Below are 72,089 nucleotides of genomic sequence, written 5' to 3'. Positions count from 1 at the left end.
TGATCATACTATGATAAGGGGATTAATTGTTTATGGATCTCTAAAAATGTATCAGAAAATAAAGCTCTGCAAACATCTAAGTCAATTACAGCTTTAGGCCAAATAGAAAAAGACCTTTTGACCTTGTAAGTCTTTAAAATACAAGGAGGTTCGGATACCACTAGAAGCGTTCAGATCATAGTGAAGTCAAGTATAATAACACAGATACTTAGTCCCCCAACTAACCTGGCTATAATAATTAATTATTGATATTTTAACTTTTTCTAAGACTATAAGAAACCCCTTACATCCTCTTTAAGACCTGCATTTCTCCTAGTCCTGGTACCTCTACCCATACTATATGCCCATACTTCTTGAAATTCCTTTTCTATGATTTCTTACCGCCATACCAACCCTGTCAATTTTAACCAAATTGCTACTGGTGCTGCCAGCCTGCATTATGCTGCTATTGAAATCCTACTGTGGACTGTAACCTCAGATACCGGCCTGGGAAGTCAGCTTCGCAAGTCTTCAAATCTGGTGCTCCACTCTGACACCACTGTCTCAGACAACATTCTCATCCAACCTCAGGTTAGTTACCAAACTCAAGCAAAACTATTATAGTTGTACGCCCCCAGGAGCATGCCTAAAATGGTGTCCCTAGCCTTCTTCTACCCTAAAATCCCTAATCTCATCTGCTCTGATCCTACTTTCTAGTTCCTGTTCATTAACCATCTTGTCTCAACTTAGGTCATGCCACCTTCCAGATACCAGGCTGCAGGTGATACCATGACTCCACCCCAACTTCTCTGGGCAGATGATCTCACCAGTGTGTCCTGGACCCTCACATCTCCAGGGCTCTGGTCCACTAGGGAAAGAAACAGGCTGGGGGCGTGGATCGACCTGTCAACGCCCATGCTCAGTGGAGAAGCAGCGGACAGAAGCCACAATTCTTACCTTCTGCTCCCCACAAACATCCTTGATCCATACTCCCAGAGGGGAAGAAGTGATAGGATGAAGATAAGGGGACTCTGCACTCCAGCTCCATCAGCACCTGGAGAGAGAGAAGGAAAAGGATAGGGACATATGGAGGTAGTTTTGATGTCATGAGTGGTTTAGAGGGAAAGAGGATTGAATCAGGAAAAGAAGGGGTAACTTTGTATAAATGTGGACAGATAGTTGTAGATAAGATGGTTGGCCCATGTCCACAACTTTAGGAGAACTGTGTGGATTGCAGTGGGGAGAGTGAAGATTCAGAACTCTAGTGGTGGACATGGTGTGGATTCAAAACCCTGTCGACATGTAATTCTGTAATTTAAAAATATTAAAAATAAAAATAAATAAATGAATAAAATAAAGGATAGAAAATAAATCTATCCCGTCTTTGTGAAACAGCTGGCCATGAGTACAATAGAACTTGAATATTGTAGTGTCAGAGTCTTTGGATCTCATATTACTTCTACCGTTATTTGTTTTTAAAATTCTTACATAAGATGTTACCTTTTATGTTCTGAAAAGCAAGGTGGCCTTTTGCCAGTGGGCAACTTTTCAGACAGTCCTTGAGCAAATGATGCCCAACATGGAGATCTTTCAGTATAACACACTATACTTTTCTTATGGAGCATTTAATCAGTGCTGCCTACTTGATAATGATTCTGCCAGCTGGCAGACTCAGATAATCTGGAATCAGTTTCAGGATTTCAATTTCTTCAAAAACAATGCAGTCATTGCACAGTGAAATAAGACCCAACTGATGTTTTCAGGATGAATAAAAATGCTATTGAACATATTTTTCTGTTTGCCTGTTAGAAAAGGCATAGAATATGAGGCATGGTCATCAAAGCATAGGCTGAAAACTGCTAACATTGTCAGATATGGAAACTCAGGGCTTTTTTTCCTTTTCTTTTCGAGGCAGCATTTTTATAACAGTGTATGTATTTTTTATTTTATTATTTTTTAAATTTATTTTACCTTTTGTTGCCCTTGTTGTTATTTGTTGTTGTAGTAGTTATTGTTGTTGTTGTTAGATAGGACAGAGAGAAATGGAAAGAGGAGGGGAAGACAGAGAGGGGGAGAGAAAGAGAGACACCTGCAGACCTGCTTCACCATGTGAAGCAACTCCCCTGCAGGTGGGGAGGGGGGGCTCAAACCAGGATCCTTATGCTGGTCCTTGCGCTTTGCACCACGTGCACTCAACCTGCTGCGCTAACGCCCGACTCCCACAGTGTATGTATTTTATGAGTACAGATGTACACCACATCCATCACCAAAGTACCAGTAATTCTCTGTTACAGTCTGCTGCAAGCCCTCCATCTTTTAATTCCACCTACACCCACACAGTCTGGAGACCTCAGTTCAACAATCATAACGCAAGAGCTTATATTGGTTTTATTTGTTTCTCTACCGTATTTCTTCACATTCTGCATATGAGTGAAATCACATGGCATTTGTTTTTTGCTTGTTTTGTCTTGATGTCACATGCTTTAACAACTTTTCACTGAACAATAAGTTACTTTTATACCTGTATTGCATTTGAACCAAGCATATGCTTTGTAATGGCAAAATAGGACAAGGTATGCTAGAAAGATCCACTACAAAACTATCATCTCTTAATGAAAATTGTTCATATGTGATCTTAAAAGGATATGCTTTGAATTCTCAGAACTATTCTTTGATACAGTAAAACTTGCATTCTTGCACATCCAGGTAAAGAACTGAATTTTACCTAGTCATATTTTAATAGAATATTTTAGTGATTTTTCTACAGTATTATAAATAGTACCACAACAAACATGGGATACATATATTTTTATTTTATGTTGTTTAGTTATTTTCAGATAAACAATGTGGAATTGCTGGATCATAAATGATCTATTTTTTAAATGTATTTATACAGGGGGTGAATCACTGTAGTGAGAATTTTTAGTTTGACCTCATCCCTACTGTTTATTCTTTAGTTTCCCCTGCCAGTACAACAAATCCCATGAAGCAGATTGTCTAATCTCATCCACATACATTACATTTCAGGTCTAACATTCAACACTTTAGTCCATTTTGAGTTAACTATATTACCCTGAAAAAACTTATCAATGGAAATAAAAGATGTGTACACTAAAGTTAAAAAAATCACTGATAAAAGAAACAGAAAACACAAGGAAATGGAAAGAGATCCCATGTGGACTTGTAGAATTATTATTAAATTAACAATCCTTCCCAGATCCTTATATAACTGTGCAAAGATTCAATACAATATCCATAAATATTTCCATGACCTTTTACAAGGAAACAGAATAAATGCTACTGAAATTTGTTTGGAACCATAAAGTGCCTCAATTTGCTAGAGCAACCCTAAGGAAAAAGAATAAAAATGAAAGAACCATATTTTGTAACTTCAAACTATGCTACACAAAGCTATAGCATCAAAATTATACGGTATTGAAACAAAAGTAGACAGAAAGATTAACCAAATAAAACTGAGAGCCCAGAAGTAAACCCTTGCATATGTGGATATGAAATCGATGATAGATAAGCCGAGAGTATAAGATGGAGTATGGAAAGCATTGTCAGCAAATGGTGTTGCAAAAATTTGCAAAACAAAGATGGATCACCATTTCAAACCATGTACTACAGTTAAATCAAAATCAAAGACTTAGAGGTAAAAATCTAAAATTATAAAATGCATTGAAGATAATATAGGCTAAACACTCCATGGTGATTAGAGCCCTTAGAGATATATTTGGAGAATCACTCAAAAAAAAAAAAAAAAAAAGGAAAGCAGAAACAAATAGTTGAGGTTGCATTGAACTGAAAAGCCTTTGCACAGTGAAAGAAATTCTCAGAAAAACAAAAAGATTTTCTAACGAAGGGGAGAAAAATATTCACACAGCATAGGTCAGATAAAAGGCCAGTATCCAAGCTAGGTAAAAAGCTCACTAAAATCAACAATGGAAGTATTTAAGCCTGTTGGAAATAGGGAGAAGACCCGAGAAGACACTTCACCAAAGAAAAAGATGACCAACAGGTATGTGAAAAGAATTCATAACCATACATTAGGGAAATGCAAATCAAGATAACACTGAAATATCATCCTGCACCTGTGAAGATGGCTCCATCAAAAAGGTCAGAAATAGTAAATGTGGAGTAAACTAGACTTACTGTATTAGAAAATATAAAGCAGCATGAAGACATTTTAAAAATGATTTTCCATTTGATCCAGAAATTCCTTTTCTAGTTGTGTATCCAAAGAACACAAAACACTAATTAGAAAAATATCCAATACTACTTATAATAGCCAAGATAGGAAATGACCCAAGTACCCAACAACAGATGAGAATTGTGGTACATACACATGTAGACTTCTACCCACTGTAAGAATATATGAAATCTTATCTTGCTACTGCACAGGAAACACTGGAAGGAAGTCAGCCAGATGTAAAAAGATAAATACAGAATTATTACACCTGTATGTGGTATTTAGAAACAAAGTAGAGAACAGATAAGGTGAAACATATTTAAACTCTTGACCCTGTCTGCAGACCAGGGGTCACTAAGAGTGTTGGGGGGCCCAGATCCTACACTGAAGAGAAAGGCAAATCACATTGGTGGTGGGTGTGTGGGCTAGTGTGTATTATTAGGAGATGTGACATTGTACCCTTGAAACAAAACAATTCTTTTATTTTAATTTTGCCACCAGGGTTATTGCTGGGGCCCAGTGCCTACACTACATATCCACTGCTCCTGGTGGCCATTTCTTTTCTTTTTTAATTTTTCCTATGTTATTGATAGAACAGAGAGAAACAGAGGGGGGAGGAGATAGAGAGGGAGAGAGAAAGACACTGGCCAACCTGCTTCACTATTGGTGAAGCATCCCCACTGCAGGTGGAGAGCAGGGGCTTAAACCCAGGTCCTTAACACATAGTATTATGTGCGCTTAACAGGTTGTACCACCACCCAGCCCCTTAAAAATACGTATATTTTAAAACAGCATCCCCTTCATTAAAAAATCAGCTTAAATTGTTATGCAACTGTTACTTTATTAAAAAAAAACAAAAAACAGATAGTTCAAGAGACTGTAAGTCTAAGACCAGAGTGCCAGAATAGCTGAGTTTTAGGGAGGGTTCTCATTTGTGTTGTAGACTATAGTCACTGTGTCATTAAATGTGGAAGAAATTAGAGAATTAAACTCTCATGTCCCTTGTAGGGACACTAAACACATTCATGAAGGTCCAATCAGTTTACCCTAGCCACCTCACAAAGCTCCACCACTATAATTAGTACCTTGGAGATTCCTTTTTCAACAAGAGTTTTAAGGGGGATGTACACACTAACCATGGACAATTTTGTATAGTATATTTCACAGATATCATTGGTGGTGGGAAACCCTAACATTTAAAATACCTGATTTTCGGGAGTCTGGTGGTAGTGCAGCGGGTTAAGCGCACATGGCACAAAGCGCAAAGACTGGAATAAGGACCCTGGTTCAAGTCCCCAACTCCTCACCTACAGGGGAGTCCCTTCACAGGCGGTGAAGCAGGTCTGCAGGTGTCTGTCTTTCTCTCCCCGTCTCCCCTCCTCTGTCCATTTCTCTCTGTCCTATCCAACAGTGATGACATTAATAATAATAATAACTATAACAACAATAAAAAGGGCAACAATAAAATACCTGATTTTCTAGCTATTAAACATATGCCATTTTTATAAAGTCTCTCATAAAAATGAAAATAATATCAAAGAAGTTAGCTTTCTCTGGATCAAACCCTTTCCTGAAAGCAGCTTTTAAAATTATGTTATATAAAAGGAATATATATATTCAAAGTCAAGAAAAAAATTCAATTAGAAGAATAAAAGAAAATACATGCTCACTGACAAATCTATGCACATTTGCGTATGTCTTAACTAGGCTGAATAGAGCTTTGAAATTTTCTGGAATAGAGACAAATTTCTGAGATCTGAATCATCAACACAGAAGACACATAGGTTTTTTTTTTTTAAAAAAAAAGATTAGATGAAATGTTTTGGTTTCCATATCAGATGTAATCTAGGATTTTCTGACTCATATTACAGGCTTAAATATGCAGAATCCTTTCAGATCATGAGTCAGTTTCCTGCCTTCACATTATACTTTTCTCTGGTATATATTTTTATTTTAGTTAAAATATGTAATATGAGATATGCACTCTTAACAAAAACTATTATTGTTTAATAGTAAAGTTTTGAAGTATAGTTTTATATCTCTGTATGTGTACAACTCACCACACCTACCACCAAAATTCAGTGTCTCTCACTATGAAAAAGATACCTCTTACCCCTCCCCCTTCCCTTCCAAAAACCAGGATCATTCTCACCAAGTCTGACAATTAGTCTTGTTTGCTTGTTTGTTGCCAATTCTTTTGCTGTGGTTATTCAGTACACACAGAAGTAAAACCATCTTGTATAATCATCTTTCACTTTCTTATTTCACTGAGCATAATGACTTTGATTTCCACCAATTTTCAATACAAACACACACACAATTTCATCTTTTCAATGACAAAAGTATATATACTGCAACTTCTTTATCCAGTCATTTTGTCAGAGGGTATTTACACTGAGTCTATCTTTTGACTGTTATATACAATGCTGCTATCAACAATGGGTGTATCCATCCATTCAGATTACTATTTTCATATCCTTCAGTTAAAACTGTAGATGTGATATTACAAGTCTGTATTTTCTCCCTATTTTTATTGTTTTAAAGGAACTTTCTTATTGATATTCATAGAGGCCACACCAGTTTACATTCCCTCAAACAGTGAGTCAGAGTTCTTTGTTCTCTACATCCTGGCCCAACACTTGTGAATGCATTTCCATTAGGTCTAGGTTTCCACTGCATCTCCCTAAGAAGTAACGCTAAACATATAGGACGTTTCACCTTCTGCACCCCATCATGTCCCTTGGTCCATATTATTGTTATAGTTGTTGTTGTTGGATAGGACCAAAAGAAACTGAGAGAGTAGGGAAAGACAGAGAAGGGGAGAAAAAGAAACCTGCAGACCTGCTTCACCACTTGCAAATCCACCCCCTTGCAGATGGGGAGCCAGGGGCTCAAATCGGGATCCTTACACTGGTCTTTGTGTTTCATAACATGTGTGTATAACCTGCTGCACTACCGCCCAGCCCCTAATAAAATATTTAAAAAAAAAAGAGATGGCATTTGAGAAAAAGTAAATTTAAATACTACTATTTATTTTTAACTTTTTAAAACATTCACCATTAAATAAGAAACTCTTAAACACTGTAGCAACTAACTCTAACTGGAAAGAAAATGAATCGGTTTGATGCTACTATAGTCAGCAAACCACACCTCATAGACAACTGAAAATCACCTTTCCACTTAGCTGCCCTTACCTGCGACTCCTCTTTTGCCATTCTGATTTTTCTTTCTTCATCTCTCTTCCTTTCTTTCCCTCCCTTTCCCTCCCTCCCTATCCTTTCACTCCCTCTTCTCTTTTTTCTCTCTTGCTTTGCTTCTTTTTCTCTCACTCTCTTTTTAAATATTTATTTATTCCCTTTTGTTGCACTTGTTGTTTTCCTGTTGTAGATATCATTGTTGCTATTGATATCGTCGTCGCTGGATAGGATAGGACAGAGAGAAATGGAGAGAGGAGGGCAAGACAGAGAGGGGGAGAGAGAGACACCTACAGACCTGCTTCAACACCTGTGAAGGGACTCCCCTGCAGGTGGGGAGCCGGGGGCTAGAACCTGGATCCTTACGCTGGGACCACTTAACCTTTGCAGGTTAAGTGCATGTGGCTCAAAGCGCAAGGACCAGCATAAGGATCCGGGTTCGAGCCCCTGGCTCCCCACTTAACCCACTGTGCTACCCCTCTCTCACTCTCTTATTGAGGGGGTTAGTGCTTTACAGTTCACTCACTGACACATGAGCATAATTTCATTATGCACTTCCAAGTTTTCTTCTGTCCCTCCTTCCCCAGAGTCCTTTGCTCTGATGCCTTACAGCATCCCAGCCCATGTTTAACTTTGCATTCTGCCTCCTTGTCCCTATTTATTAAGTCACATTTATTTTCTTATATAGGCAAAGAGTTAATCACCCTACAGTACAGCTCTCTAAACTCAAGACTGTTGTTTCATATAAGGACTCATGATTTTTCCAAATATTTGACCTTATTTCATGTGCCTTCGTTTTCTGGTTCACTTTCACTTACATTATATAATTCACAGGGCAGGGTTTTTTTTTTTTTTTTTCAAGTTTTCCAGATACGACGAAGCCATCTCCACCTTCTACCTTCACTTCAAAATATGTTCCTGGGATCAAATGGCACAATCTGGATAGGAATAAGGTTCTCTCAACCATATTTGCTCATTTCAATTCTGTTAAAACTTTATACTTGCCCCAGTCCCCACCTGTGTGTGTTTGTGTGTGTGGGGGGGGTTATTCTTCATAAGTGGTAAAGCAGTGCAACAAGCCTCTCTCTCTCTTCCTCCCCCCTTAACTTCTGTCTCTATCCAACATAAATAAATACATAAGATTTAAAAAAAAAAAAAAACCTCTATACTTGTAAAGTTCTAGCCAATCATCTTGAAAATCTGCTGAATTTCACTTGAGGGAAAAATAACATCTTTTTGTAGAAAAATGAAAATGGTACCTTATGTGACACCTCTACATGCCCAGATTAAGAAGCTCATCACAACAGTAAGCTGAGATGCTGGTTTGTTGATGGTGAATTAACTAGTGGTCTGTAAACAATGAGGCACTATTTTTCTCCATAACATATAATGCTGATGTGTACCAACCCCACACTGGTCTTGCTTTCAGCAGTCCCTAAGGGACACCCATTTGTTCAGCTTTATCCCAAATAGCAAGGAGAAAAAAGCTATAACTTTAGAATATGTATATTAAAATAACTTCTTATTAGATTATTATACTTGGTTTCACCATAAAGTTATTATTCTATAATGATTATTCCCCTGGTTTTCCATTATACAGTTGTTCCACTGTTCAGGTATTGAAGTCAAACCAGGGATAAGAATGAATCCTGACTCTGCATTTGCTAATTGTCACCAAGGCTTCAATAGTCCAGGTGATTTTTTTTTTCACGTCAAAAGGGAGAGAGAGAGAAAATGAGTGATAGCATAGTGTCCCCCAGTGGCCTGTGCCATGGCAGTCAACACTGAACCTGAACCAGTGTAAGCTATTTTTTCAGCCCCCCAAAATCATCCTGACTTAGGAAAATTTCTGATAACATCCAAGGATAACCAGCTGGTGGTAGGCAAGAGACTTTTCTTCTTAGAAACTAATATAATAACCAGTCCTGTACAGACAGATTTTGCTTACCTGCTTAGAGCACAAGTCCAGACAAACCATATGTATGTATGTATGTATGTATGTATGTATGTATGTATGTATGTATGTATGTATGTATATGATATCATTTGCAATTTTTGCCTCTATGAACCTACTTTTCTCATAGAACCTACTTCTATGAAACTACTCCTAAAACCGTGGAGTGTAACTTGAGAGTAAGAGAGCTTGGTGTTGTGGTCCCAAACTGTAATATCTTAATTTGAATGAAACTTTGTTTTACACTTTTTCCCTACTTCAGTTAACTTAGCTGAATAGACTGATATCTGCAGGAAGCTTAGCTGAAAACAAAATTTTGTATTTTCTCCTTGAAATTTACCCAGAAAAAAATCTCAAAGAAATATGATAGAAAATAGTTATCATGGGGGCTGAACAATGGTGTGACAGGTTAAGATCACATAGTACAAAGTGCAAGGACCCACACTAGGATCCTGGTTCAAGCCCCTGGCTCACCACCTGCAGGGGGTTTGCTTCACAAACGCACAAGCAGTGAAGCAGGTCTTTAAGTCTCTCTCTCTCTCTCTATCTCTCCCTTCTCTCTCTCTATCTTTCCTTTCTCTCTCTCTCTCTCTCCCCTCTCTCTCCATCCCCCTATACATTTATCTTATGCAATAAAAATAGAAAAAGTAGTTGCAAGGAGCAGTGGGTTTGTAGTGCTGGCACTGAGCCCCAGTGATAACCCTGGAAGCAAGAGAAGAGAAAAGAAAAAAAAAAAGAAAAGAAAAAGAGAAAAAATAAAAGGAAAGGAAAAGAAAGGAAATAGATATTACTTTCTTTCATGTATGTTCCCCTCAAACTTGACAACATCAATAGATTTTATTCCAGCATTCAATTGAGTTATTGTTACTACAAGTAGAGTTTATTAGCTCCTATAATGATTATCATTTCTAGAGCTTATAAAAGTAAAACATGAATTATTAAGACAAAATAGACTAATTCTGTGCATTGATAACACAATGTAAATGTTCTCATTCTACTCATGGTGTAGCCATGCTCTATTTTTGTTTTCTTATTCTGTGCAATGTTAATGAGTACTATCAAAAATCCCTTGAGGCTCTAGTAATGAAAAGGAATTCTCATCAAATGTTACCTAAATATGGTCATTTTATTATATGAACACCTTAAGCTATGAAGACATGAATATTTTAGAACAGCGGCATTTCCTAGTCTGTCTATTCTCAGTATTTATTCTTTTCACTCAGATTTGTTCCTCATTACCAATTTTCTGCTTTCCCACTCTGGGTGTTTTTCAGTGCAGTTACATGTAATTCCCACCTGTAGAATTCTGTTATTGTTACCAGAGCATCATTGCTCTGGGCTGACTTTCTCAGATAGAAAGAGACAGAGAAAGGGGCCAGGTGGTGGTGTACCTGGTTGAGGGCACATGTTATAGTGCATAAGGACCCAGGTTCAAGCCGCTGGTCCCCACCTACAGGGGGAAAGGTTCACGAGTGGTGAAGTAGTGCTGCAGGGGTCTCTCTGTCTCTCTCCCTCTCTATCACCCCATTCCCTCTCAATTTCTGGCTGTGTCTGTCCAATAAATAAATAAAGACAATAAGAAAGAAAAAAGAAAGGAAGGGAGAAAGAAAGGAAGAAAGAAATGAAGGAAGGAAGAAAGAAAGAAAGGAAGGAAGGGAAAGGAATAAAGAGAGGGAAGGAAAGACATCACAGCACTGAAGCTTCCCCTAATGTTCAGACCAGGTCTGAACCATGATAGTGCACACTGAAAAACAGGATCACTATCCAAGGGAGCTAGTTTACCTACCTTTACCTGAAAAAGTTTAGTAGATTATGTAAGGTGGAAATGAAAGAAGGAAAAACCAGTGAATTTAGGGCACACCTTGTATGATTACTACACTCGAATCCTCTGAGCAGCTATTATTTCTCCTAAGTTTACATGTAAAGGCCTATATCCTCTTGGTTATGCCAAGGGTTGAGATTTCTATAACTCTTTTCAACATCTTTTCTGTAAATTTCCAGTGATGTAAATTACATTCTGGTTTAATACTTATCCTATAATAAAATTGTGTTTTGTTTTTTCTTCCCTCTTCTTCCTTTGTGGAGAGGTATTCTGGGCTGAACAAACACGTGTCTGTCACTTCAACTTCTTACCAAGAATATGGACGGGTGTTGGTCTGCTTCTAAATTCAGCTTCTAAGACCCCTTCTGTTTCATTGGTTTAATCCCCCCTGCTTAACACTGTATTCTATTTACATAACCACTGTTATCTAAGCACCGCCCTGCCTCCAGGGCATTGGTTTAATCCTCACTGTTTTTCACGCTTTTTCCTTCTCCCCACCCCCTATCCTACGTACATCCTCTTCAGACCTGACACTTCTGCCTCAGGATATATAAGGACAGGATTGTGATTAGAGATAGCTTAGATTGCGCTGTGTTACACATGAGTAAAGACTGAACTACGTACCACTCAGCCATGAGTCCCTGGTCGTCTCTCTCTCCTGCCCGCGAAGCTAGCCCGGCAGACGGGTGATACTAACTAGTATTTGTGGGTAAAACATAGCCCTTTAGTGCTGTTGACCTAAGCTGGCTCTGTTCTCAATGACTGCATTCTACAAACAGATGACCCTCTCTGAAGGCAAACATCAGAGAGAATGAACTTTACTGGCCGTCTGGAGGCAAGCCACAGATTTCTACCTGTTCTGGGAAAGGCCTTTGAGAGCAGAGACAACAAAGGTTGATCATAAGCATAAGTTACTTATAAGGTTTAACTAAAAAAGGTATTGTTATGATTAAAGGTCATTTCATGTCTCTTTGTCACAATCTTGCTCTATATAAACTGTAGCAAAATCCAATAAAGTGCCTTCAGTCCTAGAGATTGTTGGACCTCTACTGATGCTTCACATTCATTCCTTGTGTCTCCTCCCTTGTCAGACTCAGAGACAGAGAACAGCCCAACAAGTATTTGAAGGAAGACCACACAAAGCAAAGTTACAAGATGAAAGGAATCAGGATCTTAACACCATAGAGTCACCAGCATTTATAGGAATGTTATGTAAGATGAAAAGGTTTCTAATAATGTAACCCACTGTTATTTAGAGTTTTCTGTTGATTGTTGTTGAAACTAATCTCAACTTGAAGAGCTGAGAAAAATTGAAGGGAAAATGTGCAAAGGTCCTGAGGCAGTGTTCGCATAGTCATGAGACTAGTACTGATCAAAGTTGGCAGTAAGGGAAGAATACTGCAGATATCAACAGAAGTCAGGGGCTGGGTGGTGGTGCATCTGGTTGTGTTACACATCACTATGCACAAGGATCCAGGTCGAAGCCCCTGGTCTGTTCCTGCACTGGGGAAGTTTCATGAGTGGTAAAGCAATGCTGCCGGGAACTGTCAACTCTCCATCTCTCTGCCCCCCCACCCCATCTCTATCTTCCCTATTGCTCTCAATTTCCATCTAGCCTATCAAATAAAAAAAAGGGAAAAAAATAGTTGCCAGGGATGGTGGATTTGTGTACCCTAGTGATAACACCGATGACAATTTAAAAAAAAAATCCAAATTATTGTCTGGGGAGATGATGTCATGGCAGGATAAAGGACCAGAAAGCTGAATCAGGGAAGAGAGTAGCTCCCAAATTTGGGAAAGGTGTATAAATATTGTTGACTGTAAACCCCACTGATTTGATGTGATCTGGGTCCCATATTCAGCGTAGGAGCATATGTGACCTCTGCATCCCTGTAGATCTGAGTTCACATTCTGTGGTCATGAGTAGGGACATTCCAGGCTGCCCCAATATCAAGACCCATCTTCTTCAGATGGATGAGAGTATGTTGTTCAGCCTCTGTCTCTCAACTTCTCTCTGTCTTTATCTCATAATAAATAAATATACATAAAAAAGAGAGAGAGGTCATCAGGAGATTGCAGTGATAAAGCAAGAAACCAACTGGCCCCAGGTTGGCAAAGAATAGAAGAGTTATGAATGGAATAAGAATGGGCAAGTTTTCTCTGAGTGTCAATTTTCTCTTCATTAAGATGGAGGTATTAGTGCATTCTTCCTCATAGCATTCCTGTTATAATTATATGATGGAATTCCTAATATAATTAATTGAGAATGCATGTAAAATGTGTATAAGCATCCTTTACACAGGAGAGAGAGTTCAGGAAAGATAATCAATTGCTAAAATTATCATAACAGTCTTCATGGAAATAGAAATTAAGGGCTTATTGAAAGCTACTGAAAAATACTGCAACTATTGTGTGCTGGGCACTGTTATCAGAGGTTGTGCTAACTCAGTTAGGTATATATGGGCCCTTTGGAATAAACCTAAAATAGATGTACTACTCTTTTCTTTCCTTTTTAAAAAAATTTTTTTTAATCTTTTTTTATTGGATAGGGACAGCCATAAATCAAGAGGGACGTGGGTGATAGAGAGGGAAAGAGACAGAGAGACACCTGCAGCCCTGCTTCACCACTTGCAAAGCTTTCCTCCTGCAGGTGGGGGGCCGGTGGCTTGAACGTGGGTCCTTGCGCTTTGTAACATGTGTGCTTAACTAGGTGTGCTGCCACCCAGCTTGACCTAATAACTTTTTCCAAAGTGGAGACTACAAATTTTCATCTGCAATATTCTTGCTTTTAGGTTCATGATTAGTCAATAATTTGTTCTGCTTTGTATCTTGACTTTGTATCTTGACTTCAGCCACCAGGTTCCAGATGATTCTATGATGCCAACCTGACTTTCCTGGACAGACGACTCCACCATTTGTCTTAGAGCCCCAAATCCCCAGAGCCCTGCCTCACTAGGGAAAGAGAGAGAAAGGCTGGGAGTATGAATCGACCTGCCAACACCCATACTGAGTGGAGAAGCAACTACAGAGGCTAAACCTTCTACTTCCTGCACCCCACAATGATCCTAGGTCCATACTCCCAGAGGGATAAAGAACAGGGAAGCTGTCAAGGGAGGGGATTAGATATGAAGCTCTGGGGGTGGTTACTGTGTGGAAATGTACCCCTCTTATCCTATGGTCTTGTCAGTATTTCCACTTTATAATTAAAAAGAAGGTTATTAGTTTTAGTCTAGGTCAAAGTTTTGAGTTTACATTTAGCCTGTAATCAGTAAGTTTATTACATTTACTTTTTTCAGATATGAGGATGGGTAGGATAACTCACCAGATAGGGCACATACCTTACCATGTGTGTGTGTCCCAAGTTCAATCACAGGCACCACATGGATGTGCCATGACACCAGGGAAAGCTCTAGTGCTACGATATGTCTCCTTTTCTATCTGAATGGAGAAATGTAGTCTAAAAACAGTGAAATCATACAAGCAGAAGAGCCCTGTTCTGGAAGCAAAATAACTTTTTGCAAATATAGCAGGTATGAAACTTATTCCTCAGCTCTCAGAGGCAAAGAAATTATGTAGTTCTCTAAATCTTCACCCTTTGACTCATAAGAAACTATCTTATTTCAGTTTAGAGAGCATTTCTCTAAGGTTATATAGAAACACCAGGGGCTAGCTGCTGGTATATCTGGTAAATTGCAAATGTTACAATGTGAAAGGACCCCAGCTGAAGTCCCTGGTCCCCATCTATGTTGGGGCGGGGCTTCACAAGTAGTGAAGCAGTGCTGCAGTATCTCTTTCCCTCTCCCTTTTTATGCCCTCCCCCCCCCCTCAATTTTTCTGTCTGTATCCACAAAACACCAGGGATTTATTTACTTCAAATTTTTCAACAAGAACCTCATGGATCAGTTCATAATCAGAAAGCACAATGATCACGTGAAATGGAGAACAGTGCTATTTTCCTGGGCATCTTGAGCACCAGGATCTTTGCCAAGTAGAGAACTCTTTCCCTAGTAAATAGGCAGTTTTGGATTCCAACTGTGGTTTTATTACTTTCCTGGAGTGTTATGTAGAAATAAAGTTAGATCCCACAGAATTTTGAGGGGAAAAAAATATATATATATATATTTTACATAAGGAGAGGCAAAACAGAGACAGGGAGAGGGGGAGGGAAGGAGGGAGGGATGGAGAGAGGGAGAGGGAAAGAGATAGAAAGAGAGAGAGAGAGAGATATGACAAAACTAAAACTTCCTTCAATGAGGTGGATGCCTGGCTCGAACCTGGGTCACACACATAGCAAAGCAGCATACCATCCAAGTGAGATTTTTACCAGCCCAGAAAAATATCAGTACACAAATCTTTGAGTTCCTCTATCATAAGTACCACACCCAATTTCCTCCCTTTCCTTACTCTCCAAAATATGCTAACTGTTCTTAGTAGATGTATGACAAAAACAACCAATTCTTAAATGTCTGAGGATTTAAGTTAAAAATCTGGGAACAGAGATCAGGGATTTCTTGATATGTTAGTGACAAATGGCTTCATCTCTGAGCTTATGGCCTTGGTAAGCTGAAAATGATCATGTCAGCAAGTATTATGTTTTTTAACATTTTATATTTCTTATTTTATCCTAAGTATGCCAAAGAGAGGTGAGAAAAGCATGATAGTAGCCTATCTTTTAACATTCCATGGTATCAAGGGAATGTCTTCAGACTTTCTCTTTTTCAAGCACATTCTCAAGTGAGGGAAGTTCACTTCTTAGTATCCCAGGAAAGAAAAAAATTAACAATTATGATGGATATGTGGATATAATAAAGACTGCTCGCTTCTTATTGAGACTCACTGACTACACTGTGTCCACAAAGTTTAATAAAATATGAATCTTCTTAATTTCTATTCTTCTGTTGTAATACTAGTGGAAAGGGTGCCAATTGTCATTTAAGCCATAAATTTCCATTTAAGTTCAAACCACTGAAGCAATTCAGAGACCTTCCAAACGAACTCTGAAAGTGCAGTAGTTGATTATTTAGTGCTTTTATGGAAAATGAAGATGTCATTACATGCCCATCTGGCAGATAGTACATGGAATTCTGAACCTCCTCAAAATATAAAAGGTGCATATGAATTCAAGTAGAACATCCTGATATTTGGCCAAGGATGTCCCTAAAGTGTACAACCATCTGCAAAGCCCACAAGCCAGTTAGCACCGGGAGTTCTTAATGGTTCTGTTGGCCTCTTTTCTCTTCCTCACTTCTTGCTCACTCAGATCCCAAAAGCTGATTTTTCCTCTGCCTTAATAGCTCATAGAAGCAGTGCTCACAAAAGCAAATAATTTAATTCTCCTTAATGGGCATAGACCATAAAGCTCTTCACTTCCCCTGTGGAGCAAGAGGAGGTTCAAGGACTCAAACCTTGACTACATTGTGAAAATAACCTGAATGTCTATGGCAGTAGGATGGGTAAGTGAAATGTGGCATAGCCATGTAACCTAGCTGTAGAAATGAGTAAAATTGAGTATTCTCATCTTAATACCTATTGTTTTGAAAGAAAAGGCAGGTTGCAAAAAGTCTGTGGTATTGATAGCATAGTTGAACATATAGAAAAATGCAAGATTTTATTATTGCTTAGTGAATCGTTCATTTAAATTTTAAAACATTCACTTGTGTAAAAAGTACAAAGAACCTTAATATCTATATTTCAGTTGATTCTCTGTACCTGTCAAAAGCTTTGGAATAACTCAGAGAGCAACAGTAAAGTAAAATATAAGCTTTTCTTTCTTTTGGTGAAGATGTGTGGGAAGATGTTAGTGCTATTTTATTCCCAGTCTCCCCCCCAGCACTGTTTAACTCTGTCTTATGTTGGTAAAGGGTATTAAACCTAGGGCCTTGGTGCCTCAAGCATAGAAGCCTTTTGCATAACCAATATGCTATCTCCCACACCATGTCCCTGTCCCCTTTTCATATTGCACATGCTTCACTCATTTTTCTTTAAACCTTAACTAGCCAGAACAGACTTGGTTATGCTCTGCACACATTCCCCAAAATATTCATGTACTAATTAAGCAGCCATTTAATTTTCATTCTTGAGGATCTGGCATCCTTATGACTTTCTTAAATTCCAGTCAGCTTTCATCTCACAAGTTTATGCAATTATCACTGGTCAGAAAGAATCAGAATAATTAACTGCATAAGCATCACACATGCTTCCAAATAAGGCTGAACATGTCATATCTCTTATAGCAAGAAACCACATCATCCTCTCAAAAAATAGCAGGATCTGAGTCAAGTGCATGCCTATAAGTCATGCCTCTTATTAGATAGAGCACTGCTTTGCCATATACAAGACCCAGAATTCAGACAACTAATATGCTCTGGTCTATATCTGAAAAAATAAACCCAGAGTAGTGAAGCCCCAGGAGATTTTTTTTAAAAAAGTCTTATTTTATAATGTAATTCTAGTAACAAAAAGGAAGTGAGAGAAAATACAAGAAAAGAGGGAAAAGCAATTCTAGGGCTTGTTATCAAACTGATCGTCTCTCCTAGGTTTAGATATACAGTGGAACTTTAGAGGAATCAAGTAAACTGCATTTCAGTATTTTTCCTGTGGCTGATAATATAGTGTTATCCACCTGCTCCCTTCCTCCTTAGTCAAGAACTGCCCCATTCGTTATGATGCTAATTCTCTCTGGTTGGTTTTTCTGTCAGAATGGCCAACCTGTTTCTTTCAATGTTCTACACAGATTTGTAGAAAAACACCAGAGGAGAGACATTTAAGACATTTAAGACATACAGTGCAACTGAAGGTTATCTATCTTAGTCATGGCTGTCACCACAGTAGCCAGAATTTAAAGGTAGACTGCAAGACAAGGAATTGGAGCCCAACACAGTCCACCATTTGTATTACTCATTTCTGCATGTGCCTTACATTAAGTCCACTTTGTCATAGGATGTAAGCTATGCTGCCCAATTCCATAGCTCCAGCTTTCTTACTATGTGCATTATATAGACCCTAGTGGAAAGTCAGTCTTCAGTGACTTCCCAGTGGTTTAAGCATGGTTGCTTCAGTTGTCACTCTATAGCAGAGAAGCATCAATAATCTCAGTCCTTTAAAATTCAAGCAGTCAGAATAGACTCACAAAGTGTGTGCATGTGTGTGTTTGTGTGTGGGGGGTCTCAATTAGAGTTGGAGATTTTAACACTGTTTTCTCTCTTCTTGCTATTTCCAAATCTCAGAGGCTCCTTGCATTTTTTTGACTCATAGCCTCCCTACAATGTTCAAAGCCAAGCCATCACACCACTGCAAGCTCTACTTTCCTTCACACATTTAAGTCTAACCTGCCCAATTCTTTCCTTTTTAAAATGGGTCCATTTGAATAGCTCAGGAAACCCCCCCCCTTTTTTTTAAGTGAACTGATTAGTGATCATAATATCATTTACAACCTCAACTCCCCCTGACCATGTTGCATAAAATTCAGAGTCAGGTTTTGTTTTAGGAGAAAATTCAAGGGAAGCCCTTCATAAATGAGACTGATATTGTATTTGTCTAGGAACTCATCTCCTGGATTACAGTCTCCACTCCCTCCCACCCTATGGTAGTACAGTGTTGGGGCTCACGTGGAGTGACTACAGCCAGGAAGGTAAGCTTACCGGTTGGTTCTCCCTCTCCAGCTCTAAGGGGCCCAGAGATCAGAAAGGAGACACTGGGGAGTATTTTGATACGAACACTCAACTTATTCAGGGGTGGGCTTGGGTATATATAGAGAAAGTTAAACAAAGAACATTTTTCAAATACATCAGAAATTACAGGTTTCTTAAAGGTCAGCTTGCCCCTATGGTAGGGGGCTGGTATGACAAGAATTTATGCAGATACATAAAGATCAAGATAATTAGTCTCCTGATGCAGGCATTTAATTACCCAAAGGCATTTGAGAGGATAATGGGGGTTAAATCATTTAAGGTGAAATAGAGAGAAGATAAGCAAGGTTTGATGTAAATTAAGGACATCAAAGAACACTGTTAGGAGTGTGTGATAAAGTGTGTTCTCCTTTGTGATCAGAAGGTGAGTGAACTTTGAGTAAGTGAACCTTAAAGCAGGCATCCATGTGGCCTGCTGCTAGCAGGGAGAAACTGTGAGATTTCTGTGGACTTGAGAGTTTAACAAGGGCCACATGTCTAGGAGACTGAGTCTAGGAGACTTTTCCCTCTTGGCTCATCTCTATGGAGAGAGGCTAACAAGAGGGGTGTCTTTCCAGATGGAGATCCAAGGATGGAAGAGCTCTCCTAAGCTCTACCAAGCTTCCACATAGTCCCACAGTACAGAGGATTATTTGGGCATCACTCCTGCCTCCATTTTGCACATCTCATAAATGAGTCTTTCCCCTTCATGCTTGTGTAAGTGGAGCAAAAGTATCAGAGTTTCTGTAGCACCAGCACACTCACTGGCTTCCACTGTACAAAGAGAATCTGTACTGGGCACAGGAGACCATCATCCTGTAGATCATTCTACTGGGACGGTGCAGAGGAAGACTAAGTGGTTTGTAGAAACATGAAAATATTAAAGATACTGCTGTGGGAAAGACTATAAAATATAAGTTGCTAAAAGAAAAAAGTGGGAGTTGGGTGGTAGCACAGTGGGTTAAGCGCATGTGGTGCAAAGCACACTGGCTTAAGGACCCTGGTTTGAGCCCCTGGCTCCCCACCAATAGGGGAATCGATTCACAGGCGGTGAAGCAGGTCTGCAGGTGTCTATCTTTCTCTCCCCTTCTCTGTCTTCCCCTCCTCTCTCATTTCTCTCTGTCCTATCCAACAACAATGACATCAATAACAACATCAATAATAACTACAACAACAATAAAAAACAACAAGGGCAACAAAAGGGAATAAATAATATTTTTTAAAAAGTGGGGCCAGATGGTGGTGCACCTGGTCGAACACACATATTACAATGCGCAAGGACCCAGGTTCAAGTCCCTGGTCCCACCTGCAGGGGAAAGCTTCAGGAGTGGTGAAGCAGGGATGCAGGTGTCTCTCTGTCTCTCTCCCTCTCTAACATACCCTTTCCTCTCAATTTCTGGCTGTGTCTATCCAATAAATAAATAAGATTTAAAAAATATAAAAGAAAATTAAAAAAAAAGAAAAAGAAAAAAATATAGGATTTTTTATTATCTTTATTTATTTATTGATAGAGACAGCCAGAAATTGAGAGGAGGGAAACTAGAGAGGGAGAGAGACAGAAAGACACCTGCAGACCTGTTTCACCACTCACAAAGCTTTCCCCCTGCAGGTGGGGACTAGGGACTCGAACCTGGATCTTTGTGCACTGTAGCATGTGCGCTCAACCAGGTGCGCCACCACCTGACCCCAAGATGGGATTTTTTTTGACTCACATTTTTTGCCTAGGACTAGTATTTTTTTAAAAACATATTTAAGAGAAAGTGAGGGAAAGGGAACCAAAGCACCACTCTGACAAATGCACTGCAGGGAATCAAGCTCAGGATCTCATGGTTAAGGGTGCATCAACTCATTCACCGTGCTGCCTGCTGGACAGCATAAAACTAGTCTTATTAAGATTAACACCTACCTTTATTCTTAAACCGATGGCAAAAAAAAGAACTTTAAGATAGTTCTTTTTTAATTATTGATTTAGTAATAATCAACAAAACCATAGGATAAGAGGGGGGACAATTCTATACAATTCTACCACCAGAGTTCCATATCCTTTCCCCTCCACTGGAAGCTTTTCTATTAATTTTTTAATTTTTTTTTATAAAATGGAAATATTGACAAGACCATAGGATAAGAGGGGTATAATTCCACACATCCCACCACCAGAACTCCTTATCCCATCCCATCCCCTCCCCTGATAGCTTTCCTATTCTTTATCCCTCTGGGAGTATGGACCCAGGGTCATTATGGGATGCAGAAAGTGGAAGGTCTGGCTTCTATAATTGCTTCCCTGCTGGACATGGGTGTTGGTAGGTCGACCCATACTCCAAGCCTGCCTCTCTTTCCCTAGTTGGGCAGAGCTCTGGAGCTACCATATTCTTTATCCCTCTGGGAATATGGACCAGAATTTTTTATGGGGTGCAGAAGGTGGAAGCTCAGACTTCTGTGACAGCTTTTCTGCTAGATGTCAATTTTGGCACATCAATGCACACCGCCAGCCTGTTTCTATCTTTCCCTAGTAGGGTAGAGATCTGGAGAGGTGAAGTTCCTTTATAAGTAAAACAATTCCTATAAGATTACACTTCTTTTTTTTTTTAACTTTTTTAAAATTTTTTTTAAATATTTATTTAATTTATTTATTCCCTTTTGTTGCCCTTGTTGTTTTATTGTTGTAGTTATTATTGTTGTTGTCATTGTTGGATAGGACAGAGAGAAATGGAGAGAGGAGGGGAAGACAGAGAGGAGGAGAGAAAGATAGACACCTGCAGACCTGCTTCACCGCCTGTGAAGCGACTCCCCTGCAGGTGGGGAGCCGGGGTTCGAACCGGGATCCTTATGCCGGTCCTTGTGCTTTGCGACACCTGCGCTTAACCCGCTGTGCTACAGCCCGACTCCCAAGATTACACTTCTTAGGGAGTCGGGTGGTAGTGCAGCGAGTTAAGCGCACATGGCATAAAGTGCAAGGACCAGTGCAAGGATCCTGGTTCGAGCTCCTGGTGATAGAGAGGAAGAAAGGTAGGAGAGACACCTGATGCTCTGTTTCACCTCTTGTGAAGCTTCCCAGATGCAAGTAGGAACCAGGGGTTTGCATTGGATTGACCTTCCCGTGGTGCATCCCGTGAGTACCCATTCATTGGGGAAACTGACGATCCTTCCTAGCCGACTGAATCCACATGGATCCCAGTCACTTTCAAAGCTAGCAACAAGCAGCTCCTGACAGCTTTCAAGCTGTTGGTCCTGCTCTTCGAGTCCTCCAACTTAATGTTGAGGGGCTGTCCTTTGCCAAACGCGTTCTTATTGGTCAACTGGCGATACAGCATCAGGCAGATGTCATCTGCCTACAAGAAACACATATAGCAGTCGATGAAGCTGCTCGATTCACCATCATTATATGCTATAATCTCCATCCTAAACACGGCCGAGCCATCTACGCCAAATCGTGTCTTACGGACATTTACCATACAGCCTCTTCGATCTTCTACGACTCCATTACTATTGGAACTATTCAGCTCGTCAACGTATATAAGCCTCCCAGTGCCTCATGGGATAATGAGGTCCTGCATAGCCCCGATCACCCAGCCGTTTACGTTGGAGACTTTAATAGTCATCACCAAGACTGGGGATATTCCTCCACTCGTGCTGACGGCTCTATCTTAGCCGACTGGGCTTCAGTGAATGACCTCTCCCTATTATACGATCCCAAACAGCCAGGCTCTTTTCACAGTGCTAGATGGAATAAAGACTCGTCACCCGACCTGTGCTGGATTAGCACAGTCAACGGCCAAGCCTTTCCCGCTACGAGACAAGCTCTCAAGATCTTCTCGCACAGTCATCACCGCCCAGCTATCATCCACATTGGTCTCCAGCTCCCACTGATTCTGTGCTCGGAGAAACTAAGATGGAACTTTCAGAAAGCAAACTGGCGTCTGTTCAGTGATCTTACCAACAAATCTATTCCTGCAATTCCAATTAACTCTATCCCCTCTGAAGATTCCTACAGGCGCTTCCGCCAAGCCATCTTCAAAGCAGCTTCCCAAGCCATTCCTCGTGGGAGACGTGCTAACTATACGCCTTGTCTTGATGCTGAATGCGAGCAACTACTAAAGCAGTATGATGAGTCGGGCGACCCAGATGTGGCTGACCATCTCATTGCCTCCCTGGATGCAGCACGCCAAGCCCGCTAGCAACAACTCACGGAAAGTCTGAACTTCACCCACTCAAGTAGGAAGGCCTGGAAGCTTCTTCACAGACTGGGTGCCGGTAGCCAACCCCCTCCCGTCTCCCATCCTCCCGTATCTCCAAACTCAGTGGCCAGTCACCTAACTCAAGTTGGACGTGCTAAGATCGACCCAGTCTGGAAAAGAGAAATTTCCCATGAGTGGTCATCCCACTTCCGGTTATCTTGTCCATCTCCAAAACTCTCTCCCTTTACACTGTCTGAACTGGAAGACGCTTTGAAGAGGGTTAAACCAGGAACAGCTGCTGGCTATGATAACATCACCCCAGAATTCATTCTTAACCTGGGTCCCGCAGCAAAGAAGTGGCTCGCTTCATTCCTGTCCCACATCTTGGAATCTGAGTCTATGCCCAAAGTTTGGCGTCGTGCGAAGATAATAGCGGTTTTGAAACCAAAGAAAGACCCAACACTGGCTGCCAGCTATAGACCAATTTCTCTCCTCTCCATGTGTTACAAACTCCTTGAGAGGCTGCTTCTGTCATGTATTTCTCATCTTACAGAGAAATTCCTATCACCCGCCCAAGCTGGTTCCCGCCCAGGAAGATGTACCTGCGAACAAGCCCTGGCCCCCTCAACTTACATTGAAAATGGATTCCAGAAGAATTTAAAGACGGGTGCTGTCTTTGATGATCTCACAGCAGCCTATGACACGGTCTGGCACCGTGGTCTCCTAGTCAAGATCTCAAGATGCCTGCCTCCATGGGTGGCCAACACTATATCGTTTCTTCTCCAAAACAGAAGATTCCGGGTGCATCTGGGTGACAAGTCTGGCAGATGGAGTCTTGTCTCAAGTGGCCTCCCCCAGGGCTCTGTTCTGGCTCCTACGCTATTTAATATTTACATCAGTGACCTCCCAGAAACTTCTTCAAGGAAGTTCATCTACGCCGATGACATCTGCTGTGCAACTCAGGCATCCAAGTTCAACATCCTCGAGGAAACACTCACGAAAGACATGTCTCTGATATATGATTACTGTAAAAAATGGCGACTAATCCCTAGCACTGCAAAAACGGTATCATCTGTTTTCCGTCTACACCATGCCTCGGCCTCGCGTGAGCTTAATGTGCAGCTTGGTGATACGAGAATCCGGCATGAAGCCCAGCCAGTCTATCTTGGCGTTACTCTCGATCGCACTCTGTCATTTCACAAACATCTCATAAAAACTGCAGCAAAGGTGGGCGTGAGGAATAACATCATTGCAAGACTGGCCAGCTCCTCATGGGGCGTGAGTGCTTCCACACTACGATCATCATCTCTGGCATTATGCTATTCCACTGCAGAATACTGTGCCCCAGTATGGTTCCGTAGCCCCCATGTCCACTTGGTCGATTCCAAATTATATTCCTCCGTGAGGATAATTTGTGGAACCATCCGTTCCACCCCAGTTCCATGGCTGCCAGTTCTTAGCAACATCGCCCCGCCAGATATTCGTCGGGATGCGGCATCATCTAAGTTCATTTCCCACGTCTACGCTCGACCGGACCTGCCAATATACGCGGATATCTTCGCCCACCCTGTCCAACGCTTGACGTCTCGTCACCCAATCTGGTCCCCTACGCCTACACTGAACCTCTCTGTTCCAGACTCTTGGAAACAGAGTTGGCAGTCAGCTGAGGTAAAGAACAAGCACCTCATCACAGACTCCTGCAAGCGTCAACCCGCCTTTGACCTAGCACGTTATGATTGGGCCCTCCTCAATCACTATCGAACAAGCCATGGCCGGTGCGCCGCTATGCTCCATCGCTGGGGAGCCAGAGACGACCCGAATTGCCCCTGCGGCTACAGACAGACTATGACCCACATAGTCAACGACTGCCACCTCTCCAGATTCAAAGGAGGTCTCAAAACTTTACATCAGGCTCAACCTGACGCTGTTGACTGGCTGCGGAAGAAGGGCAAATGCTAGAAGAAGAAGAAGTCTAGGTCCTTCCTTGCACACTGTAAAGAATGCCCTCAACCAGGTACACCACCACCCAGCCCCCCAAGCAGCAAGTTCTATTCACAAATAAATCTATCTCTGAAATAAATTTGAGTCTCTTTAACTGTTTCTCTAACAAGTGTCAGAAAGTTTGATTTGGTCTTTCTCATGCTTCTTTCCCCATGAGATTTATTAGAGGTTACTACAGCAGGAGAGTTCTCATTTAAAGCTATAATTTCTTCCCATGTTTTAGAATCACTGCAAGCAATCAACACTGAGAGACTAAGGAGAGTCACATAAGTAAGTCTGAGAAAAATATATGTGTTTAACTACTAGATGTGTGTCAATTTTCAGCCAGTGGCTCCAAGGATACATTTGGCTATTGGGAAGGTGATGAAGAGGGCAGAGCCCTTTGTATGTCTGAGGAGCTAGGTCCAACCCCAGCACTGCATAGGAGAGTGAGCCTCTGGTCTGTATGCCTCAGGCTTGCATTAAACACACACACACACACACACACACACACACACACACACACACACACACACACACAGAGAGAGAGAGAGAGAGAGAGAGAGAGAGAGAGAGAGAGAGAGAACTGCATCAGGTAGCTTATGTAGAGATTTCTCAAGAGAACAACTAAATGAGATGTTGTAATTCTTGCTACACTTAGTTTATCATTAAACAAAAGGGTAAATGTTATTGCAAAAACAGAGATAAAGTTTTTCACTAAATGAAAAGAGACTGATCTCAAATTCTGTAGCAAAATTCATGGGAAACAATCGAATGCATCTAATCAGATGACTGAAACACAGACTTGTAAAAACTTTGTAAAACCGCTTATGTGGGCTGGGGAAATGGGTCAAAAGGTGTAACATTAGACATTTGTGCTTGAGGTCTCTAGTTCAATCCCTGGTATCACAGACCCCAGAGAAGTTCTCTAGTTTGTCTTTATTGTTTTCTCACTCCTTCATATATAATTAAACTTTTTTAATGTACATATGTTGTATCTTTCTCTTTTTTGTGATTAATAGTAGGCTACAAGAGTGCAAGATTATAGTGATTTGGTCTTGCATTTCTCTTTGCTCTTTAGATTTTATTTCCAAAAATTTATAGTAAGACTTTAAAAAATTTAATTAACTTGCATAAGAATTTGGTCAAAAAACAATTTGGAAGATTTGTAGTAGGAAGTAAGGTGATATTTAAAAAACAGAATTGGCCCTTAAACAATCTTCCTATGTTGTCTCTAGAAACTTTTATAATTTTTTTTTAAACTTTGATAGGACACAGAGAAACTGAGAGGAAAGGGGAAGAGAAAAAGAGGGAGAGGGTGAGACTGCTTCACTGTTCATGAAGCTTTCCCCCTGCACATGGGGACTGAGGACTTGAACCTAGGTCCTTGTGCACTATAATGTGTGTGCTTAACCAGGTGTGCCACCCCCTGGTCCTGCAACTTCTATAATTCTCAACTGCTAACCTACTTTCTTGTGTGGATTTCCACTGACTTTAAAGGTATATCTCAGTCTTTGATGTTGCTTAGCTATCTTTAACTAAAATCTATTTTCTAAAACGAATATCTGTATACTTTCTGTCACCTCTGTGTTCACTGCCTGGAGTCATTTTTTTTCAGATGGACAGAGACAAGGGGAAAAAAGGCAAATACTAAGCATCAAACATTCCGCAAGTGAAACAGTAAGAACTAGGCTCGAACCTGGGTCACACACATCACAAAACAGGCGCTCTCCTAAGGGTATCTTATAGACCTTCAAGCACACACATTTTCAATATAGAGGACCAGACCAAAATTATATCTTCCTAGTGCAGTTTCAGATTTTGCTAGAATTTAATCATGTGGTCACCACTTCGCTCCTAAATTGACAGTGGAACTCCAGATGGCTTAAACTGTGATGATTAAAGCCAGTATAAATGAGCAACTCTTAAGTTTTTCCAAGGCTTACTAATTCCAATGACCTGCCATGTGTTAAAAATGAGTAGAGCCATTTGAGAATGGATCTAAGACTAGAATAAGAGTAACTATATAGTAAGAAGATTGTACTGAAGTTGACAAATTGGTTTTTTAATGCTATATTATATTACATGCCTGAAACACAGACTTACATAATAAAATAACAGCGCATAAAACCATCAATGTTGCAGCAATCCTGATATGTGAATTGTTTTAAACTCATAGCAATCTTGTGGCAAAAGTACTCAGTGCCACCACTTTTCATTGGAGAAACAAAGCTTAATCAAAATAATTTACCAATGTTGCAGAGTGAGTAGAAGTAAGGATTTTTTTTTTTTATTCATAGGATTGTTGTTTTTTAAAATCTCTTTATTGGGGGAATTAATGGTTTACAGTTCACAGTAAAAGACAATAGTTTGTACATGCATAACATTTCCCAGTTTTCCATATATCAGTTCAACCCCCACTAGGTCCTCCTCTGCCATCATGTTCCAGGACTGAACCCTCCCCCACATCCACCCCAAAGTCTTTTACTTTGATGCAGTACACCAACTCCAGTCCAAGTTCTGCTTAGTGTTTTCCTTTCTGATCTTGTTTTTCAATTTCTGTCTATGAGTGAGATCATCCCATATTCATCCTTCTGTTTATGACTTATCTCACTTACCATGATTCCTTCAAGCTCCGTCCAAGATGGGGTGAAGGTGAACTCGCTATTTTTAATAGCTGAATAGCATTCTATTGTGTATATATACCACAACTTACTCAGCCACTCATTTGTTGTTGGACACCTGGGTTGCTTCCAGGTTTTGGCTATTACCAATTGTGCTGCAATGAAGATAGGTGTACACAAATCTTTTTGGATGGTTAAGTTTGGATCCTTAGGACATATCCCCAGGAGAGGAATTGCAGAGTCATAGAATACGTTCACTTCTAGCCTTCTGAGAGTTCTCCAGACTGCTCTCCACAGAAGATGGACCAATTTTCATTCCCACCAGCACTGCAGGAGGATTCCTTTATCCTTTATTTGCATTTCTCTGATAGTCAATGACTTGGAGCATTTTTTTATACGTCTGTTGGCCTTTTGGATCTCTTCTATGGAGAATATTCTGTTCGTATCCTTTCCCCAATTTTACATGAAGTCATTTGTTTTCTTGTTGCTGAGTTTGGTGAGTTCTTTATATATTTTGGTTATTAGCCTTTTAAGACTTGATTTTAGTGCCTGTGTACCCAACCCTTAACTGACACCATTGTCTGAAAAGAAGGCTACTACAAGAACCTGCCTCCACACAAAGATAAACATCTGTGCCTCAACGTACATAATAGAATCAGGGCTTAATGCCCTTCCTTATCTGTAGAAAAATGAAGATGTTGGATTCCACATTTTCTTATTTTTTATTTTATTTATTATTAAACACAGAGAGAAATGGTAGGGGAGTGGTAGGTAGAGAGGGAGAGAGACAGAGATAGATACCTGCAGCCCTACTTCACCACTCGTGAAGCTTTCGCCCTGCAGGTGGAGACCAGGGGCTTGTACCTGGGTCCTTGCACACTGTAATGTGTGCACTTAACCAGATGCGTCACCGTCTGGTCCCAAGATTCCACATTTTCATAAGGTTACTGCAATTACATCATCTCTCTCAAGTGTACTATAACATATACTAGTTATATACTATAAAGAATTTTCTAGCTAAGGAAACCAAGCTTTAAATAACTTTTTTTTTTAAATTTGAGACAAGTCACTTAACTCAGGTTATTATTTGGGCTCATTTTGGTACTTGCTTATTTTTTTTTTTTGCCACATCCAGCAATATTCCCAAAGGTGTAATATAACATACAAAAATACTAGCACATAATCATCAGTACAGTTGTCTTATGCAGTTACAATTCAGAATGTAATGAGTTGGCTCTTCCTTTTCCCTTTAAATATAAAGCATCTAATTTTCTGGGGTAGGGCTGTGATTCACCCAGTTAAGCACGCATAATGCTATGCCCAAGGACCCACTCAAGGATGGGGTTCACCACCTGCAGCAGGACACTTCACAAGTATTGAAGTAGGCCTGCAGGTGTCTTTCTCTCTCCCTCACTGTCTCACTGTTCTCGCTCAATTTATCTCTGTCCTATCAAATAAAATAGAAAGGGAGGATGGGAAAAATGACCACTGAGAGCACTACATTCCCCAGCACTAACCCTGGGGGGAAAAATCATCTAGTTTTCAATATTTCATTCTTTATAAGGGTAGAGAATGTCCAAAGATGACACATAATTGTGTAATTTATAAATTAATAATAAATTACTAGTACAGTAAATCAATTTTAGTGAAAAGACAACAGTGAAAGTGACCTCCATATACCTTGACTCTTTTGCAGTTTAACAAAGTTAATGATTAATATCTTCTAGTTTTGCCACATTATTCCCAGGATGTCTGTTTGCCTTGATTAATCATATTTTATCTTTGGTGGGCCAAGGATGACTGCCCTTGCTTCTGTGTAGAGCTTAATAATTAATGAGTTGGTAGTCAGAAATCTTGGTAAAGGGAATCCGTTACTCTTGGCTGCCAGTTTTTGCAGGCTACACCTCGGGAGACAGGGGCACTGCAGGACTGGACCAGGCAGGAGGATGAAGAGGGTCCTGGTTCTCCTGCTTTTTGCAGCATGTTCACATGCTCTAGAGAGAGGTAAGACTTCCAGTGGCAGGAATTCTTACTAGTCATATTTCTGTTACCATGTTAAAAAAAAAATGATACTGAAACTAAGCTCGGTAGTATTCAGTTTGGATTAAAAAAGAAAAAAAAATCAAGAATGTCAAGAAAGAAAATTTACATAGTTTGTCAATTATATTTACTATCTTTGCAGAAAGCTAGATCTGGAAGGTGGTTTGCAATTAGAAATTTAGTAGCTAAATAGATTGAAAATTACTAGGCTTCAATTATTTATCGCTATTAAGAGTACAGTCCTGGGGGGAAGTGGGGGTGCACCTGGCTGACTGCACATGTTTCAATGCTCAGGGACCAGGACTCAAAGCCCTTATCCCCACCTATAGGGGGGAAAGCTTTGCAAGTGGTAAAGCAGTGCTGCAGGTGTCTGTTCTCCCTCCCTATCTCTCTTTTCCTTCTCAATTTCTGGTGGTCTCTACCCAATAAATATATAAAGATAATTTTAAAAAAAACACAAAGTATAGTTCTAACATGCCAAAATGCACAAAGCACCTGAGAGATTGCTTTGGTCTTCATGGAGTTCTATGTACCCAATACTTGAATTGCATTACATTACCCAAAGTGTTCCACATGACCTCAGAATGTTCAGTAGCTGTGGAATATAATTGAGCTACAGTTCAGAAAGAAACTTCACTTAGACTTTCACAACCATAGCGTTGCTTTCCTAAAATTCCATTGAGAAAAAAAAAGAAAAACAAATGCCATCGAGGATTCAGTCTGCAAGGCCAAATCTGGCTGTTGTCATAAGGAAACATCCATGTTAGTGCCTGGTAAGAGTAAAAACTATAAATTTCCTCTATTCGGTTTTTCCCTCAGGAGAAAAATGGATGTAGCATTGATTTAAAAAAATCCATCTCTACAAAAAAAAAAAAAAAAAAGGATGTTACACAGCAACACAACTACCACAGAAATGAAATTGACAGGAAATTAACAGCATTTAGCAAGAACAGAGTATCACGGATATTTTCCTTGTGTACTCTAGCATTTAGTTCTCAGGATATGTATTATTTTTAACAATTTTTTCCCTCCAGGGTTATTGCTGGGGCTCAGTGCCTGCACCCTGAATCCACTGCTCCTGGAGGCTATTTTTCCCCCTTTTGTTGCCCTTGTTGTTGTAGCCTTGTTGTGGTCATTACTGTTGTTGTTGATGTCGTTCGTTGTCGGATAGGACAGAGAGAAATGGAGAGAGAAGGGGAAGATAGAAAAGGGGAGAGAAAGACAGACACCTGCAGATCTGTTTCACCGCTTGTGAAGTGACTCCCTTGCAGGTGGGGAAATGGGGGCTCGAACCGGGATCCTTATGCTGGTCCTTGCACATTGCGCCACATGCACTTAACCCGCTGCACTACCGCCTGACACCCTAGGATATGTATTTTTACTAAACATGGTATCACAGTGGTATCTTTTGTATAGATGGGGGAATACCCACTTGCCTATCCAAACAGATCAGTTTGTTTCTCCTATATGTAAGATATAGGCTGTTAAAGCAACTGGGAGGTGGAAAAAGAAGAAATTGTAGCCGAACTGTCTTGTCTCTCAGACCCTGTGAGAACTATGACAATGATGGGGGTGCTGGATGAACAGATAAATTTGGTGGAAGGTATGGTGACTTACATGCTATGAGTGGGTGTGAAATTATACCCCTGAAATCTTACACATTTGGAAAGGACTGTTAAATCCCTAATATACCTTTTTTTAAAAAAAAAAAAAAAGTGTGATCTAATTGTGGACTATGCCAGTCTCCCAAACCACTATCGAGTCCCTGTTCTACATGTTGTCCCTTCATAAGTTCAATTCAGGGACACAGTTGTACAGAATGCCAGAGAGACGTATTTTAGGATATGTAGATATCTTTTCCCCCTTGGATCTATCTTTGTATCCTTTCTGCCAATCTTGCATAACAGTTATTGAGGAGGTGACATTCATTCCATTATTTTAATGTGCAATATCAGGCTTGGGGTTGCTGGCATGGGTGTGGTAGTGGGGTGCATGTATACTTTTTACTAAGTCAAATACATATATACAAGGAGGTAAAATCATGAAAAAGCAATGGATTATCTTCTCCCAATGCTGCCTCCACCTTGTTTAGATTTTGGTTTTTACTTTATGGGAGGAGGGGTGAAGGAGTAATTGAGGGTGATGGTTCATGGACTACAGTGCAGTTGCTAACACATGGGTACCATTTTTCATTTTCTTGTGATAAGTGACCATAAAAAATTCTGTCCCCCTCCCATTCCCACCCCACAAAAAAATTAAAATAAAAGAAATTATTTCCCCACAACCTACAGAGGCTGCTTAACTCCTGGCAAAATATGTGAATCATATTTGCTTAAAAAAAAAATACACCCCTACAAACTTCAAGGCAATTATCCAGCATTCTTGCAGGACTCAAAGTAAAACCAGAAGGTGTTTTTCATGCAAACTATTCTACTGAGCTTATTAACTTATATCTTAATAAATATATTTTATTACTAAAAAAACTTCTCTCCCCCAAGTTGGGTCTTTTTCCATCACCCTGCACCTCTTTCTACACTCCATTCCTTCTTCACCTTCCCCTCCTTCCCCAGAGTCTTTGCTTTGGTGTAATATACCACACCCATATACATCTACTGCTACTCCTCTCTCACCAGGCAGGTATAGGTTATTTCTTGTCATTCCTTTTGGGGACCTTAGGAAGAACTTTTCAAGTTGGCATAAGGCAAATATTGATTAACTTTAGAATATGAAAAAAGGAGTTGGGCGGTAACACACCGGCGGGTTAAGCGCACCTGGCGCAAAGCACAAGGTTCTGGCGTAAGGATCCTGGTTCCAGCCCCCAACTCCCCACTTGCAGGGGAGTCGCTTCACAAACGATGAAGCAGGTCTGCAGGTGTCTATCTTTCTCTCCTCCCCCCACCCCGTGTTCCCCTCTTCTCTCCATTTCCCTCTGTCCTACCCAACAACAACAACAATAATAACTCAAACAATGAAAAACAACAAGGACAATGAAAGGAAATAAATAAATATAAAAAAGAATAAGAAAAAAAATTCCACAAGGAAAATCACTGTGAAAGAACAATTGGTAATCTTCTCACTACATCAACAGCTCTTGGACTTGAGTGCTTCAGAGGAGTTCAAGCAGCAATTTTGGGGTGGGTGCTCGAGGGTGGCGATATTTAGAAAATATCCATTGCTTGAGGAATAGGTTGCACTTTGTATAAATCAGGACCTTATAAAAATTTAGTGTTGGCGAGTCCGGCAATAGTGTAGCGGGTTAAAGCACACATGGTGCAAAGCTCAAGGACCCGTGTAAGGATCCCGGTTTGAGCCCCAGACTCTCCACCTGCAAGGGTGTCACCTCACAAGTGGTGAAGCAGGTCTGCAGGTGTCTATCTTTCTCTCTCCCCTCTGTCTTCCTCTCCTCTCTCCATTTCTCTCTCTCCTATCCAACAACAATAATTACAACAATAAATAAATAAATAAATTTTTTTAAAAAAGCTTTAAAAAAGTTTAGTGTTTCAGCTCTTATCAATTTAAAAATATTTTATTTACGGAGATACACATAGAGACAAATAGATAAGAGCGCTGCTGGGCTCTGGCCTATGCTGGTGCTGGGAATTGAACCTGGGACGTCAGAGCCTCAGGTATAAAAGTCCTTTTGTATAACCATTGTGCTTTCTCCCCCAACCTGTTTTTAATCAACCTTTAAGTTTTATTTTCTTGAGGGCATGTGCCGAGATTTTCCATTTTCTACTCCTCTGGTTTTATTTTAGATTGAAACTCTTTCTCTCTACCCACAATGTTCCAAACTCTAATTCATCCCTTTCCCTCCTGGCTCTGTTTATTCACTCCCCTACTTATTTTCCTGGCACCATCTTATCAGAACCATTTGTGTCGAGTCATACAGAAACTTCTTAGATAGATCTTTTTATTTTTTATTATTTTCAATCATTCCTGCATTTTATACCTTCTTGCTCTGAAATGCATTAGCCATTGTGTGGAATATTCAATTATAGAAACCTCAGTATTTCCTTTAGTCTCGTTCTTTTACTACCTGTGTATGTCTAATTCCAGGTCTATGAACACTACTTCTAAAAACTAATATCTTTTTGTCTGCATTTCCATATTTTGCCCTTGTCCAGGTCCTTTTTCCTTGTTACTAAACCATTATAATAGTTTCCTACCCAAGTCTCTATCTCCCAACTCTTCCAATCAATTCATTAGAAAAAAATATATAAAATGGAACCACAGTAAATGAAGTCCAAATACATACTATAGAGTAGTTGGTACTACTATTGTGGTGTTAATGAACTAGTGAGGTTAAACAAGTGCAGTGCCCACTGCAGAACCCAAGGACCAGATAATCTGATCCAAATCCACCCCAATTTTGATTTCAGTTAATAGCAATTGATGGGGGCGGGGGTTTAGGAAAGGCACTTCAGGCTTCAGTATTCATGTGTGTAGGACACAGAAATGAAAATTTTCAAAATGTCTACATCCTAGTGCGGGAGATCTAAATAAAGTTGCAGGAACAAAAAAAAAAAGAATTTAAAATTCAGATGAGGTTAGGGTTTCTACTCAACTGGCACCAAAATTAAAAGAAGCCTGATTCTCTGGCTGGGGACAAAGCAATTATGAAGATCACTTTGATGCAAAAGGGAAACAAAAGAGTCAGAGGAAGATGTGCATAAAGAGGGGCCAGGCGGTGGCGCACCTGGTTAAGCGCACACATTACAGTGCACAAGGTCCCAGGTTCAAGCTCCTGGTCCCCGCCTGTAGAGGGAAAGCTTCACAAGTGGTGAAACAGGACTGCAGGTGTCTCTCTGTCTTCCTCTCCCTCTGTATCTCCCCCACTCCTCTCAATTTCTATCTCTATCCAATAACAAATAAGATAAAATAAAAGATGTGCATAATGAAAAAGAAAAAGAGCCGAGATGCAAAGTTGCAGGCTTTGAAGATGGAAGAATAGGCTACCTCTATAAGGAGATGAGTGCTCCACTAGAGGCTCAAGGAGGAAAATAACCCTGTTGATACCTTGATTTTGGCCCAGTGAGGGTTGTGTCAACCTGGTAGAGTTTTAAGATAATATAGCTGTGTTGGATGAGTCACTAAATCTGTGGTAATTGGCTATGGTAGCTCTAGAAATCTAAAATGGCAGGTCTCTGGGTTCAGTACCTAGCTAGAGTTTCTCAAAGGAAAAGAGCATTAAATCAAGGCATCTTACTGTTGGCAGGCTACCATTTTATCGGTCTGAATAAAATGAAGGAAAGTTACACAGGAGATGACTGAGTTAATGTTAATGAATTTCTGTTTTCTAAGAATCTTCTTGTTATCTTCTCTTCTACATTCCTTTGAGGAGGAAGTCATTCAGCCCAGCATCTGAGACTAAGAGCCAGAAGACTAGAGGAAAAGAACATGTCCATATCACATGGATACAAAACCTGACGCAATATTCTGTAACATCACTATAGAAAGGTGCTAACTTTCATTGTTTGCCAGATGTTAGGTAGGAGAGTTATTCACTTCACATACACTCATGTATTTCATAAAATAACTTTATGAAGGGAAAAGTAAGTTCAATATTATCTCTTTTAAATAAAACTATGAGTTGATCATTCTACATAAATATATTTCAGTAGATAACCCCCTTAAAATAAGTACAATTTTGACTATTAAGTCTCTGTTAAGTTCTATACTTCAGTTACTTTATTGGACTACTTATCATTCAGAGATGGCTAGTGCTTTTCCAATATTAGTTTTGTCTTTTCCCACATTCTCTTCATGTAAAGATCATGTTCTAATTTATTTTTACTGTTTAAAACAGTCCTCTTTTTTTTTTTAACTTCTAGTTGCTTTCCAAGGCCTTCTAAGCTTCTACTGTAAAAGTTAAAATTGCTAGGATTTTGGACAATAGCACAGCAGGTTAAGAGCAGGTGGTGCAAAGCGCAAGAACTGGCACAAGGATCCTGGTTCGACCCCCCGGTTCCCCACCTGCAGGGGAGTCGCTTCACAGGCTATGAAGCAGGTTTGCAGGTGTATACTTTTCTCTCCCCGTCTTCCCCTCCTCTCTCCGTTTTCCTCTGTCCTGTCCAACAACAGCAACATCAATAACAACAATAAAACAATAAGGGCAACAAAAAATGAATAAATAAATAAATTTTTTTAAAAGAGTTCTTTAAAAAAAGTTAAAATTGCTTTGTTTCTGCCATGTGCATAATAATGACTACTACTGCTATTGCATACTTACCATGTATCAGTTCTTTAAGTAGCGGAGGCTTTAGAGATGGCTGCAAAATGTTTTGCACTTTTAGAATGGTCAAAATTTGTTCCATGCATCTGATATATAGTCAAGACATATGCATAGTAATAGCAGTCATCACAAGATGATTTGACTTTTTTACCACAAGTCATGAGAATATACTTTTTACTGTTGGGAAGTACTTTTCTAAGAATTTTGTATACATCTACTTAATTATTTTTATAATCTTATTTATTTATTTATGAAAGAGACATTCAGAGAGAAAGAGAGTGAGAGAGACACCAGATCACTGATCATCTCTGGGTTATGGTGCTACTGTGGATTGAACCTAGGATCACAAAGCTTCAGACATCAAAGTCTGTTGTATAACCACTATGCTGTTTCCCCAGACTGACTTACTGATATTTTTAGTTTTAAAACAATCTTATGAGATTCAACAGTCTCCATTTTACAAATGAAAAGACTGAGGAGGAACAGGAAGAATAAGGAACTTGCCCATGATCGCATTATTCCCTGAGACAGCAGGAATTCAGACCCAGGAGACTTGGATCCCGTTGTCTTTTCCTAAATCACAAAATTTTGTCTCCCATAAGTGTTTTATTAGGCCCTCACAGTTTTCTTTTGTCCCCATGGCTTGGGTCAATGTATCTTTAAGGTCAGAATTGACTTGGTGTCCATAGTTTTAAAAGGTGAAGAAATAACAAAAATTCAAATTTGTAACTTATTTGAAACCATGAGAAATGTTGTATGGGTCAATTTTTCACATACCAGCAATGAACTGAAGTTGAATGGTGGCTATCTCCTTTGTATTAGAACCATGGAATCTCTAATGGGGGGGGGCATTTTCATTTCTTGAATCAAGAGTTAAGCTTTGCAGTACGGGGTCAAAAAGAGTATTTGAGTTTGCTAACCTTGGCATTCTAATAATAGGCTTAAAGCCAACTATGGAAAGGAATATTGCAAAAGAATCATCCCATTTTACACTTTAAAAAAATGAAGTCCAGTCATTCTGCAATAGTAGAGAGGCTAGAGAGTATTATAAATATGTCAGAAAGCATGATTTCACTTGTGTGGTACTCAGAAAAAACTGAATGACTGCAACACAAGTTGGGTCAAAATAGGCAAAATAATTAGCTGTTTCCCCTTCAAACCTACAAAATGACAAGTGTGAAAGGAAGGAGGAGTAAAATGAGATGCATGGGAGAAGAATACCTCCTTTGGTGAGACTTTCATGTTGGTTAGCACCCATGGTGAGTCCAAAGACATTAGTCCAAGAAACCTACAAAACCATTGCATCTGTATTTTCTTAGAAATTGTAACTAACCTTTGAGTATATTGTCTAGTTTTGTTTTGTTTCTTTTTTTTTTTTCTCCAGGGTTCTCACTGGTACTTGATGCCTGCACTATAAATCCACTGCTCCTGGTGGCCATCTTTTTTTCCCCATTGTTGTTGCTGTTGTTGTTGTTGTTGTTGGATAGCACAGAGAGAAATTGAGCGAGGAGGGGAAAACAGAGAGGGAAAAATAGAGAGAACGATAGATACCTACAGACCTGCTTCACCACTTGCAAAGTGAGCCCCCCGAAGGTGGGGGTGGGGGTGGGGTTCGAACCCAGGTCCTTGCACCAGTTCTGGTGCTTAACCCAGTGCGTCATCACCCGGCCCTGGTCTAGTGTTTTAATGTGTGTTTGCAGTTTAAAAATCTGAAATGATATTCTGTATCACTGATGGCATCTTAACGGTAATTTCCTCTAAATGTCATGTAGTTTTCCAGATTCAGTATTAAAGAAATTGAATTTTTCCTTTGATTCAAAATCTAACCATTGTAAACATTAACATGAAAAATAGCTTGATGTCTTATGTAATAATTAAAAAAATGTCAATGGAGTTGAAGCCAAAACAAAAGCCTGACTATTGATTATATGTTCATTCAATTAATCCTTGACATTGTTTTCATTGAGATACCAGTAGTTTTTCTTTTTCTCCAATAATTAGTGCAGCTTCTCAGACCAGCTGAGTAGTGTTTAATTTCTCAGATACCAACACCACTCTGAAACCACCATTGCCCAGCCTAGCAGTTTAAACAGATACTGCAAACCATAATTTTAAATGTTTTCAAAAGTGCTCACTTTTTCTGACAGAGTAAAGTCTGTCAGTTCAGAACAGAAATAAATTTCAGAGGTATGAAATATAGAATATCTATTCAATTCAATGTCGTTTGGACACCATTGTTGTTCCTGGTATGATTTTTCAAGGGCACCAAATTGGTTTTAGAGAACTGTAAACAAAACACTCAAAATACCTGTATAGCAAAGTTTCTATCAAAATACCACATACCTTATTGTATATTCCTACTAGAATGAAAGTTCCAGAGGAGCTAGGAAATATTTTTCTTCCTGTTGTGTCTATTCAATACTGAACCAAATAAATACGCCTGTCACAGTGCCCCCAAAATATGCCTGTGTCATGTATGAATGAATTATCAGTTGTGCTGAGACCAATGCATTGCATGGAACAGTAAGGATTTTCCCAAAAGTACATTATATCTGGTTTTCCAAAGTCCAGAATTAAGACAGGACTTACTGAAGTTTCACAATACAGAGAGGAAGGGAACATTCTGTTGCAAAAGGCAAAAAAAAAAAAATTAAGTTGGTGCAATTTGTAAACATTTGGCACTGAGAGGTCACGATGTGAAAATCACTTTGCCAGTGTCACTAAAACTGTGCTGATCTTACTGGGGTATAACAAAGTCCAGATCACCCACTTTTTAAATTATTGATGCATTAAAAAACAGAGTATGTCATTTGTAATTTAATTAAGATAGAATTATGAGGGAAAAGCATTAAGACCTACTCCATGGAATTGGAGATCGATTTTTAATGAGAAGTCGATTTGCAATAGTCACAATGCATATTAACATAAACATTTTAATATGAAAAGGTTACTAACTTCTTTGCTTAGTCTTGTACATCTTTCTGAATAATACAATTTCAGTCAGAAATATACTTCCAGTAGACCTCATGAGAAATACATGGTGCAATAGCTTCCTCTACTGGTTATTTAATAAAAGCATTTTTACTCTTATAATTGAATTCTGAACTTGTACAATATTTTTCTTTGGGGTTTTCTCCTTACTCCTGCCATGCCAAAAGCTAAATGTCTCAGTTAGATATGTGACTTAAAACACAGCCACAAAGTTGCAGATGCTACCATTGATGCCAACTTGACTTCCCTAGGCAGACAACCTTACCAAAGAGTCCTGAAGCCCCACCCTCTCCAGAGCCCTACCTGACAAGGGAAAGGTAGAGACAAGCTGGCAGTATGGATTGACCCATGTCCAGAGGATAAGCAATTATAGAAGCCAGACCTTCCACCTTCTGCACCCCATAATGATCCATAATAATCCATGTACCCAGGGGGATATAAACAGGGAACCTTCTAATGGAAGGGATGAGATGTGGAACTCTGGTGGTGGGAATTGTGTGGAATTGTACCCTTTTATCCTATGGTCTTGTTGATCATTATTAAATCAATAATAAAAAAAACACAAGTTTGGGGGGGAAATATACTACATAATTTCTTACTATAGTCTTAAAATTTTTTATAATCCCTTTGAAGTAACTTTTAGGGGTAGGGAGAGATAACATAATAATTATACAAACAGACACTCATGCCGGAGGCTTCAAAGTCCCAGGTTCAATCCCCTGCACCACTATAAACAAGAGCTGAGCAGTGCTCTGATCTGTCTGTCAGTCTGTCTGTCTATCTGTCTATCTGTCTATCTTTGAAAAATAAATACTTTTTAAAAAATAAATTAAAATCATGAGGCTGGATCAAGTAAGTAGTGCACTGAATTTGGAAACCTGAGATCCTGATTTCCAGTTCCTGGCATTCCATGTGCCAGATTGATAGTCTCTATCTCTGTCTCTATCTCTGTCTCTTTACATCCCTTCCTCTTCACCTTGTGTTAATATTATTTTTTAATATTAACTTTCCTGAGGTTACAATGCTGTCTTAATTTAGGAATCTTTAATATGCTTGGTTATTTAAACTCTTTGAAAATAGACTAAAACAAATTGCTTTAGAAAGAGAATCATCTTGGCTACTTAGCCACAGCTCTAACAAATTGTTCACACTAAACTAGATCAAACCTACTGCTACTGTTTTCCCATGTCAACCCAGGAATAACATTCAAAACTGATATCATAATCCTTCATTGTCGTAAACTACCTTGAATTTCTCCCTTCTGTGACTTTTTCTTTAGCCCCACAGAAAATCATTAATGATTAATACACATTTTCTGGCTTATTTTGAAACTAATGAACCCAAATTTATAACTAATCCATAAATTCAAGCCCCCAATCCTCACCTGCAAGGCAGAAACTTCATTAACAGTGAAGCAGTATGGCAATTGTCTCCCCCCCTCATCAATTGTTCTCTTTTTCTCTAGCTAATAAACAAACAAAAAAATAATAAAGGGGGAATACAAAAGGTTGCCAGTTCACTAATTTCTACCCAGATGCATTTTTATTTGACTAAACTATTTTCACTCTCAGTACATTTTTGTTGTCCATGAAAATTAATGGTATATCATATAAGACTGATCCACTGAGAGAAAGTTATAGAGTCACCCCCAAAATCGAATCCCATACAGATAAGTGAGAAAAGTGCTATTCATGTGGTGTACCCCTTTGCACATATACATTTACTGCATCATTCATTAAAAGGAAAAAATATATATATATACTTTCTTTTTTAAAAAAAGATTTTATTTATTAATGAGAAAGATAGGAGGAGAGAGAGAGAGAAAGAACCAGACATCACTCTGGTCCATGTGCCGCCAGGGATAGAACTTGGGACCTCATGCTTGAGAGTCCAATGCTTTATGCACTGTGCTACCTCCTGGACCACAAATAAACAAATATGTATATATTATATACATATATTTTGTTTCTGTTTCTGTTTCATAGGCAAAGATTATGAAAAGGATAAAGTCTGCAAAGAACTCGCCCAAATGGGTAAAGATGACTTCAGATCTTTGTAAGTATCCACTCTATTTGAACTTGAATGAGCTTGTCAAAGGGTTGAACTGGTATCTCCTAGGAAAGGAAAGCCCTCGAGTCACTGTGGACAGGGCTGCCAGACACAGAGAACACTGAAATTTTCCAGTGAGATTATCATTACAGTGGTGTAAGAATTCACTCAGTGTGTTTATTACTTAACTGGGAATAAGTAAGCAGGGTTTCTAAGGAGATTTAAAGTGGGGGGGGAAAAGCACATGTTGGCTGGCAGGTGATTCTCCCTGTAGAGCACATATGCTGCCATGTGCAAGGACCTGGGTCCAACCCCCAGACAACTACATGGGAGTGCTCACAGGGAAGAGACTTCAACAGTGGAGCAGTGCTACAGTATCTCCTTCTCTCTATCTCTCCTGTCTTCTGTCTTTTCACCCTCTGTCTGATAAGGAAAAAGGACTGCCTGGAGTAGTGGATTCATGCAGGCATTGAGCTCCAGTGATAATCATGGTTGGGAGAAAAAGAAACATCTGACAAAGACATTTGAGATACAGAACAGGTTCATCTGAGAGGTGGTGTGAAGGAAGAGAGACCATAATGTTGGTTGAATGGAACGCCCCCCCCCAAAGTCTAATTTCTTCTATAATTTCATATGATGAATTTACCTAGAACAAAAGCTAGCATAATTAGCTTCATCTTATTAACCCAATATATGTAATAGTCCTCCAAAAAATAATAAATTTTATAGTGTACTATACTATGTGCCAGGGTGTAAAAAAAAAAAGTTCAACTCTAATGAGTATGTTGACTTACATTTCTCCTCAGATCAATAATTCTGTACAGCAGAAAATTTCCTAGTGGTACATTTGAACAGATCAGTCATCTTATAAATGAAGTTGTCTCCTTGACAGAAGCCTGCTGTGCTGAAGGGGCTGACTCTGACTGCTATGACAACAGGGTAGGTTGATGTATCTGGCAATTTCCTTCATGGTTCATAAAACAAGGTTGAGATAGGCCTTATCTTTATGCCGTATCTTGCTTGCAACATCACCCTCTCCATGTATGGGAGAAATTTAGTCTATTATGACAGAATGCAGATTGAAATTATTCCAGCACAGCAGAATGACCTCAGTTTTGCCAAGTCTCCTCTCAGCTCAAATGAAAAAGCTAAGTCACATACTGACTCTGTCTTAGAATATTTCTATTACTTTCTGTATACCTTAAAAGAGTTTATGCTTTTATCATTATGACAAGACTATACCAACTGGTCTAGAATAATTTCAAATTATTTGGGGATTCAAATGTTGTCCAGTATACATGTTCCAGGCTCTAGGTTCTCCTCTCTTAATATGGGTGAGTAAGTGTGTATACACACACCAAAAAACAAAAATACTGAAACAAGAGAGCTCAAAATATAGACAGAAACTGCAACTGCAGGCAGTTCCAGCCATTTCCTAATGTGCTCATCAAGTCTGATGTAAGTGACATTTAGATGCATTAGGTGATAAAGTACTGTACAGACAATTTTCTCTACTCAAACCTACAACAGATTTCAAAAAAAAGTACCCCACGTCTTAAAATAAGTGGAAATTCAGTACAGATATTCTCACTCACTAAGTGCATTGTGTGACCTTTATCTACTTCCTGCAAATTTTAATAATCACTTAATTTTACCAAAAAATCCATTAATATCCACCATTTGATCATTTCAACCTGACCTGTGCCACCTTAAAACACATATCCAACTACCAACCATGATCAGAAAAACAGAACACATTTCTATTTATTTTCATTTAATTGCATCTACTTGCTAACCCACTCTTTGACCATAGATTCACTACGAAGAGTAATGATTGAAAGAACATAGATGGAAGACCTGGGGAGACAGAATAATGGTTATGCAAAAGACTTTTGTATCTGAGGATCATAAGTCACAGGGTCAAGCCCCAGCTCCACCACTATAACCCAGAGCTGATCGATGCACGCATCTTTGTCTCTGTCTGCCTCTCCTTCTCCCCTTCTCTCCTGAGCCTCTCTGTATCTTTCTCTCTGCATCTCTCATTAAAAGATTTTTACAAAGTGATCTGAATGGCACTGACATTTTTTGCATGAAACCTTTCTACTGCTTGTTCAAAACATTTTTTTAAAATGAGCTGACATTCTTTCAAAAACTATTTGAAAGGAGGTTAAAGAAGAAAAAACCAAAAAGAATGCTAGGGAATGAAAAGAAAAGAAAAAAAAAAAAGATTCCCTGAAAAGAGTCAGGTAAAGATGAGTCTGAAGGAAGGTAGGTATGAATCAAAAAAAAAAAAAAAGTGAGAAGCCATTTAACTTCTGGCTTACATCACTTTCATCATGTTTTTTTGCATTGATAAAAAAGATCTATATAAATGTTACCTTAAAAAGATGACTAGCAGAGTGAGGATATATATGGAAGTACTTTTTCCCATATAAATTTCAAAGTATTTCTTTCAGTGACAATATCTGATATGTCCATTCCAAATATCGAATTATCTCCAAAAGAAGCATTTTGTTGCTGCAACTGCTTCAGTGATGTTACTTCTAGGGGCTCAGTCTGCTTCCCAAGTATCAAGAGTACATTAGTGTTAGGGCATTGGCTTTCACCCAGAGTTGCTCAAGAGATTAATCTCTCGGGTTTTTGAAATGCATGTTCATATTTGACCTACTGAATCAATTTCTGTGTTTTGAAGCCTAGGAATTTATTTTAGTAGACTTATTTTGATGTCAAAAACCATAAGAAAGACAATTCAAACCAATGTAGCAGACTAAAGCAGTCAAAAGTTCAGATTCTGCTCATCTAAAGAAAGGACAACTGAGAGAGTACTTTATTCTTAGTGGGTACTTGTAACAAAAGGTAGATATGAGATCAGAATCTTTTTCAGAGACCAGTCTCATTATGAGAGAAATTAAAGGCAGATGTGAGATCAGAATCTTTTTCAATGACCAGTCTTATTCTCAGAGATGCTAAACCCCCTTTGGAAAAACACACTGGGCTAGAAGATAAGACTTCTAATGACTGGAATCCAAGTCCATATTTGTTAAGTGAAGGTTCCGTTTTTGGCCTTCTAAGACCCTACATGCCTGTGACTATACTTAGGGAGACTTGTCCTATAGATCAATTATCTTGTGGAGTCTTTGGAACTTACAGCTTATTAGTAATAAGAAACTTTACACTGATGACTAAAATGTACCAGATGGGAAGAGAGAAGAGGAATACGTTGATCAGGTAAAATAAAAAAGAAAATTAAAAAAAAAATAAAAAAAGATCAACTGTGTGGTAATGGATTGGACTATACTTTTAGTGGTGAGCCTAACACATATATAGATGATTTCTAAGGCTGTAGGCCTGAAACCAGTGTAATGCTACAAGCCAGTGTTTGTGCAAGCCTGGACACGTGCCTATGAATGACATTGTCCTTTTCTTATCCAGACCTCAGCTTTGTCTGCTAAATCCTGTGAAAGCAACTCTCCATTTCCAGTGCACCCAGGCACTCCTGAGTGCTGTGCCCAAGAGGGCCTTGAACAGAAGCTGTGTATGGCTGCCCTGAAGCATCCGCCACAAGAATTTCCAACCTACACAGAACCAACAAATGATGAAATCTGTGAAGCCTTCAGGAAAGATCCCAAGGAATTTGCTGAGCAGTAAGTCACATTCATTAGAATAGAACCTTGAGATATAAAATATCAGGAATGTGTTTAATCTAAATTCCCTAAGTATAAACAGTTTTTCCATAACAATCATCAATAACAAGAACTTAATTCTCACCCAAAACAGCCCCTTTTTCTCAGTGCTGATTACTGTTATGTCTTTCTCAGACAAAATCGACTTTCCTAAACTCCGACCCACTCAATTCTCATTCTGTTACCTGAAGCAGAATCATGAGGATCCCCTGTCCATGTGATACTTTCAAATATTTGACAACAGCTATCAATTTGATTTCCCTTATGCTAAGAATTATCCTTATTGGTGTACTGCACCAAAGCAAAGGACTTGGGGGAGAGAGGGGCTCAGAAGGGTGAGAGAGAGCTGTCAGGCCCAAGTGCATAATGAAATTGTACTCAATGACTGCAGTGTAAAGCAATGACCTCGCAATTAAAAAAAAGAAAATAATAAAAATAATTTTCATTACAGGATTTTGTTGCTGTGCACATTTTAAATACATCTCTGAAAACAGTTATAAGCACATGTATGGTTTTTTTGTTTGCTTGCTTGTTTTTTTACCAGAGCACTGCTCAGCTCTGCTCAGATTGAACCTAGGACTTCAGACTCAGGCATGACAGTCTTTTTGCATAAACATTATGCTACCTACCCCTGCTGTACTACTTATTTTTTGACATTCAAAAGGAATCACTTTATAAGATTCTATGCTGATTCTTCAATCTTGGACAATCATAAAACTATAAAGTTAGGATAAAAAGCATATGCTTATCTATACAAAAAGAGAAAAAGAACACAGGCAATATCATTTAAATTTAATATGGGAGTCTTATTTTTAGCATGAGTTTTAAAAAATTGATGAATTTGTCCATCTCTATAAATTTTCAGAGGATTTTGCTAAGATTTCAGAGTCTTAAGACTACGGGTTTATGTTCCTAAAAAATGAGAAAAACAAATTAAACCTATACCTCGCAATAGAGAAATGGACAATGAGCAGTAAACACACTGCTGCCATTTTAATGGGCTCTATTAACATAAGTCAGCATTTGCTAAGGGTCATGTGTCTGGTAGATGCTAAGTAATTACAAGGTACAAATCCCACATCTCATGTAAACCACAAGGGAATTAAATCATTTATTTATAATGAAAATATTGCTTTAAATTATCTAGCATTTTAATCCTTTCTCAAAATCCTCATTGCTTTTTTTTTTTTTAGATATTAAAACTATAGAGGCATCTTTTATCACAATACTTAAAACGACTATTTTTCAGATGTTTTGACCAATCCTATTATTTTCCTGCAGCTTTCTATATGACTATTCCAGTAATTATGGACAAGCTCCTCTGCCACTTTTAGTTGGTTACACCAAGAGTTATCTCTCTATGGTAGGGTCCTGCTGTACGTCACCAAATCCAACTATTTGCTTCTTAAAAGAGGTAGGTATAATTTTTCTGTATGGTTGTGTCCTATTTTACTTTGGTTAATGTAATTTTTTTAAAGAATTCATTTGAGGGGCCAGGCAGTGGCACATCTAGTTAAGCATACACATTATAGTTCAGAAGAACTTGGGTTCTAGTCCCTGGGTCTCATCGGCAAGGGGGAAGCTTCATGAGTAGTGAAGTCAGGCTTCAGGTGTCTCTCTCTCTCTCTCTCTCTCCCTATCTTCCCCTCATTTCTCAATTTCTGTCTTTACCCAATAATTAAATGAAAATTAAAAAATAAAATAAAGTGACCTGAATTTTAAAAAAAATGTTTGAGAGACAGAGTGATACCAGAACACAGTTTAGCTCTGGAATGTACAGTGATGGGGAAAGAACCTGGGCTTAAAAATGCAAGTACAAGCTCTGCTTTTTAAATACTGACAGCAGTTCTGCTTCTGAAATCAGTTTAAGTTTTTAAAAGGTCTTTTTCAACTTCCTAATGGTGAATACACATCATTCATGAGAAAGAATTGTCATGAAGTTACTTTGGGCAAATTCAGTTTTTAGTCATCAAAAAAGAAAAAAAAAATCACAATATTGTACTTCACCAAAGCAAAAGACAGTAGAAGGAGAGGCTATGGAGGTTTGCAGAGAGCTTTGGGGTCTTGGTGCATGATGACAGAAAAGATGCTAAGCTGGGGGTGAGAGTGTCTGTAGACACCTGCCAAGGGATGATGAGAAATGTACCATGTGTCAACAACCATTCTGTAAGCCATTAAACCATCCCAGTAAAATGGGGGGGGGTTCTTGTATACCATTATTAAATCACTAATAAAGATCTTAAAAATACTCTTAAAAATCACATTAGTGGGGGGGTTCTATTGTCTGTCTCAATCTCTCTCCCTCTCTCTCCCCTCTCTTCCCCCTCCCCTCTCTCTCTCCCTCTCTCTCTCCCTCTCTCTCTCCCTCTCTCTCTCCCTCTCTCTCTCCCTCTCTCTCTCCCTCCCTCTCTCTCTCCCTCTCTCTCCCCCTCTCTCCCCCTCTCTCCTTCTCTCTCCTTCCCCCCTCTCTCCCTCCCCCCTCTCTCTCCCTCTCTCTCCCTCCCCCCTCTCTCCCCCTCCCCCTTTCTCTCTCCCCTCTCACCTCTCTCTCCTCTCTCTCTCCTTCTCTCTTTTCCCCCTCTCTTCCCCCCCTCTCTCCCCCCTCTCTCCTCTCTCTCTCCCTCTCTCCCCCCCTTTTGCCATTCATGTATATTGCTTTCAATGATTCTTAATCACCTAATGAGATTCTCACCTATTTTCTAGAGACTCCAGATCAAACAGTTGTCACTTCTCACCACTATGTCAAATAGACTCTGTTCACAACATGTTGCTTATGGGAAAGAGAAGTCAAGACTCAGGTAAGAATCACAAGCGTCACTGGCATGTTGAGCTGTTTCTCATCAGCATGTTAAGCTATTTGGTTCTGTGCTATCATTTCATAATATTAACATTCTCTAAGAGAATGTTTGCAGAATATAAACAATGCCTTTGTGCTTCAATAATCCTCAAAAAGGTAGAATTCAGAACATTTTCTATATGAATCTGAACTGTGAGGAATAAGGTTATGTTATAAAACATGACATTTGCTTTTAATAAGCTTTTTTCATATACAGATTAGAAAAACTACCAGATAACTAGAACTTATTTTTCCACCATTCATTTTAATATATTATAAACATAGAAGCCAAAAGCAATTACTTTGCTCACTGTAGGTTATTTGCTTTGACTATTTTCCCTCTTGAAATAGGAATACCAAAGCTATTTGTTGTATTACAGTATGTATTCCTTAAAGTTCACTAATTAATCCTAATTAGTATTGTTATTTGCAACATTCAGTTTGATTTCTGTCTAGTTCTCATTAGTTTCATAAAGTCATGAGGGGCCAAGCAGTGGCACACCTGCCTCTAACTCTTCTCATGTCCCTTCAGACATGTAGACTTCCCAGCCTTATTTTTTCATTATTTGAGTCTCTTTAATCTTTCTACTCTGACCCATGAATTTTTTTTTTCCTCTAGGGGCTGGGCTGTGACTTGGGCTGTTCAAGTCCTCAGTCCCCACCTGCAGGGGGAAAGCTTCTCAAGCAGTATAGCAGTACTGCAAGTCAATCTCTCTCTCTCTCTCTCTCTCTCTCTCTCTGTCTCTCCCTCTCCCTATCCTTCTCCCTCCCTAAAATCTTTCACTTCCCTCTCAATTTCTCTCTTCCCTATCAAATTAAAGTTTCCTAAGAAAAACATGTTTATCCTCTAATGGATATAATATAATTTCACATTGGTGCTAGAATCTAAACTTCCCCTAATGAGAACTTTCATGGGTTCTTAAAAAAAAAAAAAAAAAAAAAAACCTTCCATTGGAATTATTCAGTTACTACATTGAATTTCTTCTAGACTTCTTAGTATGTTTGACAAATAGATCATGGAAATTCATATTATCACACATATATTCTTTTCTTATTCTATTATTTGAAAAAACAGAGAGAATTTGAGAGGAAAGGGAAATAGAGACAGAGAGAAAATGAGATATATCTTCAGATCTGCTTTATTGCTCATGAAGCTTCCTTCATGTAGGTGGGAATCAGGGGCTTGAACCCAGGTCCTTGCACATGGTAATGTGTGTGCTCAACTGAGTGTGCCACTGTCCAGTCCCCATACACATATTCTTATCATTACTTTATACTTGAACTAGTATGAAGGGACTTGCCACATGGAAATAATATTCATGTGAATAAAAGATTTATCTATGAGTATGGCTGCCACATTTGAAACTTTTCTTTTATTCTTTAATCAATTATGGCATATTTGATTTTTATAATTATATTACAAATATACATAAATTTTATTCTTATAAGAAAATGTTTTTTAAAATGTAAAATATACTAAAAGTAACCAGATATATAAACAGATATACCATGCTCTTGGATTGAAAGAATATTCTTCAAATGCCCATACTTTTCAAAGCAATATACATATATAATGAAGTTCCTATGTTACTTTTTGTATGGTAGAAAAACTTTATATGGAATCTTAAGCAATTCTACTGAAATTAAACTATCTTGAAAAAGAAAAAATAGCTATGTGGGAGTCTGCACACATCCTGCAAAATATACATTATAAAAGCCACAGCAAACAGGATGCTTTGCAACCAGCATATATTTGCCAGAATAATAAAGCTCTAAGCAAACCCTTACTTACTCAACAATTTTCAGCAAGTGTGCCAAAAATGCATAATGGATAACAACATTCAGGAAATGATGCTGGGAGAAAAATGAACATTTACTTGTAAAATAATGCAGCTGAACTTTATTTTATACTAAATAGATTACAGACCTAAACCTAAGGCATGATACTAATAAAACTCCTAGAAGAAAACCAAGGTAAGAAATCATAGAATATTGAATTTGGTGAGATTTTCTCAGAAAGGACACAAAGATATGGACAATAAAAGCAGGTGTAGGGGGGAGAAGACAAACGATTAAAACAAAGGAAATCAACAGAATTGAAAAGTAACTTGTGAGAAAACATAAATCATGTATCCAATATGGAAGTGATATCCAGAATGGATAAGAGATTTTAATTAAAAATAACTTGATTTTAAAAAATTGAATAAAATTCTTTAAGAGTATATAATGCTTAACACATATGAATGGATTGTAATTCATAAGCAAAGTGCAAATGACAAACTATAATGAGATTATCTTAGACCCACTAGACAGGCCCCTATCCAAAGACCCTGTATGTTAACTAGGATATTGAGATATCAGAACTCTTGTGTGCAATGATAGGAGTGCCAAATGTTACAGTCATTATGGGAAATAGTTGAAAGGTTATTCAAAACATTTAAAGTAGAATTACCATATGATTCAGAGAACACACACACATACACACACACACACACACACACACACGCACGCACACACTGAGAGAGAGAAAGAGGGAAAGAGAGAGAAGTAGAAGACAAAGGAACCCAAAATTACTAAAAAAAAAAAAAAAAAAAAGAATAGAAAATATCAATGAGAAAGATCACTGGAAAAATAAAATTAACAAAGCTATCAAGTTTCACAAAAGAAACAAAGCCCCATAGGATTCAAATATCAGGGAAAAAAAAAAAAAGAGCAAGTGTTACATCTGATGCCACAGTAAGTAATGCAAAGAACCATAAAATTATTGTTAATGATTATACACCAAAATAGGCAAGTTGGGAAGGTAGTAAATTTCTAGAATATAAAAATTACAAAGGTTGAGTTATGAAGAGAAAATTCTTACAGATTGATCATTAGCAAGGAGACTGAGTCAGTAACCAAAAAAAATCTCCCCAACAGAACTGTGGACCAGGTGACTTTACCGGGAATTCCACCAGTCAAGGAAGCAAACCAAACCGTTTAGAATGCTTAACGAATTTAAGTAGAAGGAAATCCTTCCAAACTCATTTTATAAGGCCATCATTACAAAGATCAGATCACACAACCACAAGAAAATTATACTTCATTATCGTAGTGTATATGAATCTGACATCACAATCCAGTAAAATTCATTTCAGTGACAAGGATCACTCAACACCCACCAGTCAGTCAATGTGATACAGATATCACATAAACAATATGAATAGAATCATATGGCCTCAATAGATACAGAAAAAAAATTGAGAAACAATTTATATCAATTTATGCTATGAAGTCTCTATAAGAAATAATGTACCACAATATAATAAAGGCCATACATTACATTAAATAATGTACCACAATATAATAAAGGCCATACATTACATTGTACTTAATGGCTAAAAAAAAAGTTCATAGTGTGCCTCTATAATCAGTACCAACATAAGGATCTCCACTTCCTTAATGTTTATATAACATTACATTAGATATCCCAGCTAGACAATTAAACAAGAAAAAATAAAAGGCAGGGCTAGCAGGATAGCTCATGTAACGCTTTTTCATGTGTGTGTTCCAGATTTAAGTCTGGCCCCCCACAACACTGCAGGAAGCTTCAGTGTTGTGCTGTCTTCTCCTCCACATCTCTCCTTCTGTCTCTATCTGAAAATAAAATAAAATAAAATCCACAGCAATAAAATCCCATCAAAGACACAGAATTAAAGAAAAATAAGTGACACTCAAACTGGAAAATAGAACTGTCCCTATTGCCAGAGGATGCATTTTATAGAAAAAACCCTAAAGACTCCATCAAAAACATACTACCTCAAGAAATCAGTAAAATTTCAATATAAGAAACCCATACATAGAATATCTGTTGTATTTCTTTATATAACAGTGAACTATCAGAAAGCAAAAGTAACAAGCAATTCCATTTACAGTTGTAGGTATACATTTCACTAAGGAGGTAAAAATACTGTATATGAGAACTACAAGATAAATAAATTGAAGACACAAAGAAATGCACAACTATTTCATGTACATGAACTGGAAAAATACTGTTTAAATATCCATATTACCTAAACAATCTAGGAAGTCTATTCAAACCATATCAAAATTTCAATGGTATTTCTCAAAGATGTATAATAATCCTACAATTTGTATAAAACCACAGAAGATTCCCAAAAGTCATAAAATTTTTAAGGACAAAACTAGTGACATCAGGCTTCTTGGTTACTGTATAACAAATGTAATAATCAAGACTGTAGGCACTGATATAAAAACAGATACATAGATCTAATGTAACAGAATATTCAGAACATGGGGTAGGGGATATTAGTTGTAAAAATTATGAAATCTCTTTTGCTACATTTTTGGGTAGATCTTGATGGAATTATGTTAAGTGAAATAAGCCAAAAAGAAAATGGCAAATACAGGATGATGTCATTTGTAGCTGGGACTTAAAAAAGCAAAAAAGGGAACAATACAGGGTGAAACCTTAGCTTTAGTCTACTGCAGCAGACCCAAGATCTCTAGAGGTGGTAAGGGGGGAGATGAGAGAGACTTGGAGGGGAACTAAAGAAGCAGTGACCATTGTTGGAGGAAGATTACAAGATGGTGGAGGCTATGATGTGCTGACACCTGTCATGGAGAGAGAAGAAAGTGCATACACGTGACAAAGAATCTGGTCAATCATTCCCCTTCCCCAGCAAAGTGATTGTGATTTTCAGAAGTTTTAACATGTTGAAGGCATGCTTCAACTACACAGATAGGACCAGAAGGGAATTGAATTTACTAGGGTGGACTGACTTTGGGAAGTGGCTTTGGCACACAGAATCAGCACCTGCAGCTGATGAGCAGAGGCAGTATTATTCTTCCTGGCTGTCTTCTCCTAATAAAACCAAGGAAATTGACCATGTGCGCAAGCTCACAAAATTCATTTTTTAAATTGTTTAGCCACCTCATAAAGTTTGCCCAAAAAGTGCCTACTGCTGATCTGAAGGAAGTTTTGCCACTGGCTGAAGGTATCACCATAATCCTCTCCAAGTGCTGTGAGTCAACCTCTGAGGACTGCATGGCCAAGGAGGTAAGGGAATCTGACTCCTCTGTAGGAGCAGGTGCTACAGCCATGCACTGAGTGACAGATACGCTAAGTTGTTTCTAACATTTAAATAGACTTAACTGTTTTACAAAAGAGGAACAAGATTAGCGGGATCAATAATTTGAAATCACACAAAGTCCCTACGTGTGGACAAGATTATCTGGCTCCTGAATCCTTATTCTAATTGAAGAGTCCAGCCTTCTAGTCATACATGACTATTTAAGTTTAATAGAATTAAAATTAAATTTTAGACTAATGGCTACCCTATCCTCATTTCAAATGTTCAACAATATTGGAACATCATTAGTATACAAAGTTGTACTAGACAAGACTGTTACCACTATAGTAGCTGCTAATGTCTTTCGTATGCCTATTCAAGTCTGATAGCCTTCTTATTTTTTCACCTTTTTTCATCTACATAATTATTTAACTAGTCTTCTACTATCAGATTTAGGTGTTTTTTTTTTTTAGTTTCTCAATATATTTAGCAGTGCTGTCAATAGCCTTAGAGTTTTTTTTCCTTTTACATATATAAAATTATTTTAATTTTAGTTTGATAGAGAATGAGACAGAAAGTGAGAGAGGGAGGGAGGGATGGAGGGAGGGAGAGAGAGAGACCAACCTAGAGCACTGCTGCACAGTTTGTGAAGCTTTCCCCTTGAAGGTGGGTACCAGGGCCTTGAACCTCAGTCTTCTCTCATGGTAACATATGTGTCCTACTAGGTCTACCACCACTATCCCACCCCTCACCTCAACTTTTGGGGATAAATAATTGAAATTCAATTATACATATTGAGAATTTTAGCACATATAGATAAATTGCCTCCAAATATAAGCAACCAATTTACATTGAAAGATGAATCACACTGAGATATATAACTTGACATGACTTAAAAGCTATGTAAATCTTCCTTACTTGTAATAAGACCAGTCAGGCAATTAACAATGCACAAACTCACAAATTTCTCTTGCAGTTGCCTGAACACACAGTAAAAATCTGCAACAGTTTATCCTCAAAGAATTCTAAGTTTAAAGACTGTTGTCAAGAAAAAACAGCCATGGACACTTTTGTGTGCATTTACTTCATGCAAAACACCCAGTCTCCTGAACTGCCAGATGTTGAGCTGCCCCAAAATAAAGATGTTTGTGGTAAAGCACACGCCAGAGCCTTGGATCAGTAAGTAGAGTTGATCTGAGTAAATTTGTCCTTGACAGTATTGATATTCACTACCATTAAGTAACAAAGAAGTTAAGTGAAAATAAATGGGAAGCCTTTATAGATGCATAATAGATAGTTCTATATGCATTTGGAATAGATACTTTTTGTATGATCTATAAAAATGCATAGATAGTATTGCAGAACTCGGTCTTAACTAGACACAATAAAGCGACTTTTGTATTTCAGTGATAGTACTTTTTTTTCCCTTTTACTCTAAAACCTGTTGATTTGGAATCAGTTTTAGCCAAATATTTCTTTTATTACTATATAGAAAGCAGTTGCTCTGTCTTTATAATTGATATTGAATTTCAAAACATGACATGTGTTTTCAATATCATCTCCCTCCTTCCTCATGGTCAGGTATGCCTACGAAGTAAGTAGGAGGACTCAGCTTCCAGAAGTATTCCTGAGCAAAATACTTGAGCCAACCCTGAAAAGTCTTGATGACTGTTGTCACTCTGAAGACTCTACCACCTGTTTTAACATGGAGGTACCAACTGTTATATTTTCTTTATCCGTCTTAGCACAGATTAAGAGTTGAAAGTCTACAGCTCATGAGCCAACTCTGGCATAGTTCCTGTGTTTGTATTACCATAATCTCCTATGAGCTAAGAAAGGTGCTGCATTTTGAAATGATGTGAAAGTACATATACTGATAACTCATGACAAAACAGCATGTGAAATTTAAATTTCAGGATTTATACAGTTTCGCTGTAGCATGACTACATACTTTGTCTACAGCTGCTTTTGTGCCATAATAGCAGAACCGAGTAGATATAACAAGAGTCTACATGGTCTGCAAAGGCTCAGATATTTACTGCTGGTCTTATGCAGAAATGGTTTGTCACTGTCAATAATAAATATTCATCCGGACATAAATGCTCATCCTGACAAGTTATTGCCTCCTGTAACACTGTTTCAAAATATTTTTAGGGAGACGGGCAGTAGTGCAGTGGGTTAAGCACATGTGGAGTGAAGTGCTAGGACTGGCATAAGGATCCTGGTTTAAGCCCCCCAGCTCCCCACCAGCACGGGAGTCGCTTCACAGGCGGTGAAGCAGGTCTGCAGGTTTCTGTCTTTCTCTCCCCGTCTTTCCCTTCTCTCTCCATTTCTTTCTGTCCTATCTTACAATGACGACATCAATAACAACAACAATTATAACTACAACAACCATTTAAAAAAGGGCAACAAAAGGGAAAATAAATTTTAAAATATGCATCTTTTTAATATAATTATTGTTTCCTCACAGGCCCCTCTACTTAAGGAGAAACTATCTACTTTCATTGAAAATGGACAAGAACTATGTGCAGATTATTCAGAACACACATTTACAGAGTACAAGAAAAAGTAAGGAACTTGTTCTGGCTACATTCTCCAAATTTATCAATAGTATTAGCATGTGGTTTGAATACATATTTGAAGATTTTAGATATTAGTGAACCATAAAATTGGGGGCAACTGAAAGACTTTAAAAGAAGTAATCAATTTCATGTCTATGTAGGAAAAACCTGAATTCATGAAAAGGGAGAGAGCCTGTCAGTGTACAAGATGAGAGATTAGTTAGGACAGAGTCACAAAAATATTGGTATCAATCTACAAGGTATGTAAGGACTTGATATAAAACAAGATAAAATCAGTCCATAAGTTGTCAGCATTCCTGACTTAAAACTATCTGTAAATATCACTACATGTAACTGAGGAATTATAAAGCTACTGTGAAGCATTATAGAACCTGATGATATATTATCCAGTGAAAAGATGCAAACATTCAATCAAGCATAGTATCTATCACCCATCACCAGCATGTAGTCTCTATATGTTGAAGATATAAATATTAATCATCAATAATTATGAGTAATCATTTTCTCAATTAAGTTGAAAAGTAATTTCACATTAGATGTTAATAAACAACAGACTGGGAGTATGGGTCTACCTGTCAACACCCATATTCAGCGGAGAAGCAATTACAGAAGCCAGACTTTCCACCTTGTGCATCCCACAATGATTCTGGGTCCATACTCCCAGAAGAATAAAGATTAGGGAAGCTATCTAGGGAAGAGATTGGATATGGAGCTCTGGGGTTGGACACTGAGTGGAAATGTACCCCTCTTATCCTATAGTATTGTCAATAGTTCCATTTTATAAATGTTTAAAAATTAAAAAATAATCAAGTCATAATGGTAGTAGTTTTACTGGGTTCCTTTTTGTTGAAAAGATCATGCACTCATTTCAAATCACCACAAATATAATCCTCAGTTGAACACAGAGAAATTCACACACACACACACACACACACACACACACCCTTCTGAAATACCCTCAAAAGTAGAATACCTACTGCCATAATGGCCCTCATGAAATAAGCCTTAGTTCTCTTTAAAAAACTTTTTGGTATTATATTTTTTAGGATATAGACAGCCAGAAATCAAGAAGGAAGGGGGAGACAAAAATGGAAAGAGACAGACAACTACAACACTACTGCACCATTCACAAAGCTTTCCTCGTGTTTGTGGTGGGTCTGGGGGCTTGAACCTGGGTCCTTGTGCATTATGACATGTGCACTCAACTGGGTGTGCCACTGCCTGGCCCCCTCTAGCCTTAGTAATTCTCTAAAAGAGGTTGTGAATCTGTGAAAGCCTCTTAAAGTTCTAAATCATTATTTACCAGTTACCAGAAAACTATATAAATTATGATCAATAGAATAGTATGGAGGCAGTATAATGCTATATAGATGAATCCGTAATTCCAAGTCAGTAATTTTGAACCCAAGAATTGATGAAATAAAGTGATGATTTGATTTTAGAGTGAATGTTTAGGATATGAAATGAAATAGTGAGATGGCTAAGTCTACATTTTTCCTTCATGCCCCTTCAATCCTTCAAGTACCTTCTGGCTGGCTTCTCCACTTTTCTGGGCCCCAGCTTATTTCCAAAATGCTTTTTCATGATGAAGCTAAGTCCCTCTCACCCTGTTGTCGCTTCCCAGAATCCACCTTGCTGATCACAAGTCTGCATAAATTTGAGTTCCTTCTACCTTTCACTGCCTGCTTCTAGGCTGGAAAGTATTTCTTAAAGAAAATCATAAACTAAACTGTGTTGCTGTAAGGGTAGACAGTTACCAAAATGAGCAGTTCAAGTGGGAAAAGAGTCCCAACAAACTCGAATCCTAGCATCAAAGTGAAAGCTAGGAGAGCTAACTGGTAGCTTAGTAAAAACAATAGTCAAAGTTTCCTAGCCCTTATTTCAATATTTTCAAGTACAGCTTCCTCAGACTTGTACAGACTGATAGGAATTGTAAGAAGTAGGAGAGAAGAGAAAAAATTATTAAAGTGGTATAGAGTTTTTTTTTTTTTTAGGAGTTTGCAATCTAGAGCTAAAAAAAAGCTGTGAAGTTAGGGTGTGTAGAAAAAGACTTCTGTGCAGACATAATTGACTGAAGGAAGGTGGAAAGGGTGAAATTCAAATTCAGCAGCAATTTGCATGTTTGCACTCATGATTTTTTAATTTTTTTTAAACTATGTAATTTGATAGGAAAAAAAGTTGAGAGGGAAGAGGGAGAGGGAAGAGAGATATAGAGGGAAAGAGACAGAGAGATACCTGCAGTACGGCTTCACTGCCTGTGAAGCTTCCCTCCTACAGGTGAGCACTGGGATCTAGAACCCAGGTCCTCCTGCATGGTAGTATGTGTGCTTAAGCAAGTGCACCACCACTGCCCCCCCAACCTTCATGACTTTACATTCTAATTTCAAGCTGTGACATTAAAAGTCTTCTACAGATACAGACTCTTGGTAGGTCAAATATTTCTAATGTCACTAAAAATTTGAAGTGACTGTCATTTTCCATTAGCAACATTTATAAAATACATCTAGCAAGATGATTTATAATTTTTTTTTTCAGACTGGCAGGGCGATTAAGAACCAAACTGCCTGACGCCACAGATGCCCAGCTTGAAGAGCTGATTGAGAAGCGCTCAGACTTTGCCAGCAAGTGCTGCTCCATAAATTCCCCCCCTCTCTACTGCAACTCTGAGGTAAGGAAGTTTGACTGTCTCTTAGTGACTCAGATTTGTTCATTCAATACTAAAATGCTACTATGTGACAGACTTCCTGGTATTATAATTTTGTCTCTTTACAATGAACAGGAGAAATAACTATTTCCCTATTATGCTAATTAAAAAGCAAACTAAGGCAATTGGAAAACTTCAAATTTTTATTAGCAAAAGGTTTTGTGGCAACAGCAAAGTGCAATGTTATGCAAAACATGGGCTGTAACCAATTGATTTAAAAAAAAAAAAAAAGACAGCTTTATAGTAGAGGGAGGAAAAAGCAAACTGGAATGTATCATTGTGTGCAAAAGCCTTAAAGTAAAAAGTTCACACAATAGCCAGCACTGATTAAACTCCATTGTTACTTTTTTTGGTTTACTTTTCCCAGAATACTAAATTCTTTAAGGGCAGGTACATTGTAAAAATCAATGTAAAGAATGGCCAATAAGAAATTCAACACAAAATTTTACTTGAAGAATCTTTTCTTCTAAACAAGTTTAAATGTTAATTTTTGTTATACCCACTGCATGTTCAAGTAGTCTATAGTCCAATTAGTTTGTGAGTTGCATAACATTCTTTTTCCATTTCAGATTGATGCTTCCCATGCATTATTTTAGGTAAGTAAGCTTTTTAAAGACAGAGAAAACAACATCTCTGTATACAGTATACTATACGTCACAGAACAGGAAGCCATTTGATTTATTGATTCTATCTTTTACCTAGTAAAACTCATCTTGCAGATGAGGATATTACATCTGAAAATGTTAAGGAACATACACAAGTATGTACAGCAAACTTTATAGAGGATGAGAACTAGAATGCAAGTTTCTAGATCTCTAGTCTGGTACTTTCTCTGTCTTCACATCTAAGGTAACAGATGTGACCATAAAACCTAATTATCATTTGCAGAATTTTGATTCATTCAACTGAAATAAGAGTTTAAAGACAGGGTTTATTAAATCTTAATTACAATTTGGGTCTTAGAACCTAACAATTTTCAGAAATCCTTTTAATGTTAACTCAATAGGTGAGTTGTTTTCCCAGTGACAGATTAATGAAGATTTTAATGTACCGATACTTCTGATTTATAGTCATTATTTCAATCTTCCAGAGATTTCATTTATCATGTTAATATATTTAATCTGGAAAAACAATACTAAAATATTCCACTTATTCCTTATAGATATCAAAATGCACTGACTCTTTTAAGTCAATTTTACTGATTTAACTTTATCCATTGCTTATCAAAGCAGATAGAGATTATAATAAAGGACAACTAACATTCTTATAGTAGGAAGAGTAATAAGAGCTTAAAAGAACAAATTTATTTTGTACTGTTAAGGTTGAATGACTATGGCACTACAATGATAACAAGACCTGTATGGTTTCTTAGATTTCCAGCCAGGAAATTGTGCTTTTGGGGGGGTTCTAGTGAAAACTAGTTCACAGCACAACACCAATACAAATCCTAGTTCTTCAGTTCAGCAGCATTGCCCCAGACACAGCCCCACCCATGAGTTGCTCTTGACCCTGAACTCAACTTAATGATTCCAAACTTAGGCCAAGGAGTCCCCCAATCAATCAACCCACCCACCTACCCACTGAAGCCAAGGACTCCCCCAATCCATCCATCCATCCATCCATCCATCTCTGTGACTATGCAAGAGGGAGAAGCAGAGCACTGCTCTGGCACATGCAGTGCCTCATACTGAACTCAGGACCTCAAGTCTTCGTGAGTCCACTGCACCATGTCCAAGATGGCCATATAATCTTTCCACAATTCAAAATTCTACAGAATACACTGATTTCCTCTATAATATCTTCTCCTAAAACAAGTAACCTCTCCAGTAGCAGAAATGGCACATATCCAGTGTGATGCAAATTATAGTTCTCAGGTATAATTGATATCAATTTCAGAGTCTAAAGGTGACTCAGTATTTGATTCATTCTTGTGATTATTTTGTGAAATAATCAGTGGAAGTCTAGTTAGCATCTATGTCTACACATAGTTACATTTTTCCTTTCTCTTGTAGTAAGAACTTTCAAGATCTACTCATGGTGAACAGAGAGATATCTCAAGGTGTAGGGCTCATGGCTGGTCACAACCATAAGTCAGGTTCGAGCCCCTGGCATCACATGGAAGGTTCCATAGCACCTGAGGATGCTCTAGTGTTATGGTATCTATCAATATAACTGAGTTAAAATATGTCCCACTCTACAAAAGAAATTATATATATGTACATATACACATACATATATGTACACATACATATTTGACAATCTTCAAAGATGCAGTACAGTATTATACCCCAATTTTTAAAACCATGAACACAGCTTTGACTTAGTCTGCATTTTTCAATAAAAGTCTAATCTTTAGAAATTTGAACTGCTTGTAGAAGTTGAATTATTTGTCTCAAGGTATTCCTGTCCTTAGGTACAATTGCCAGTCATATCTCCTACTTATCAGATGCTAGGTAATTCCTCACTAAAAAATGTATGATCGATTTGAATTTTCATCTTGACAGCTTTTGGTCCTCTTGTTAAATTTCTTTCCTCAAGTTCTCAAATTGGCTGTGACTTCATTTGCATTCTTCACTGGAAAGAGAACCTCTGTCTTAGTTCTTCTTCTAGTGTTTGCCCTTCTTCCGTAGCCAGTCAACAGCGTCAGGTTGAGCCTGATGTAAAGTTTCGAGACCTCCTTTGAATCTGGAGAGGTGGCAGTTGTTGACTATGTGGGTCATAGTCTGTCTGTAGCCGCAGGGGCAGTTCGGGTTGTCTCTGGCTCCCCAGCGATGGAACATAGCGGTGCACCGGCCATGGCCTGTTCGATAGCGATTGAGGAGGGCCCAATCATAATGTGCTAGGTCAAAGCCAGGTTGACGCTTGCAGGGGTCTGTGATGAGGTGTTTGTTCTTTACCTCAGCTGACTGCCAACTCTGTTTCCAAGAGACTGGAACAGAGAAGTTCAGTGTAGGCATAGGGGACCAGATTGGTTGGCGAGACGTCAAGCATTGGACAGGGTGGGTGAAGATATCTGCGTATATTGGCAGGTCCGGTCGAGCGTAGACGTGGGAAATGAACTTAGATGATGCCGCATCCCGACGAATATCTGGCGGGGTGATGTTGCTAAGAACTGGCAGCCATGGAACCGGGGTGGAACGGATGGTTCCAGAAATTATCCTCATGGAGGAATATAATTTGGAATCGACCAAGTGGACATGGGGGCTACGGAACCATACTGGGGCACAGTATTCTGCAGTGGAATAGCATAATGCCAGAGATGATGATCGTAGTGTGGAAGCACTCACGCCCCATGAGGAGCTGGCCAGTCTTGCAATGATGTTATTCCTCACGCCCACCTTTGCTGCAGTTTTTATGAGATGTTTGTGAAATGACAGAGTGCGATCGAGAGTAACACCAAGATAGACTGGCTGGGCTTCATGCCGGATTCTCGTATCGCCAAGCTGCACATTAAGCTCACGCGAGGCCGAGGCATGGTGTAGATGGAAAACAGATGATACCGTTTTTGCAGTGCTAGGGATTAGTCGCCATTTTTTACAGTAATCAGATATCAGAGACATGTCTTTCGTGAGTGTTTCCTCGAGGATGTCGAACTTGGATGCCTGAGTTGCACAGCAGATGTCATCGGCGTAGATGAACTTCCTTGAAGAAGTTTCTGGGAGGTCACTGATGTAAATATTAAATAGCGTAGGAGCCAGAACAGAGCCCTGGGGGAGGCCACTTGAGACAAGTCTCCATCTGCTAGACTTGTCACCCAGATGCACCCGGAATCTTCTGTTTTGGAGAAGAAACGATAGTGTTGGCCACCCATGGAGGCAGGCATCTTGAGATCTTGACTAGGAGACCACGGTGCCAGACCGTGTCATAGGCTGCTGTGAGATCAACAAAGACAGCACCCATCTTTAAATTCTTCTGGAATCCATTTTCAATGTAAGTTGAGAGGGCCAGGGCTTGTTCGCAGGTAGATCTTCCTGGGCGGAAACCAGCTTGGGCCGGTGATAGGAATTTCTCTGTAAGATGAGAAATACATGACAGAAGCAGCCTCTCAAGGAGTTTGTAACACACGGAGAGGAGAGAAATTGGTCTATAGCTGGCGGCCAGTGTTGGGTCTTTCTTTGGTTTCAAAACCGCTATTATCTTCGCACGACGCCAAACTTTGGGCATAGACTCAGATTCCAAGATGTGGGACAGGAATGAAGCGAGCCACTTCTTTGCTGCGGGACCCAGGTTAAGAATGAGTTCTGGGGTGATGTTATCATAGCCAGCAGCTGTTCCCAGTTTAACCCTCTTCAAAGCGTCTTCTAGTTCAGACAGTGTAAAGGGAGAGAGTTTTGGAGATGGACAAGATAACCGGAAGTGGGATGACCACTCGTGGCAAATTTCTCTTTTCCAGACGGGGTCGATCTTAGCACGTCCAACTTGAGTTAGGTGACTGGCCACTGAGTTTGGAGATACGGGAGGATGGGAGACGGGAGGGGGTTGGCTACCGGCACCCAGTCTGTGAAGAAGCTTCCAGGCCTTCCTACTTGAGTGTCTGTCTCAGTAATTTCAGAAAGCTGAGTTTTGTTGTTATTGTTGTTTGCTTTGTTTTGTTTTTCTGGAACTTTGGAAGCAATTCATGCTTCCTGGGTTATTAGTATGGAAAGGAGTTGACTTTTGCTGTAAATTAAAGTTGGGTGAAAAATATTTTAAATGCCAGACTCATTCAAAATAGATCCTAACACTATGAGTAAAACACTAGAATTGAGACTGAATAAGGAAAATTCACTGAGGACAGTGAAAGACAGAATTTCTCACACTGTACATAGAGGATTATAATTCAATTCTATCACAGTGTCTAGAAAAAGAAAAAAATATCACAATCACCTTAAGATAAAGTAGAAGGTAATTTGATAAAAACTGTTTTACTGAAATAACTACTCAACTATTTATCTCAATTTTGTTATCAGAGAGTTTTAAGGTTTCTTTGACTCCAGTAGTGATTATTCATATCCATGGAGAAGGCTATATGCTTTGTAAACTTAATGAAAAACACAGAATTGCGTGATCAACCTTAGCATAATAATACTGCTTTATATGCAGATGTGAAGAATTTCTTGCAATCTTATTTTGGACCAGATAGGCCCTGAAGAATAGGCGGGTCATGCTAGACATGTATATCTTTAGCATAGACATAAAATAGACTTTACATGCATCTGTTGAGCAGTACTATGATTATTGCCTATTTGTTCTTTTTTCTAACATTTGTTTTCATTATTTTCATAGTCACACAGCTGAAACAAGAAAAGACAAATGAACCTATGTGAAACCAGAGCTTCTGGGGAGACAAATGGACTGCTCTCCAACATTTACCGCTGGCAGTACCTTCATATAGTGCTAAGTATGGTCACTTGCTACCAAAATAAATTGAAATATAATGCAAACCATAACTACCACGAAGAATGATGTTGGTCTTTTTCTTTGATTTTAGCAAAGATGTTATAGTAATTAACCTCACAAGTTCCTGCCTTTTCTCCACATTTATGCCTTTCTAAAAGATACATTAGGCACCCCGTTGACATTTCCAAGACATAAAGAGTATTCTTTGATTGCCTCTCAGACACAATATCACTAAGAAAAAAAAAACTGCCAACATTTCACCATAAAGGAGTCTGGAAATTTTCATTACATTAAGAAGGATTTAAAAAAAAAATAGTGAGTGAGATAATTCAGTTTCTAGTTACTGTGTGGCATTGACAGGTAGTATTTTTTTTAGAATAAGATTTTTTTGTAGAATGAACAAGTTTGTTTTTGCTAAATATGACTCAGAACAATTTAGAGAGTCAAAGTTCTGCAAACATCATGATTTCAGTTTAATTTAGTTGATCACATGTACACTATATGTAATATTCTATTTGCTTTCTTTGCCTGAGGGAAGGTGAAGGTATTCTAATTCAACATATTTTGTTTGTGGAAAAATGTTCTATTTTCATACTAGATACCTCTGAAATAGATACAAACCAAGGAAAGTCCTCTAGTATGTATAATTAATTGCCTTGGGGACTGAATTCTTATGATGGTAGGAATAGAGAAGAATCATTTTATTACAAATCTTATTGTCACATAAGCCAAAAATCATTTATTACAAATCTTATTGTCATATAAGCCAAAAATCAATCAGCACTGGTCACTCCTCAAAAATATAAATTCCAACTGGGAGCATCTATTAAGTCAAGATCAAACACCCAAGATTTGGCTACAAGGAACTGGGAAATAAAACTCCTGTCCCCTTTCAACTTCCATAATAAAAAGTTCTACCTCACACAAAGTTAACAGGAGAGGAATGTAACTTCAAACAGAGGCATTCCTCAGGCACCATAATGTAAAAAAGTATCAACCTGTTCAGTACATTTTGGTGTTTGTTTTCTTTTTCTTTTTCTTTTTTTCTTTTTTTTTTTTTTTGGTGGTGGTGGGGTTCTTTTTCATTTTAAAAATTACCTGAGGCTTCAAAGCAAACTGAGAAGTAGATACTAAAAATAAATCTTGAGGAAAATAAGACTCAATAAAATGATGGACCCAAGGCAACAGAATAAATATAACAGTTTCTTTTTTCAACCTCAGCACGCCTACAAGCTCAGTGGACACACCTGAAGAATGTTTATGCTTCTCAATCGAGTTTGAGAAAAACAACAGTGTGTCTCCCTTGAACAGTCAACTGACTTGTGTACAATTTAGTTTGCATTCTCTAAATTTAACCACTGATCCTTTCTTTTGGCTAGCAAACAAAATTATTATTCAGTGAAATTAATGTGTTTAATTCTGCTCTGTCTTTGAGAAATTACATTTATAGATTGCTCATTAACTACTGCAAATTGATCTATTTTGGGAAATACTTATCTCTGACCAATTGAGTGTTATTATTGCTCACTAAGATATATAGTGTTTTCTTGATTCTTCTGGACATATTTTCCAGCAAATTCTGAATGTCGATCCACATGTTCCACATACTCCAACATTTTAATATGAGCTTTAATTTTAAATTTTACAAGCATAATAATGCCAGTATCTGTTCTATTATGTAGGAAGTATAGATCTTTTGAGAAGATATTGTTAAATTGTATGTTTACTTTCTAAATGTTTCCTAACATTAAAGAGATGCTTAGGCCAGCTGCTCCTACACCAAATCTAGCACACACCTTACCACAGGCAAGGACCTGGCTTTCAGCTGCCACACCCCCCCACCTGCAGGGAGGACACTTCACAAGCAGTGAAGCAGGTCTCCAAGTGTCTCTTTCTCTCTGTCTTCCCCACCCTCTCAATTTCTGTTCGTTCTATTTAATTAAACAAATGGAAGGGGAAAGGGAAAATGGCTGCTGGGAGCTCTGGATTCCTAATGCCTGCAGCACCAAGCCCTAGCAATAACCCTGGTGGCAATTAAAAAGAAAAGAGAGACACTTTGAATTTCCATCTGATATCAACCACAGGTGAATTTACTGTGTGCATCTTTTGTTTTTTCTTATATAGTTAGTCCTTAAACCAAAAACCTGGATCCTTACCATGATACCGACAAAATATTTTGCTTCTAAAAATGACACAGACTGTAGTAGTCAGTGTTCCAAGGAAATAGAACTGATAGGCAATAGAGACAGAGAACTATTTTAAGTAATTCACTTGCCCAATTGTTGAACCGGCAGGTGCGAAATCCATAAAACAGGGTGATGATCTGGAATCTCAGTCTCTACATCCCAGTGTTCAGATAGAATTATTCTTCTCTGGGAAGCCTCAGATGTCACCTTCTTTTCTTTGTTGTCACAGGGTGTTCATTGCTCCAGGTTGACTTTTTCAACTAGAGACAGACGCATAGAAAGACCACAGAGTTGTGAGGACCAGTAGCTCAAACCAAGGCAGAAAGCACAACAAACAAGTGCCCTCCCAGTGAGCAAGCGCATGGGTCTCAAGTTCACTTTTAAGGCCTTCCACCTCATTCGTTGAGGCCGATGCGTGTCATGAGGTACAACCTATACTTAAAGCCAGCTGATTAATGTTGATCTTATTTCCACTATACCGTCAGAGTAATGTCTAAACTAATGCTTCATCAAACATGTGGGAATATAGCAGTCAAGATGACACAGATGGTTTAACCCTCATACAAACATTTAGTTATGCCTGTTGTCTAACGCAAGTTTAAATCTTGCAAATTGCAGTACTACCTGTGTTTTTCTAGATTCCTAAGTCTCCTCAAGGCGGACTCCTATCATCATCACCTGTGAACCATCACCCTCAAAGGTTTTCACAGGATTAATGTATTAACATCTCATCTGGAAATTAGTGGAAAATAAAACTCATTTTTACCAAGACTTTAATTTAAAGACCTATTAAGGAACAGGCTTTTCTATTATGTCATTTAATTTAGTAGTAATATGTTCTAATGTGTTGCAAGTGTAATATACTTGACAGGGTTGAATTTCCAAATGGAAATAAACAGCTAACAATAAATGAGAAGGCTTAATTTTTAATTTTTTAATTTTCTTTATTTGATAGGATAGAGAAATTGAGAGGGGAAAGAGGAGAGAGAGAGAGAGAGAGAGAGAGAGAGAGAGAGAGAGAAAGAGAGACCTGCGTCACTGTTTCAACACTCATGAAGTTTTCCACTTGCAGATGGGGACTAATTGAGTTCAGGTCGTCGAGCATGCTAACACGTACACTTAACCAGGTGCGCTACAGCCTGACCCAATTAGAAGTCTTAAAATGTTTCTTTCTTTCTCTCTCTCTCTCTCTCTCTCTCTCTCTCTTTCTTTCTTTCTTTCTTTATCTCTTTCTTCCTTTCTTTCTTTATTTCTCTCTTTCTTTTTTTGTTTCTGGTTTCCCTTTTATGCATTTTCCCCCACTACCAAAGTCTTAGCTTCACCCAACCTACAAGTCAGTGATTCCTCACTTCTGCTGTGCATTAGAATCATCTAAAGAAATTTGAAGGCTAAAAGCCAAAACATTACAGTGCCCAGGCCCTTCTTTCAGAGCTAGGGATTTGCTCAGTCTTGAGTGGTTTCTGCTGTGAAGATCACTAATTTAGGAGTTTGACACCCTTACCTTCATTAGAAGAAATTATCGCATCTGAGACATCAACAAGCTGTGTGACTAACTATACCATAGCAAGGGTAAATTTTGAATAACACTGTATCTCAACCTGACACTGCATTTTGATAACCACTTTATCAATTACAGAATGAATTTTGTATCTCCCACTAAAGATAGCCCAGTCATGGATAATCAAGTCAGCGGGTGACCTGTCCCAGAAGCTGGTTCATCCTTATTCATTTTCTCCAGGATCTGAACTATTGTTTTCTCCATTTGATCACAAAAATATTTAATTTTTCTAGCACACCCATCACCACAGTGAAACCTAGATTCATCATTTTATATTGGTAAATTATAGCTTGCAAATTAATATTCATTGTTAGGCATTTGGATTCCTCCATTATTTCCGTCTCAGTAAAGCATTTCTTCTCCTTCTTCTTCTTCTTCTTCTTTTTAATGGAAAAATTTACCATACTACTCATTAGAATCATAAAGATAACATTTTGAATTTAAAATTCTTGCATATTATCACAGTTATATCTTTTGGTGACTAAAGAGTCACAGTGTGGCTTTATTTGAAGAATTAGATTTTTTTTATTGGACTGATGTTTTACAGTTGACAGTAAAATACAGTACTTGGTGCATGTATAAGACTTCTCAGTTTTTCTTGTAACATTCTAATCCATTTCAAATGGCTTAGGTTCCTGTGCCCTTAGTCTTTGATATCAGACATAAGGAATTTTTTTTTTGTCTGCTATACCACACACACACACACAAGAAAAAAAAAAAAAAAACATGTCTCTGGGGCCAGGCAGGCAGTGGTGTATCTGGTTGAACACACACAGAGACAAGAGACACCAGCTCAGGTCCCAGGTCCCTACCTGCAGGGGTAAAATTTCGCAAGCAGTGAAGCAGTGTTGCAAGTAGCACTGTCTCCCACCCCTCTCGATTTCTCTCTGTCCTATCAAATAAATAAATGGTTTTAAAAAGATTAAAAATAAATATGTAAAACAAAACCCTCCAAGGGCATTCCTATTTCAAACAAAATTCTTTTTTTAATTTTATTTTTTTATTAATTTCTTTATTGGGAAATTAATGTTTTACATTTGACAGTAAATACAATAGTTTGTACATGCATAACATTGCCCAGTTTTCCATATAACAATACAATCCCCACTAGGTCCTCTGTCATCCTTTTTGGACCTATACTCTCCTCCCCCCAGAGTCTTTTACCTTGGTGCAATACTCCAATTCCAGTTCAGGTTTTACTTGTGTTTTCTCTGATCTTGTTTTTCAACTTCGACCTGAGAGTGAGATCATCCCATTTCATCCTTCTGTTTCTGACTTATTTCACTTAACAGGATTTTTTCAAGGTCCGTCCAAGATCGGCTGAAAATGGTGAAGTCACCATTTTTAATAGCTGAGTAGTATTCCATTGTGTATATATACCACACCTTGTTCAGCCACTCATGTGTTGTTGGACACCTGGGTTGCTTCCAGGTTTGGGCTATTAAAAATTGTGCTGCTAAGAACATATGTGTACACAGGTCTTTTTAGATGGGTGTGTTGGGATTCTTGGGATATAGCCCAGGAGAGGAATTGCAGGGTCATAGGGCAGGTCCATTTCTAGCCTTTTGAGAGTTCTCCAGACAGTTCTCCACAGAGGTTGGACCAATTTACATTCCCCCCAGCAGTGCAGGAGGGTTCCTTTGTCCCCACACCCTCTCCATCATTTGCTGCTGTTACCTTTTCTGATGTATGACATTCTCACAGGAGTGAAGTGGTATCTCGTTGTTGTCTTTATTTGCATTTCTCTGACAATCAAAGACTTGGAGCATTTTTTCATGTGTTTCTCGGCCTTTTGGATCTCTTCTGTGGTGAATATTCTGTTCATGTCCTCTCCCCATTTTTGGGTGGGGTTATTTGTTTTTTTGTTGTTGAGTTTGGCAAGCTCTTTATATATTTTGGTTATTAGCCTCTTGTCTAATATAAAGATCTCTCATTCTGTGAGGGGTCTCTTGGTTTGGATAGTGGTTGCTTCTGCTGTGCAGAAGCTTTTGAATTTGATGTAGTCCTATAGGTTTATGCTTGCCTTAGTCTTCTTTGTAATTGGATTCATTTCATTGAAGATGTCTTTAAAATTTATGCAGAAAAGAGTTCTGCCAGTATTTTCCTTTACATCAAACAAAATTCTTTATCTCCACCTTGTGGCTAGCAGCTCTAACTGCAATTAACTGCAGAAACCTATATTGGAATAAGCTCTTGGTAAAACTGACATATATTACCATAGGAATTTTAGTTACTATGTGTTTCAGAAAAATTTGGAGGTAGCTTAGGCAAACACAGAATCTTCAACTTTTTTTAAAGATTTTATTTATTTATTAATGAGAGGGATAGGAGGAGAGAGAAAGAGCCAGACATCACTCTGGTACATGTGCTCCCGGGGATTGAACTCAGGACCTCATGCTTGAAAGTCTGATGCTTTATCCACTGCGCCACCTCCAGGATCACAGAATATTCAACTTTTGCTCTCAGAGGTTTCAACAATTGTGTCAATTGGCAACTTTACACACCCAGACCAAAGCATCCATTGGCATTTTTAAATTTGGTTCTTGATGTTTAAAGACTGGGAAGGAGGGAACTCAACCCATTTTTTTCTCTTAAGAAATCTCAGTGTTGGGCCTGGGAGATGACTCACTCATAGAACAAGGGCCTTCCATACCCAAAGTCCTGGGTTCAATTCTTGGCCCCACATGCAAGCACCTGGACAACACTAAGGAATAAAATGGGTGGAACTCCTTGGATAGAATGGTTTGGTGTTTCACTGTCTCTCAAAATATAAATAAAAATTAGGTCAGGAAGGAGGCTCAGTAGAACCATGCATGTAAGAGACCATATGCTTGTCCATTTGAACACACACACAGCATTTTTATTTTATTTATTTGTTGAGGCCTAACAGCAGCCATGCCATGGTAGTCAGCTATTGTAGGTCTTTTTTGTTTTACAATATTTATTTATTTATATTTATTTATTGGGTAGAGACAGAGAGCAATCAAGAGAGAAGAGGGAGATAATGAGAGAAAGAGAGAGAGAGAGAGAGAGAGGGAGACCTGCAGCACTGTTTCACCACTTGTGAAGCTTCTCCCCTGCAGGTGGGGACCAGGAGCTTGAACCCGGGTCTTTGTGCACTGAAATGTGTGCATTCAACCAGGTGTGCCACCACTGAGCCCCAAAAGAGCATTTTTAATATAGTATGTACATCTCTCAATATTAAACTCCTATAAGGATCAGATTAGAAAAGGAACATAGAAATTTAGCAAGATATTTTACTTTTTATGTTAATACTTTTCAAAGGACTCCCACATTATCTCCTTTCATCTTTATTATAGTCAATGGTACAGATAACCCAGGCCCCAGGACATCAAGTTCACAAGTAAGGTGGGCTGAGGAAGATGAGCACGCTAATAATGAGTTCGAGCAAACTCTGATCTAATAATATGATCTATTTACCAAACACTTTATTCAAGCCAGGCATAGCTCTGCAGTAGTGTGAGATGTTACTCAGAATTTCAAGGGTTTTTTTGTGTGTACATGTTATTAATTTCTTGGGGTAAAGATATGGCTCACTTGGCAGAGTGCATGCTTTACCATACTCAAGGACCCAGGTTCGAGCCCCCAGCCACCACAGGGTAGCACTGTGTAAATATAAAGTTTCACAAGTGGTGAAGCAGTGCTGTGGTGCCTCTTATCTCCCTCTGTTTCTCAACCTCTATCTAGTGAGGGGAAAAAAACAAGCAGAATCTTCCAGGAATGGTAGAATCCTGAAGTCAAGAAGCACCAATGGCAAGGAATTCCTCTTTTACTTTTCTGTTACAAAAAAGTCACTTACTGCCTTGTAATTATTCTACTGGTCTATTGCTTAGTAGTTCAGCACCATAAAACAAACAAACAAAAGAGACAGTTTAACTTCCTATGGAAGGCATGGGATGCGGAACTCTGGTGGTGGGAATTCTGTGGAAGTGTACCCTTCTTATCCAATGGACTTGTTGATCATAATTAAATCAATAAAAAAAATTAAAAAACAGCTTCAAACAAAAATAAACATTAAATTACTGGAGTTGTGGGTACTGGAGTTATGGGACTTGGCAGTACTCAAAATCTTTCTATCCATCTGTCTTTCTCTTTTTTTTTTCTTTTTCTTTTGCTCTTTTAATTTTTTGATAGAAAACTAAGGAAATTGAGAGGAAATGGGGGTTAGAGAAAGAGAAAGAAAAAAGACACCTGTTGGTGTATTGCATCAAAGTAAAAGGCTCTGGGGGTGGGGCGAGGGTTTAGGTCCTGGATCACTGATGGCAGAGGACCTAGTGGGGGTTGTATTGTTATATGGAAAACTTGGTAATATTATTTATGTACAAGCTATTGTACTTATTGTTGACTGTAAAACATTAATCCCCAATAAAGAAAGAAAAAAAAGAGACACTTGCAGCATTGTTTCACTGTTCATGAAATTTCCCCCTGTAGATGAGAACTGGGGGCTTAGTCCTGGGCTCTTGTGCATGGTAATGTGTGTGCCAGAGTGTGCCACTGCCCAACCCCAGGGTTCTTTTATGGAGTCCTGTAAGGCCAAGTGTCGGGGTGAAAAACTTTGTCACTGCATAAGTGACACCTGACTAGAAGGAGATGAGCTGCTGGGTGTGGAATAGGGGAGGATACTCCAGCTTCACTCCTAAGTTATCTGCTCACATGATCTCCATGTGGCAACCTCAGGCCAGCAAGACTTCTCACAAGGTGGCTGCAGGTGCCCTGGGTACAGTTCCTGACGAACACTAGCAGAAATTATTCTTTCTCATAGAACTTTGTCAGTCTCTTCTAGTCAACAAAGTCAATGGGCAAAAACCCATCCTGGTTCAAGTGGGCTGCAGTCAACTGCATATTTTTGATGATTGACATGTCATGTCATATAAACTACCACTTAAAAATTAGCCCCGAGAGTCGGGCACTAGCGCAGTAGGTTAAGCGCATGCGGCACGAAAGGCAAGGACCGGCTTAAGGATCCTGGTTCAAGCCCCCGGCTCCCCACCTGCAGGGGAGTAGCTTCACAGGCGATGGAGCAGGTCTGCCGGTGTCTTTCTCTCTCTCTCTGTCTTCTTCTCCTCTCTCCATTTCTCTCTGTCCTATCCAACAACAATGGCAATAATAGTAACTACAACAATAAAACAACAAGGGCAACAAAAGGGAATAAATGAATAAATAAAACAG

General features: G+C 38.7%; 1 protein-coding gene across 1 annotated transcript; it reads left to right on the top strand.

Moving 5' to 3' along the window:
* Positions 1–29,431: 29,431 nt before the first annotated feature.
* Positions 29,432–63,205, top strand: GC (GC vitamin D binding protein). The gene is made up of 13 exons (XM_016188359.2): positions 29,432–29,591; positions 40,836–40,905; positions 41,706–41,838; positions 44,332–44,543; positions 45,864–45,996; positions 47,286–47,380; positions 52,348–52,477; positions 53,467–53,669; positions 54,072–54,201; positions 54,961–55,058; positions 57,608–57,740; positions 58,346–58,372; positions 63,042–63,205. Exons 1-12 carry the CDS (start codon positions 29,534–29,536, stop codon positions 58,370–58,372), a joined length of 1,422 nt encoding a protein of 473 aa, XP_016043845.1. The 5' UTR covers positions 29,432–29,533; the 3' UTR covers positions 63,042–63,205.
* Positions 63,206–72,089: the final 8,884 nt, after the last annotated feature.

The sequence above is a fragment of the Erinaceus europaeus genome, chromosome 3 (genome assembly GCF_950295315.1).
Source record: "Erinaceus europaeus chromosome 3, mEriEur2.1, whole genome shotgun sequence".
NCBI classification, from domain to species: Eukaryota; Metazoa; Chordata; class Mammalia; order Eulipotyphla; family Erinaceidae; genus Erinaceus; species Erinaceus europaeus.
Note: the sequence above shows the minus strand (reverse complement) of the source record. Positions and strands in the feature narration are given on the sequence as shown.

Bases quoted from the DNA above. Each gene is read 5' to 3' on its own strand.
- GC (XM_016188359.2), top strand. From the start codon at position 29,534: ATGAAGAGGGTCCTGGTTCTCCTGCTTTTTGCAGCATGTTCACATGCT. The intron at 54,202-54,960 runs GTACCAACTGTT...GTTTCCTCACAG, and splicing joins CCACCTGTTTTAACATGGAG to GCCCCTCTACTTAAGGAGAA. The intron at 57,741-58,345 runs GTAAGGAAGTTT...TTTCCATTTCAG, and splicing joins CTCTCTACTGCAACTCTGAG to ATTGATGCTTCCCATGCATT.